Genomic DNA, 72089 nt, shown 5'->3' with positions numbered 1-72089 from the left:
GTGACACCGCAGGAACAATGAACATCTCCTTACCTGCGTACACCGGCAATGCGGAAGGAAGGAGGTGGGCGGGATGTTACGTCCCGCTCATCTCCGCCCCTCCGCTTCTATTAGCCGGCCGCTTAGTGACGCCTCAGTGATGTCGCTATGACGCTGAACGCACCTCCCCCTTGAGGGAGGGATTGTTCGGCGGTCAAGGTATGTGCATGTGACGCTGCTGTAGCGAAAATGTTCGCTACAGCAGCGAGCACCAAATGTTGCACGAACGATGGGGACGGGTGCTATCGCTCTCGACATCGCTAGCAATCGCTAGCGATTTCACAGCGTGTAAAGCACCCTTTAGAGTTGGAAGGGACCTCCAATGTCACCTGGTCCAACTCTCTGCTCACAGCAGGATTTACTATATCATTCGACACATGTCTGTTCAGTCTCTTTTTGAAGACATTCAAGGGCAACTACAGATTTTACCGCAGAATTAAGAATTTTTATAATGGCTGATCGATTCTGGCAGAGAAAGCAGCAAATTTGTCTCATACAATATATTGCAAAGTTGCTTTTTTCATGAGTACCACTGATTTATTAAATAAAAATGTAAATGATGGTTATGCTTTAAGTGACATAGTAATTCATTTTTTTTTGTTTTTTTAAATAAACTCATTGATGGTACTGTTTTTCTGGCCTCATTTAATTGCTGAAATTAATGTCAAGCACCTGTAATGATAATTCAAAAGAATGTTCCTAATTATTAAGCAAGCCACTGATTTCAAGCAATATGGGAAAGAAAAAGGACCTCACTGCTGCCGAAAAAGTAAAATAGTGCAATGTCCTTGACGAGGTATAAAATCAATTATATATTTCACAAAAACTTAAGCGTGATCATCATACTGTGGCGATATTTGTTGTCAATACTGATCACAGATGGGTTTGTGCGGATAAAGGCATCATTAGGAAGGTTAATGTTAGACAAATTCATCAGAGTAAGAAATAAGCTGTTAAACTACCTGAAGACTAATTATAAAACAGAAGTAGTGGTTAGTTGGTGGATGGCCACCATGACCCAACAGGCTGCAACATCATCAAGAAAGTGGCTGAGTCATTTTTTGGACTGGAATCATAGGGAGAGAGGTGGTAGACCCTTTTAGAGTCCATGAAGATGTGAAAATGACCTAGGCAAAATATGTAGATGTTTTGATTGACCACTTTCTTCCATGGTGCAAATAGAACTGTGCCATCCATGGAAAATCGTCTTTATGCATGACAATGCACAATCTGATGCTTCAAAGAATGCCTCTGGGTCATTGAGTGTTGTGAGCAGTAGAGTAAAGAAACTTGTGTGTAGATATCAGCTTTCTCTGACTTGAATCCTACGGAGGATCTTTCGAATATCCTGACGCAAAAGATCTATAAGGGTAGGAGGCAGTTCACAAGAAAACAGCAGCTTTGAGAGGCTATTTTGACTTTCTACAAATAAATGCAAGCAGAAACTATCGAAAAACTCAGAAGTTCAATGGATGCAAGAATTGGGAAGGGGAAATCAAAGGGTTGTATATTAATATGAAACTTGGCCTGGTGAGATTTTTGATTGGAAAATATTTTGATATCAGTAAATGTGGCCTGCTAATGCTACAAATTCAACAAACAACCATTTTTAGTTCTTTACAACCTATAACATTTTTGGAAACTCTGTTGTGCATAACGGAACAGTGCATTTTAAGTTTTTGTATTTTTAAAAATACAATATTGCCATTGTTGGGAGATTTATCCAATAAAATCTGACTTATACTCTAACGGGTAAAGATTTGTACAATATACTGACTTGCATTGAACATTAAGAAAAAAATAGCATTTGTATAATAATTGGGAATTAATTGTGAATGAAGTGCAGATTTATTACACCAACTTATGTTATATGTTTGCACACACTGTTGTGAATTTCACTTTGAATCTATTTTTTTTTATACAAAAATTATTGATTTTTGGCAAATTCTTTTTATGATAAATTTGCTTCCTCTTGGTGACTGAAAAATGTACAGCTCCACAAGGTTAATTTCACATTGAAACAATTGCATGATATCTGTAAACTAGCAAGTTATGCTGGTACTAAATATGGAAAATAGAAAAGTATTCTTCTGATAATTTAGAAATGCCCTGTTATATGACAAAAATAGTTTTTGCCCATATATTATTAATATAATTAAGATAGGCATTCCTTAAAATAATTGAAAGTCTTTCTCTATCAAATATCATCTCAACCTTCACTGATTGTTGATGTTCTATGTAAACAAATCTTTAATATTCACCTAAAATGCTTGACTATTGCATTTTAATGAAATTGATTAATGATAGTTTCTGTTCTAACTTACACTTTAAGATGAACCCTCGGGGAGCCAACACATTTCCATCATGGATGATTAGAAAGCCAAGTGGTTTAGCATGCATGTGTGATTGGGGTCAAATTTCATGTTGACTCGGCATAAGCATTTTTGTTATCAACTCTCCTTCATCTACATTATTGATCTCCTGTCTTATGACATTCTCTTGATTTATTTTGTATGTTGGAATTCTACTGAGAGAAGGAGTTTTATGTAAAATATCCTCCCAGGCTTAACTACTGTATGGTGGCTATTTACTGGTTGCTAATTTTGCTTTGAAAAAACAAATAAAAAAAAAAGAAGCCTTATCAGTTTAACACCACACTGAACAGACTCACAGCAGATTATTACTTTACGTATTAAAAGGTTATTTGAGTCAATTTGACAGTTGTATAAAGAGTAATCTGTGTGACCTCTGATTACGTTGTAATGCCTTTAAGAGGCTTTCACATTGTAATTAATGTTCATGACAAGTGTAGTACAGCAAGTCTTGAGGCAGGGCAATAAATGAATGATAGAAGATTAAATGTAAAGCTAAATAAAGGCATTTATTTCCCTTTTGTGCTGTTTAAATAAATAATGTTAATCAAAGGAATTGTTTGAAAATATTTTCTTCTGTCATTATTTAAACAAATTATATATATATATATATATATATATATATATATATATATATATATATATATACATATATAAAACAAGAACCAAAAACATGACTAGTTTTGAAGGGTGTACTGTAAATGCCTCAACTTGGTAATGAAGAGCTGGGGTAGCATTTTTCACCATCTCTATTAACAGCATTCTGAAAGCAGAAGGGAGGACTTAACCATATGTATATTAATGTTTGATTGTGTGACCAACAGTGGCTCACTTATTCAAGATTTAGAATTTGTTATAGGTGTAGCCTGTGTAGCGCTTAGTCCTGATCCCAGCACAGCTCCTCCATATGCCTCCGCTCCCAGGCCTCGGTGAGGTAGTCGCTCTCCTCTCCTGTCCCAGTGCCTGCTGTGGCCTCCTCCTGCTTCCAGGCCACGCGCAGCCCTTCTGTGAAAGCCTGCAGGGTGTGCTCGCAGCCACGCTTTATTTCTTAACCCCTTAACGACCGTGGGTCATACTGGTACATCCTTAGCCACCATAGTGTAATTACATGTGGCTGCTGCGGGCAGCCAACAATAATCATCACACATGTCTGTTGATTTGTACAGCAGATGGCTGCTATAGGTGCCTGGTTTGAGGCACAACCAAACTCCTTCTGCTAGGCTTACAGAACTTGGGATACCGATGTAAGACGTGTGTTGACATCAGTGGAAAATATGTGGAATAAATGTAAAGTTTCATCATCCTATCTCATTTCTTTCTGGGTAAAATCAAAGACGTATCAGCAGCCCCTCAAATTTAGCTACAAGTTCTAGTACTAGTATTGCTGCTAATCTCTGTCTCGTCTTAGAGCCTGTACTACAGCGCCGTCAAATCTGAGCCATCACCAGAGCACTGCTACGCCATTGCCTGTGCTACAGGGCCATCATATCTGAGCCATCACCAGGATGCCGCCATGTTAGAGCCTATACTGCAAGTGCTGTCACATCTGAGTCTTCCACCTTTGAGCCTCCACATCTGTGCACCCCTGCACTGGACATTGGGACTGTAACCGTCCTTAAGGCCTGCAACACACATCCGTGCCTCCGGTACGTGTTTGTCATTTTTTACACGTACCGGAGACACGTGCTTATGTTGACACAGTCCTTTTAATATAAATAGCCTCACGTCAGTGTTTTGGCACGGAGCGTGTGTCCGTTCCGTGCCTACGTTTGACCGTGCCGAAAAAGCGCTGACATGTCCGTTTTCCCCCGGCATAACGTCCTCACGGATCCATTAAATCCTATGGGTCCGTGTTTGCACGTACGTGATACGGATGGCCTCCGTATGCTATCCGTGTGGTCCGTGTCTGTGTTTTAAAAATCAAGGTTGTTACAATTTTAAATACTTTCAGGTGGCGTAGCTAACATATTTTTTTTCCTCAAAACTTACTTTGCATTTGCAGAAGGAGTGAGCAAGCAAGCAGTTGTAGTTCTGTGTAGTGAAAGAACTTTTTTGACCACAATTTCTGCTTCCAAATATAATAATGGCTCCACGGGTGGACACGGAGAAACTGATATCAGCTGTTGAGACTCACCCACCATTATGGGATACACGTGTTGATGGTTACCATGACAGACTGACAGTTGACCGCCATTGGCTTCAAGTTGCTGAGGAAGTGTACCCCAATAATGCATGGGATAGATGTTCGCCTTCAAAGCGTGCTAAATATGGTAAGTGTTTAATTGTTTTTGCGAGGTTTTTTTTTTATATATATTTTTTTTTTTTTATAATTTCAAACTGTGAATGTTTTGTTATTGTAATGTTCTTTTTTATTAAAATTAACTTTGTGAAGAATTGTTATATGTAATAATCTATTTATTTAGTTAATGTTAAATTTTTATAAATGTTACCTAACTTTTCAAAAATACAAAAATTCAAAGTAAACTTTAATTTATAATATTATTTTGAATTCTTCATGAAGTTAATTAATTAACAGATAAAACTGTCATGTGAATTTCAATTCCATGTTTTATTAGTCTAATTTTTTTATCCCAATTTCTAATCATGTTTGGTTAATTCTGGATGTTGATTTTTTTTTATTTTTTTTTCATAACATTTCAATATCATGACCTAAATTTTTAAAATAATATTTCTAAATATTTTTTACAAATTTATGTTTTTTCTAAAAAAACCTACCTTTTTAAAATCTATATCACAATTACTTCCAAGATAATTCCAGAGAAATATTATTTTGTTATGTGTGAATGTATAAAAATGCTTTTTAGTGAAGAATATCTTCAATAATGTATTTTCCTCTAATGTATTAGTCCCCCTTTATTTTTTAAAATTGTATATTACATTTAGAAAACATTATTATCATTAATGTGTGCAAAATTATGCTGAATGTTGCAAGTGACATAATTTTTAAAAATCAACAGTTGACTTGGTAAAAAGGCGTTGGCGTTCAGCACGTGATCAGTACCGAAGGGAGTACAAACCTATACCATCCTCATCCAGCCAAGGCCGCAAACGCAGATATGTTTACTATGAACAAATAAGCTTCCTAGCACCCATCTTAGAAGTAACACAGTAAGTTTTTTGCTATATTTGTTTGTTTTTTTTTTAAAAAAAATTTCATTTAAATTTCTTTATTTTCTGAAGGTAATTTTTAAAATATTAATTTAATGATTGTAATATTTTATCTAATTTGAAAATAAAAAATATAGAACGGAGGATAATCTAGACGATTCTGATGAACAACCAACAGCTGGTCCCTCTGCTACAGCCACCTCAGCATCAGAACAAGAACCTAGCAGAGAAGACAGTGAAAATCAAGAGATTCAACATGATGCAGCAGCAGCAACTGAATCACATGAGGGTGGGACAGAGAGTGCACAAACCAACACCCAAGGCTCATCAACACAACAAACAACCACACCAGCAACACAATCAACACAAACAAATGTACTTCCACGTTTTGCACCACAACCTCTCCGTGCAAGAAGAATCCGCAGACCTGAGGAAATGAGATCCTTACCGGAAATAATTGACACACGCATTATTCACATAATGAACACTTTAATTCCAGAAACAGATGCCGAGCGTTTTTGTCGGTCTTTATCTACTAGCTTAACCAAAATTGCATCCGATAGGCAGGAACGTGTACGTGCTGCTATGCTGACCCTACTTTCAGCTAGTCAGGCAGAACAGGAACCAGTGAGAGTTTATGAGGCCATAGAAAATTGGCGTACCATTATGTAACAACTAGAGTTGAGCGCGGTTCGCGGTTCGTGGTTCTCCAGTTCTAGGCTCGAGTGATTTTTGGGGTTGTTCGAGATCGAACTAGAACTCGAGCTTTTTGCAAAAGCTCGATAGTTCTAGATAAGTTCGAGAACAGTTCTAGCAGCAAAAAGCAGGGCTTTTTACAGCTACAGTGTGCAGGAGCCATCGCTGGCAGCCTGCCAGAAGCTGGTAACCAAGATAAACATCGGGTATCCAACCAAAGCGCTTTGGTTAGTAACCCGATGTTTACCCTAGTTACGTGCAGGAAGCCCACACTTCCCCGCTCAGCTCACTTCGCCCCCTCCTGCCCTCGGCATGTACACACGTACACACACACACACACACACACACACACACACAGACGGTCCCGCTCGGCTTACCTGCGGTCGGCCCGGGGGCAGCAGTCCTTGGCACTGGAAACTGTGCCTGCCGGCCCTTTAAGGCCACTGTGTTCTCCTGCATTGAGCATCATCTGTAGGCGGAGCTACCGCCCGGCGTCCTGCTCGGTCGCACAGATGAAGGAGTCACAGTGCCAGCCAGCGACCCCCAGCACATCGCTTCCCTCCGGCGCTGTGTGGGCCCCATCTGCACCGTGACCTGATCAGTATGTGGGACATCACTCCCTCCCCGCCCCTCCCTGTCCCCCCGTGCGTGTGTGGGCCCCGAAAAGCCGTGTGTGTGACCCCCGGAGCCGCGTGTGTGGGCCCCGCAGAGCCGTGTGTGTGACCCCCGGAGCCGCGTGTGTGGGCCCCGCAGAGCCGTGTGTGTGACCCCCGGAGCCGCGTGTGTGGGCCCCGCAGAGCAAGGTGTGTGTTTGTATGTATGCATGCAGCAGAGCAGTATGCGTGTCTATATGTATGTATATATGCAGCAGAGCAGTATGCGTGTCTGTATGTATATATGCAGCAGAGCAGTATGCGTGTCTGTATGTATGTATATATGCAGCAGAGCAGTATGCGTGTCTGTATGTATGAAGAAAAAACAAAAAAGCAGCACCAAATGTGCACTACAGCACTTAACATTCCAAACTGTACTTATTTTAAAATTTTTGAGATTTTTGGCAAAAAATTGCAATTTCTTGAGCTGCTTCGCCACGTCACGGCAAATCTCATTTGAAGCAGTCCTACACTAAAATATTTTTATAAAATGTGCCATACGGCCTCACATATGAATAGTAGAACTGCTCTTAGCAGCACTCACCTGGTCTATTTCAATCCCGTACCCATGACTGAGTCATGGCTGTGGGCGGGACAGGTCCAAGCAAATGCTGCATGAAGTAAATAGCCTGTGGACAAAGCCTGATGACTTAATGTGAACAGTCACCAACCGCCAAAATCTAGACAGATGGAACACATCCCAAACTGGGGTGCAAAGCAAGGTGGAGGTCAACCACCGACCAATTCAATGAAGAAAAAACAAAAAAGCAGCACCAAATGTGCACTACAGCACTAAACATTCCAAACTGTACTTATTTTAAAATTTTTGAGATTTTTGGCAAAAAATTGCAATTTCTTGAGCTGCTTCGCCACGTCACGGCAAATCTCATTTGAAGCAGTCCTACACTAAAATATTTTTATAAAATGTGCCATACGGCCTCACATATGAATAGTAGAACTGCTCTTAGTGTCTGTATGTATGTATATATGCAGCAGAGCAGTATGCGTGTCTGTATGTATGTATATATGCAGCAGAGCAGTATGCGTGTCTGTATGTATGTATGTATATATGCAGCAGAGCAGTATGTGTGTCTGTATGTATGTATGTATATATGTAGCAAAGTAGTATGCATGTCTGTATGTATGTATATATATATATATGCAGCAGAGCAATATGCGTGTCTGTATGTATGTATGCATGTATGTATGCAGCAGAGCAGTATACGTGTCTGTATGTATGTATATATGTAGCAGAGTAGTATGCGTGTCTGTCTGTATATATATATGCAGCAGAGCAATATGCGTGTCTGTCTGTATGTATGCATGTATGTATGCAGCAGAGCAGTATGCGTGTCTGTATGTATGTATGTATATATGCAGCAGAGCAGTATACGTGTCTGTATGTATGTATGTATATATGCAGCAGAGCAGTATGCGTGTCTGTATGTATGTATGTATATATGCAGCAGAGCAGTATGCGTGTCTATATGTATGTATGTATGCAGCAGAGCAGTATGCGTGTCTGTATGTATGTATGTATATATGCAGCAGAGCAGTATGCGTGTCTGTATGTATGTATGTATATATGCAGCAGAGCAGTATGCGTGTCTGTATGTATGTATATATGCAGCAGAGCAGTATGCGTGTCTGTATGTATGTATATATGCAGCAGAGCAGTATGCGTGTCTATATGTATGTATGCATGCAGCAGAGCAGTATGCGTGTCTGTATGTATGTATGTATATATGCAGCAGAGCAGTATGCGTGTCTGTATGTATGTATGTATATATGCAGCAGAGCAGTATGCGTGTCTGTATGTATGTATATATGCAGCAGAGCAGTATGCGTGTCTGTATGTATGTATGTATATATGTAGCAAAGTAGTATGCATGTCTGTATGTATGTATATATATATGCAGCAGAGCAATATGCGTGTCTGTATGTATGTATGTATGCAGCAGAGCAGTATACGTGTCTGTATGTATGTATATATGTAGCAGAGTAGTATGCGTGTCTGTCTGTATATATATATGCAGCAGAGCAATATGCGTGTCTGTCTGTATGTATGCATGTATGTATGCAGCAGAGCAGTATACGTGTCTGTATGTATGTATGTATATATGCAGCAGAGCAGTATGCGTGTCTGTATGTATGTATGTATATATGCAGCAGAGCAGTATGCGTGTCTGTATGTATGTATGTATATATGCAGCAGAGCAGTATGCGTGTATGTATGTATATATGCAGCAGAGCAGTGTGCGTGTCTGTATGTATATATGTATGTATGCAGCAGAGCAATATGCGTGTCTGTCTGTATGTATGCATGTATGTATGCAGCAGAGCAGTATGCGTGTCTGTATGTATGCATGTATATATGCAGCAGAGCAGTATGCGTGTCTGTATGTATGCATGTATGTATGCAGCAGAGCAGTATATGTGTCTGTATGTATGCATGTATGTATGCAGCAGAGCAGTATGCGTGTCTGTCTGTATGTATGTATGCAGCAGAGCAGTGTGTGTGTGTGTCTGTATGTATGTATGCAGCAGAGCAGTATGTGTGTGTCTGTCTATATGTATGTATGTAGCAGAGCAGTGTGTGTGTGTCTGTCTATATGTATGTATGCATGCAGAGCAGTATGTGTGTGTCTGTATGTATGTATGCAGCATAGCAGTGTGTGTCTCTGTATGTATGCATGTATGATGTGTATCTATGTATGTCAGTGTATATGACTGTATAGATTTGTCTGTTTATATGTATTTTTGTGAGTTTGTCTTAAAATATGTATATGTACGTGTATGTATCTGTGTATGTGTGTGTGTCTGCGTGTGTATGGGACCCACTGAGACTCTTCCGCCCGGGGCCCACAAAAACCTGGAGCCGGCCCTGCCTGCGGTGATGAAGTCCCGCCATCCCGACCTCAGCGCTGTCACTGTCCTCCATGGTCGCCGCTTGTCACATCACCTTCTCTCGCTTCCGACCCGAGACTGACTAGCGGTGACGTCACGGGCCTCTCGCGATTCTTGGCTGTGAAGGCGGCGGTCATTGAACTCAGTGACAGGGGCTGTCAGTGTGCTGGAGATCAGCGCAGGTAATGTACCTCACTGACAGCAGCACTTGTCATGCCCTGCAGTGACCTGGGCTGACCCATTGATGTTAGCTCAGGTCACTGCACTGCTCTCCCAGCCAATGGGGAACATCCTGCTCTTCATTGACTGGGACAGTGTGGATCGTCATGGCAACCCCTTGGATTACACCAGACCTGGATTTGTTTTTCATTCTAATAAATTGGTTAAAGAGGGAATGTTTTGGGGAGTGTTTTTTCAAATAAAAATGTGTTTGTCGTCTATTTTTTTTATTACTGACTGGGTTGGTGATGTCGGGTATCTGATAGACGCCTGACCTCACCAACCCCAGGGCTTGATGCCAGGTGACATTACACACCTGGTATTAACCCCGTATATTACCCCGTTTGCCACCGCACCAGGGCGCGGGATGAGCTGGGGCGAAGCACTAGGATTGGCGCATCTAATGGATGCGCCACTTCTGGGGCGGCTGCGGCCTGCTATTTTTAGGCTGGGGAGAGTCCAATAACCATGGACCTCCCTAGTCTGAGAATATCAGGCCCCAGCTGTCTGCTTTACCTTGGCTGGTGATCCAATTTTGGGGGACCCCTACGTGGTTTTTTTTTTAATTATTTATTTAATTTAAAATAACAGCGTGGGGTGCCCTCAGTTTTGGATTACCAGCCAAGGTGAGGTTGCCAGCTGTGGTCTGCAGGCTGCAGCCGTCTGCTTTACCCTAGCTGGCTACAAAACTAGGGGGAACCCTACGTCTTTTTTTTTGTCATTTTTTTGGCTAAATACAAAGCTAAGCACCCCTTAGTGCCACATGAAAGGCACCAAAGGGTGCTCCACTTTTTCTCCATTTTTTTCTCCACTTTTTCTCCACTTTTTCTACATTTTTTTTCTCCATTTTTTCTCCATTTTTTCTCCACTTTTTCTTCACTTTTTCTCCACTTTTTATCCATTTTTTCTCCACTTTTTCTCCACTTTTTCTCCACTTTTTCTCCACTTTTTCTCCACTTTTTCTCCACTTTTTATCCTTTTTTTTCTCCATTTTTTCTCCACTTTTTCTCCATTTTTACTCCACTTTTTCTCCACTTTTTCTCCATTTTTTTCTCTACTTTTTCTCCACTTTTTCTCCATTTTTTCTCCACTTTTTCTCCACTTTTTCTCCATTTTTTTCTCCACATTTTCTCCACTTTTTCTCCACTTTTTCTCCACTTTTTCTCCACTTTTTCTCCATTTTTTTCTCCACTTTTTCTCCACTTTTTCTCCACTTTTTCTCCATTTTTTCTCCATTTTTTTCTCCACTTTTTCTCCACTTTTTCTCCACTTTTTCTCCATTTTTTTCTCCACTTTTTCTCCACTTATTCCCCACTTTTTCTCCACGTTTTCTCCACGTTTTCTCCACTTTTTCTCCATTTTTTTCTCCACTTTTTCTCCACTTATTCCCCACTTTTTCTCCACGTTTTCTCCACGTTTTCTCCACTTTTTCTCCACTTTTTCTCCACTTTTTCTCCTTTTTTTTCTCCACTTTTTCTCCACTTTTTCTCCACTTTTTCTCCACTTTTTCTCCACTTTTTCTCCACTTTTTCTCCATTTTTACTCCACTTTTTCTCCACTTTTTCTCCATTTTTTTCTCTACTTTTTCTCCACTTTTTCTCCATTTTTTCTCCACTTTTTCTCCACTTTTTCTCCATTTTTTTCTCCACTTTTTCTACATTTTTTTCTCCATTTTTTCTCCATTTTTTCTCCACTTTTTCCCCATTTTTACTCCACTTTTTCTCCATTTTTTTCTCCACTTTTTCTCCATTTTTTTCTCCACTTTTTCTCCACTTTTTCTCCACTTTTTCTCCACTTTTTCTCCTTTTTTTCTCCACTTTTTCTCCATTTTTTTCTCCACTTTTTCTCCACTTTTTCTCAACTTTTTCTCCACTTTTTCTCCATTTTTTTCTCCACTTTTTCTCCACTTATTCCCCACTTTTTCTCCACTTTTTATCCATTTTTTCTCCACTTTTTCTCCATTTTTTCTCCATTTTTACTCCACTTTTTCTCCATTTTTTTCTCTACTTTTTCTCCACTTTTTCTCCACTTTTTCTCCTTTTTTTTCTCCACTTTTTCTCCACTTTTTCTCCACTTTTTCTCCACTTTTTCTACATTTTTTTTCTCCATTTTTTCTCCATTTTTTCTCCACTTTTTCTTCACTTTTTCTCCACTTTTTCTCCATTTTTTCTCCACTTTTTCTCCACTTTTTCTCCACTTTTTCTCCACTTTTTATCCATTTTTTCTCCACTTTTTCTCCACTTTTTCTCCACTTTTTCTCCATTTTTTTCTCTACTTTTTCTCCACTTTTTCTACATTTTTTCTCCACTTTTTCTCCATTTTTTTCTCCACTTTTTCTCCACTTTTTCTACATTTTTTTTCTCCATTTTTTCTCCATTTTTTCTCCACTTTTTCTTCACTTTTTCTCCACTTTTTATCCATTTTTTCTCCACTTTTTCTCCACTTTTTCTCCACTTTTTCTCCACTTTTTATCCATTTTTTTCTCCATTTTTTCTCCACTTTTTCTCCATTTTTACTCCACTTTTTCTCCACTTTTTCTCCATTTTTTTCTCTACTTTTTCTCCACTTTTTCTCCATTTTTTCTCCACTTTTTCTCCATTTTTTTCTCCACATTTTCTCCACTTTTTCTCCACTTTTTCTCCACTTTTTCTCCACTTTTTCTCCATTTTTTCTCCACTTTTTCTCCATTTTTACTCCACTTTTTCTCCACTTTTTCTCCATTTTTTTCTCTACTTTTTCTCCACTTTTTCTCCATTTTTTCTCCACTTTTTCTCCATTTTTTTCTCCACATTTTCTCCACTTTTTCTCCACTTTTTCTCCACTTTTTCTCCACTTTTTCTCCACTTTTTCTCCATTTTTTTCTCCACTTTTTCTCCACTTTTTCTCCACTTTTTCTCCACTTTTTCTCCACTTTTTCTCCATTTTTTTCTCCACTTTTTCTCCACTTATTCCCCACTTTTTCTCCACTTTTTATCCATTTTTTCTCCACTTTTTCTCCATTTTTTCTCCATTTTTACTCCACTTTTTCTCCACTTTTTCTCCACTTTTTCTCCATTTTTTTCTCCACTTTTTCTCCACTTATTCCCCACTTTTTCTCCACGTTTTCTCCACGTTTTCTCCACTTTTTCTCCATTTTTTTCTCCACTTTTTCTCCACTTATTCCCCACTTTTTCTCCACGTTTTCTCCACGTTTTCTCCACTTTTTCTCCACTTTTTCTCCACTTTTTCTCCTTTTTTTTCTCCACTTTTTCTCCACTTTTTCTCCACTTTTTCTCCACTTTTTCTCCACTTTTTCTCCACTTTTTCTCCATTTTTACTCCACTTTTTCTCCACTTTTTCTCCATTTTTTTCTCTACTTTTTCTCCACTTTTTCTCCATTTTTTCTCCACTTTTTCTCCACTTTTTCTCCATTTTTTTCTCCACTTTTTCTACATTTTTTTCTCCATTTTTTCTCCATTTTTTCTCCACTTTTTCCCCATTTTTACTCCACTTTTTCTCCATTTTTTTCTCCACTTTTTCTCCATTTTTTTCTCCACTTTTTCTCCACTTTTTCTCCACTTTTTCTCCACTTTTTCTCCTTTTTTTCTCCACTTTTTCTCCATTTTTTTCTCCACTTTTTCTCCACTTTTTCTCAACTTTTTCTCCACTTTTTCTCCATTTTTTTCTCCACTTTTTCTCCACTTATTCCCCACTTTTTCTCCACTTTTTATCCATTTTTTCTCCACTTTTTCTCCATTTTTTCTCCATTTTTACTCCACTTTTTCTCCATTTTTTTCTCTACTTTTTCTCCACTTTTTCTCCACTTTTTCTCCTTTTTTTTCTCCACTTTTTCTCCACTTTTTCTCCACTTTTTCTCTACTTTTTCTACATTTTTTTTCTCCATTTTTTCTCCATTTTTTCTCCACTTTTTCTTCACTTTTTCTCCACTTTTTCTCCATTTTTTCTCCACTTTTTCTCCACTTTTTCTCCACTTTTTCTCCACTTTTTATCCATTTTTTCTCCACTTTTTCTCCACTTTTTCTCCACTTTTTCTCCATTTTTTTCTCTACTTTTTCTCCACTTTTTCTACATTTTTTCTCCACTTTTTCTCCATTTTTTTCTCCACTTTTTCTCCACTTTTTCTACATTTTTTTTCTCCATTTTTTCTCCATTTTTTCTCCACTTTTTCTTCACTTTTTCTCCACCTTTTATCCATTTTTTCTCCACTTTTTCTCCACTTTTTCTCCACTTTTTCTCCACTTTTTATCCATTTTTTTCTCCATTTTTTCTCCACTTTTTCTCCATTTTTACTCCACTTTTTCTCCACTTTTTCTCCATTTTTTTCTCTACTTTTTCTCCACTTTTTCTCCATTTTTTCTCCACTTTTTCTCCATTTTTTTCTCCACATTTTCTCCACTTTTTCTCCACTTTTTCTCCACTTTTTCTCCACTTTTTCTCCATTTTTTCTCCACTTTTTCTCCATTTTTACTCCACTTTTTCTCCACTTTTTCTCCATTTTTTTCTCTACTTTTTCTCCACTTTTTCTCCATTTTTTCTCCACTTTTTCTCCATTTTTTTCTCCACATTTTCTCCACTTTTTCTCCACTTTTTCTCCACTTTTTCTCCACTTTTTCTCCACTTTTTCTCCATTTTTTTCTCCACTTTTTCTCCACTTTTTCTCCACTTTTTCTCCACTTTTTCTCCACTTTTTCTCCATTTTTTTCTCCACTTTTTCTCCACTTATTCCCCACTTTTTCTCCACTTTTTATCCATTTTTTCTCCACTTTTTCTCCATTTTTTCTCCATTTTTACTCCACTTTTTCTCCACTTTTTCTCCATTTTTTTCTCTACTTTTTCTCCACTTTTTCTCCATTTTTTCTCCACTTTTTCTCCACTTTTTCTCCATTTTTTTCTCCACTTTTTCTACATTTTTTTCTCCATTTTTTCTCCACTTTTTCTCCATTTTTACTCCACTTTTTCTCCATTTTTTTCTCCACTTTTTCTCCATTTTTTTCTCTACTTTTTCTCCACTTTTTCTCCATTTTTTCTCCACTTTTTCTCCACTTTTTCTCCATTTTTTTCTCCACTTTTTCTACATTTTTTTCTCCATTTTTTCTCCACTTTTTCTCCATTTTTACTCCACTTTTTCTCCATTTTTTTCTCCACTTTTTCTCCATTTTTTTCTCTACTTTTTCTCCACTTTTTCTCCACTTTTTCTCCACTTTTTCTCCACTTTTTCTCCACTTTTTCTCCTTTTTTTTCTCCACTTTTTCTCCATTTTTTTCTCCACTTATTCTCCACTTTTTCTCTTCTTTTTCTCCTTTTTTTTCTCCACTTTTTCTCCATTTTTTTCTCCACTTATTCTCCACTTATTCTCCACTTTTTCTCCACTTTTTATCCATTTTTTTCTCCATTTTTTCTCCACTTTTTCTCCACTTTTTCTCCACTTTTTCTCCTTTTTTTCTCCACTTTTTCTCCACTTTTTCTCCACTTTTTCTCCACTTATTCTCCACTTATTCTCCAGTTTTTCTCCATTTTTTTCTCCACTTATTCTCCACTTTTTCTCTACTTTTTCTCCACTTTTTCTCCACTTTTTCTACATTTTTTTTCTCCATTTTTTCTCCATTTTTTCTCCACTTTTTCTTCACTTTTTCTCCACTTTTTCTCCATTTTTTCTCCACTTTTTCTCCACTTTTTCTCCACTTTTTATCCATTTTTTTCTCTACTTTTTCTCCATTTTTTCTCCACTTTTTCTCCATTTTTGTTCTCCACATTTTCTCCACTTTTTCTCTACTTTTTCTCCACTTTTTCTCCATTTTTTTCTCCACTTTTTCTCCACTTTTTCTCCACTTTTTCTCCATTTTTTTCTCCACTTATTCCCCACTTTTTCTCCACTTTTTATCCATTTTTTCTTCACTTTTTCTCCACTTTTTCTCCACTTTTTCTCCACTTTTTATCCATTTTTTTCTCCATTTTTTCTCCACTTTTTCTCCATTTTTTCTCCACTTTTTCTCCACTTTTTCTCCATTTTTTTCTCCACTTTTTCTACATTTTTTTCTCCATTTTTTCTCCACTTTTTCTCCATTTTTACTCCACTTTTTCTCCACTTTTTCTCCATTTTTTTCTCCACTTTTTCTCCATTTTTTTCTCTACTTTTTCTCCACTTTTTCTCCACTTTTTCTCCACTTTTTCTCCATTTTTTCTCCACTTTTTCTCCACTTTTTCTCCACTTTTTCTCCATTTTTTCTCCATTTTTTCTCCACTTTTTCTCCACTTTTTCCCCATTTTTTTCTCCACTTTTTCTCCACTTTTTCTACATTTTTTTCTCCACTTTTTCTCCATTTTTACTCCACTTTTTCTCCATTTTTTTCTCCACTTTTTCTCCACTTTTTCTCCACTTTTTCTCCACTTTTTCTCCACTTTTTCTCCATTTTTTTCTCCACTTTTTCTCCACTTTTTCTCCACTTTTTCTTCACTTTTTCTCCATTTTTTTCTCCACTTTTTCTCCACTTTTTCTCCACTTTTTCTCCATTTTTTTCTCCACTTATTCTCCACTTTTTCTCCACTTATTCTCCACTTTTTCTCCACTTTTTCCCCATTTTTTTCTCCACTTTTTCTCTACTTTTTCTAAATTTTTTTCCCCACTTTTTCTCCACTTTTTCTACATTTTTACTCTACTTTTTCTCCACTTTTTCTCCATTTTTTTCTCTACTTTTTCTCCACTTTTTCTCCACTTTTTCTCCATTTTTTCTCCACTTTTTCTCCACTTTTTCTCCATTTTTTTCTCCACTTTTTCTACATTTTTTTCTCCATTTTTTCTCCACTTTTTCTCCATTTTTACTCCACTTTTTCTCCACTTTTTCTCCATTTTTTTCTCCACTTTTTCTCCATTTTTTTCTCCACTTATTCTCCACTTATTCTCCACTTATTCTCCACTTTTTCTCCACTTTCTCTCCACTTATTCTCCACTTTTTCTCCATTTTTTTCTCCACTTATTTTCCACTTTTTCTCCACTTATTCTCCAGTTTTTATCCACTTTTTCTCCACTTATTCTCCACTTATTCTCCACTTTTTCTCCACTTTTTCTCCACTTTTTCTCCATTTTTTTCTCCACTTTTTCTCCACTTTTTCTCCGTTCTTTTTCTATGGTCGGTCTACCCATTAGCTCTGCCATGCATACTGTAGCTCTACACCTACTGCACATGTTACTTTATGATTGACATCTCTTTCGTACCAGAGCTGTCTAAGTCTACTCTGACCCCATATTTGTCATTACTATATTGTCCTTGTACTGTATTATGACATTTGTATCATGTGTTTCATTTCTTGCTGTGTTGCAATTTTTTTGCTGCATCCCAATTGTACCTCTACATTGTTCGAGTTTATGTTATTGTTCTCTCACTCTTATGTGATACTGATTATTGTCATTTTTCATGATTACATGCAGATAAGTCCAATCTGACGAAGGCTCAGGCTGAAACGTCATTTGTAACTTGTTTTGGACAAAAACATATATGCTTATGAAAAAAAAAAATTTCTTAATACGGACCAATAAAGAGTGATTTTGCATTACTATCCGTTGTGACTTACTGACTTAGTCTGGGAGATTTAGAGTGTCGAGGTTACTCACTAATTTTATCTATTATTACCTCTGAGCACCTATATACCAGTGAGCAGAGCTTCCTCTACAGTAGTTCTCCTGATTAGGCATGCCCTTACCTCATGAGCAGGGCATTGCAGCTTTGGTAGCAACCATTACGACATGGACTCTGCTGCTGTGGACCCGGGGAGAGTGAGTGCAGATTCATTGCACCCACACTCCTCACATGAAGGGTCCGCACTCCTAGAAAATGGGGGATACGTTCCCTGAGTGTCTCCCCCCCATATTCTAGACGGTCCAGAGTCGTCGTGGGACCCCTTTATTTTTTTTCTTACAATAAATTGGTGAAAGAGAAAATGTTTTGGGGACTGTTTTTTCAAATAAATTTCTTTTGTCGATTTTTTTTTTTTGTTAGTACTGACAGTTTATGATGTTGGGTATCTAATAGATGCCATGACATCACAAACTGCTGGGCTTGATCTCAGGTGACTTTACAGCTAGTATCAACCCGATTTATTACCCCGTTTGCCACTGCACCAGGGCACGGGATGAGCTGGGGTGAAGCGCCAGGATTGGCGCATCTAGTGGATGCGCCACGTCTGGGGTGCCTGCGGCCTGCTATTTTTAGGCTGTGAAGGCCCAATAACTATGGACCTTCCCACCCTGAGAATACCAGACCACAGCTGTCCGCTTTACCTTGGCTGGTGATCCAATTTGGGGGGGACCCTACTTTTATTGTGTAATTATTAATATTTATAAAATAATTATAAAAAAGAGCCTGAGGGGACCTCCACATTGGATCCCCAACCACGGTAAAGCTGCCAGCTGTGGTTTTCAGGCTACAGCCGTCTGCTTTACCCTAGCTGGCTATCAAAAATGGGGGGACCCAACGTCATTTTTTTTTTTAACCATTTTTTAAATAGAAAAAATGAATGGGCTTCCCTGTATTTTGATTGCCAACCAAGGTAACGGCAGGCAGATGGGGGTGGCAACCCATAGCTGTCTGCTTTATCTGCGCTGAGAATCAAAAATACCGCGGAGTGCTACGTCATTTTTTTAAAGATTTATTTTTACAGCACTGTGATGTCTAGCAATCAAAATACAGGGAAGCCCATTTTATTTTTAGTTATTTAAATAAATAATTAAAAAAAATATATATGGGCTCCCGCTGCATTTTTTGTATTGCTAGCTAAGGGTAATCCAAGCAGCTACTGGCTGCTAACCCCCACTGCTTGGTGTTACCTTCACTGGCAATGGAAAATCCAGGGAAGCATTTTTTATTTTTTTTGCCAAAAAACTACAAAAAAAAGGACGTGAGCTTCGCCATATTTTTGTATGCTAGCCAGGTACAGCAGGCAGCCACGGGCTGCCTCCAACCCCCAGTTGCCTATTTGTACCCGGCTGGGAACCAAAAATATAGGGAAGCCCGTTTTTTTTTAATTAATTCACTTATTTCATGAAATAATTAAAAAACAAATGACGTGGGCTTCGCCCCATTTTTGTGTCCAGCCGGGTACAACTAGGCAGCTGGGGATTGGAATCCGCAGCACAGGTTAGCCCGAGGTTTCTGGGCGCCTCTACTGCGGATTTCAGTCCGCAGCCGCCCCAGAAAATGGCGCTCTCATAGAAGCGCCATCATCTGGCGCTGTATCCAACTCTTCCAACAGCCCTGGAGCCGGGTGGCTTGTTGGGTAATCATGAGTTAATACTGGCTTTGTTTTACTAGCCAGTATAAAGCCAGAGATTCTTAATGTCAGGCACGTTTGACCCGGCCATTAAGAATCTCCAATAAAGGGTTAAAAAAAACACCACACAGAGAAAAAATACTTTAATAGAAATAAATACACAGACACATTAGAGACTCCATCTTTATTACCCCCTGTCAGCCCTCCACGATCCTGCTCTTCTGTCTTCTTTCTTTCTAGTGTAGTAGTAGTGACGATTGTAGTGAGGATGAGATTCACCAGCTCATCACTTGGGGCTGGGGAACCTCCATCCTCACTACAATGCTCACTACAATCCTCACTAGTGTAGTAGTAGTGACGATTGTAGTGAGGATGAGATTCACCAGCTCATCACTTGGGGCTGGGGAACCTCCATCCTCACTACAATGCTCACTACAATCGTGCAGCCTTTACTCCGTGAGTGATCAGTGCTGGCTGTCAGCGGTAACAGCGGTAACGCTGACAGACGCGTTACCATAGCAACGGTGCTCTCGGAGCCGCGGTTAGCGGTGACATCACCGCTAACTGCGTTGCTATGGCAACGGTGATCTCCGTTAATGACCGGCTGTGACAGCCGGTCCCTAACGGAACGGGGAGTCGACCGTGTGCTAGAGCATGTCGCCGGTACACGGCGATACACATATGTGCACCGTGTACCGGAGAGATGCACTCGCAGGTCCTACATGACGTGTCATAGTCATGTGACCAGTCTGTAGCCAATGAGATAATAGCCACGTGACTGGTCACATGGCTATTCTGACGTCATGACAGGTCCTGCATCTCTGCTGGCAGTGCCGGTCACGGGAGGATTCAGCGATCATCGGATGGAATAGCGGCAGGAGACAGAGTGCAGAAGGGATCGCGAGGACCGGTAAGTGTTATGGCAATGTTTATTAACTGTTTGTGTACATTTATCATGCATTTTTCTGTGTTTGTGATTGCCTCCCATTATAGCCTATTGGCTCGAGTTCGGTTCGTCGAACGTTCGACGAACCGAAATCGAACGGGACACCCGTTCGGCGAGCCGACCTCGAGCCGAACCGCGACCGGTTCGCTCATCTCTAGTAACAACATACAGTCCCAAACACAACAGACAATCAAAATACCATTTCAACACAAACAACAATGGCAACAGTAATTGTCACTAATCCAGTATTACAACAATCTGGTCAACCTTCCATTGCTTCAAGTACGGTATTCCCAACACCAATTAGACAAGGGTATGTTTCAACTAATACTGGCGCCTTAAGCACTGTACAAAGTGCAACCTCACAGCAACCCATAAACTATATGAATTTACAACCAACTCCAAGTACTAGTTACTTTACTCAACCCACAAATATTGGTGCTTTACCTAACTTGTTTCCTGGTTCAACATACCCACAATCATTCATGATTCCTCATTATCCAATCTCAACTATGTTACCTACACCACACTTACAAACATAAGTCAACTATCCTCAAGGTCAACAACATACACACACACCATACCCACTTACCCATGTAGACCCACAGGTGTACTCAACAACAGGCAATGTGTTGGGCCAAACAAGCATGCAACAGACAGTTCCACACACTACTGTAGTTAGTAATAGGAATGTTGTTCAGCAAACAACTGCTTCCATTCCTGAAAATACTATTTCTGAGGCCACCCAAAACAACATACTCAGCAACACTCAGGTTACTTCCCTAGAAGATCTTGTAGACTTATGATACACATTTTTGTTAATCTTTACATTCAACCAACAAATATGATGAATGGGCAAAAAAAAAAACATTGGCTTTGTCAAAAATGTTTAAACTCAGAGTCTTGAAACTACAAAAAAAGGCATGTGTGATTATATTTTGTGCCGGATGACATATATGTTTTTTGCCATGGATATGTTTAATTTTTTATGAACACATTTGTACCAAACAAATTTGATGGGTAGATGAGTTCTTATATTCTAAAAACAAAGTTTACAATTATTATGTCTATGTAAATGTCCAACATGAGACCAACATAATTATGTCTGGTCGAAAATTTTACAACATTGTAAGCAATGCAAAAATTTTTGCAAGTGTACTATTTTATGTAAAGTATATGAACAATTTTTTTAGAAAAAAAAAATATGTTAATTTTGTTAAAGTTTCCTGAAGATGAGCAAGATTTTTTTTTTATTTGGAAAATAAAAAAGAACATCATTACTTTTTGGAATAATAGGCATATTATTAATAAAAAAATATGTTTTTAAAAAAAATATTCTGTTTCTTTTTTTAATGTATATATAATATTGCATTCTTTGCATAGACGATTAACATTATTAATTTTGTAATTTTAAAAAAAAAAAAAAAAAAAGAAATCATGATACTAACACTGAAATTTACAAACACATACATACAACATTCAGAAATCCATGTTGTTAACAGAAATGTAAGTTGTTGATTAACGGATTTTCACTTTAATACAAGTAATCTTTAAGCTCTTGGATTTTTTAAACTAAGTAAACATTTTCGTCTAAGTGAAAATAACTACATTGTCAATCCAAAATTGCCATTAAAAATTTAACAAACATCATTATTATTATTAGCATCAAAACAATTAAAGTAATCAGTAAATAATTTTCTAATTTGTAAGCCAGATGTCACGGAATTATGAGACATAGGTTCACCTGTTGGATTAACAACATGGTTTATCTGAGATTCATCATCAACATAAGTTCCTCCATCATGTATCCGACAGAAATTGTGAAGCACTATGGTAGCCTTGATGACAGATTTGACAGAGTTTGGCTGCAACTGAATAGTTGTCTGATAAATGCGCCATTTGTTAGATAATATACCAAATGCACACTCCACATAACGTCTTGCTTTAGTTAGCCGATAATTAAAGTACTGTTTCCTGTCATCAATTGATCTCCTTGGATATGGTCGCATAACATGTTTGGATAATGCAAATCCTGCATCTGCTACCATGACATATGGTGCCAACGGTCCAGATGTACCAGGTAGGGCAACTGGGGGTGGGATCAATAATGAATTTTCTTGCAGGCGTTGGGCTAATCTTGATGAACGGAAAATACGGGCATCTGAGGCACTACCATAGGCCCCAATGTCAGCATAAATAAAACGGTATTCTGTGTCAACCAATGCAAAAATAACAACCGAAAAAAACTTATGAAAATTGAAATAACGGGAACCAGAGTTTGGTGGTTTTTTAACTCTGAAATGCTTGCCATCCAAAGCTCCTATGCAGTTAGGAAAGTCCACAGAGTCCTTGAAGCCCTTAGAGATTTTCAACCAATCTTCTCTGTTTGGATGAGGCATCATTTGGTCTTTTAAATGTTGCCATATCATGTCGCATGTGTGACGTACTATAACGGTAATGGTTGATCTCCCCAACAAAAAATCAAAATGTAACGCACTAAAAGATTGACCAGTCGCCAAGAATCTATGAAAACAAGACAAACAATGATTTTCAATTATCAATATGTTTTTTTAAAGAAAAGCAAACCAAAAAAACCACAAACATTTATTAAAAACAGAGATTAGATCAAGAAATATCAATTACACATTTCAATGTGAAACCTAACACATTTAAAAAAGAATACAAAAAAAATATTATACCTCAGAGTCACCATAAATCTCTCCTCTGGGGAAATGGAAAGCCGCATCCAAGTGTCCTGGTGTTGCAAATGAGGTCGTAAAATATTTAGTAAGTAATCAAAACTCTCAACTGTCAAACGGCAGTATGAAAAAAACTTATCTGGGAAATTCCGTAACTCGAAAAATAACGTATGGAAATGACCATGCATAGGCCGCATCATGATTAGTGGATGCACCCACAATCTGTTTCTTCTTACATTATCATATTGCAACATGTGCCGTCTAACGCCAAAACGACGAGATATAATCCAACATAAAAACACTAAGGCCTCCGTGGATAACGGCATTGCCAAAAATTTGTCACAACACATAGGTGCTCCAAGGCAGAATACAAGCAGGAAACAGTTTATAGGTAACTTATATTTATGTCCTAATCACATACACCTATGTGTCATTTAATTCCAAGTGATCACCATTATCTCAATGTGTGAAACATGTTAAACACGCACAAAAAACGGACTGCTCACGGAACACACACTGACGTATTTCACGCACAGGAAAACGCACACACGTACACACGTATGACACACGATATGCATACGGACACTACACGGAGGGGAAAAACGGACAAACAATACGGAACACGGACACAAAAAACGGACTACATCACACGTACGTTTTTTAAACGTGAGTGTGGCAGAGGCCTAAGAGACTATCTCCTCTGGTCTCTGGCTGCCATGCATTTAGGCCTTCCGTTCAGAGCACCTTACAATCCCTGTATAGGGATTTGCTGCAGGTTGTTCCTTTTGGGGAGTCCGGTGCACGGTACAGTGGGTGCACTCCTGAACGGTTGCCGCCCTTTGTTGACTGCAACTGCAATAACAGGCGATCAAAACGTATCATCTGTGCAAAAATAGTACCATTAAAAACGTCAGCTTGAGACACAAAAAATAAGCTGTTATTGAGTCATAGATTCTGAAAAAGGAAAACACTACGGGTCACGGAAAATGGCGCAAAAAGTGCCCCACTTTTTTGGACAAACTTCTGCTTTTTTTCTAACCCTTTAGATATAGGTAAACCTATACATACTTGGCCCATTTTACACCACTGACCGGATTACCGTCTGCTCCGGTTCTCGCCGAGTAGTTCATCCAGAATATCTTCCGGCTACACAGTCTACCCCTCTGTAAAGTGTCTAATACAGGGGTCCAGTTAACAGCACAGTTCTGAAGAGCTGTGTGCAAGATGCTGGATGTCCCTTTAGACTTTTTGTCTGCCTACCATCCAGTCCAATGGCCTAGTGGAAAGTGTTAAACAGGTCCTGATGAACTACCTCCACCATTTCATCAATGAGCACCAGGGTAACAGGGTCAAGCTTCTTCTGTGGGCAGAGTTCTCCTACAACAACTATGTGAGTGAGTCCTCCACCAAGTTTCCATTCCGGGTGGTTTATGGGCAGCAACCCAAAGTTTCGTGTCCTGTGGTGTGTTCCTCTGCCAATCCAGTAGCCAATAACCTTGGGAAGTCCTTCTCCAACATCTAGACAGAGACTAAAGGCCGCTTTACACGCTGCGATATCGGTACCGATATCGCTAGCGTGCGTTCCCGCCCCCATCGGTTGTGCGAAATGGGCAAATCGTTGCCCGTGTCGCACAACATCGCCCAGACCTGTTACACATACCTGCCTAGCGACATCGCTGTGACCGGCAAACCGCCTCCTTTCTAAGGGGGCGGTTCGTTCAGCGTCACAGCAATGTCACAGCAGCATCACTGAACCACCGCCCAATAGAAGTGGAGGGGCAGAGATGAGCGGGACGTAACATCCCACCCACCTCCTTCCTTCCGCATTGCTGGCGTGTGGCAGGTAAGGAGAGCTTCCACGTTCCTGCGGTGTCACACGGAGCGATGTGTGCTGCCGCAGGAACGAGGAACAACTTCGTTACTGCTGCAGTAACGATATTTGAGAATGGACCCCCATGTCACCGATGAGCGATTTTGCCCGTTTTTGCGACAATGCAAAATTGCTCATAGGTGTCACACGCAATGGCATCGCTAATGCGGCCGGATGTGCGTCACAAATTCCGTGACCCCAACGACTTCGCATTAGCGATGTCGCAGCGTGTAAAGCCCCCTTAAGTCCGCTCTGGAGCAGTTGTCCCTAATTATGAAGAGACATGCGGACAAAAGACACCTAGATTCTCCATACTTCAAGCCCAGAGACAGGTATGACTTTTCTAGATAGGTGTGCCTGAAGATGCCTTCATACAAGTTGGGTCCCTGATTTATTGGTCCCTTTGAGGTGCTCCAGCGAATCAAAGAGGTATCATACAAGTTCAAGTTGCTACCCACTCCACGCATCCTCAACTCCTTCCACGTATCCCTCCTCAGGTCTGTCGTCCTGAGTCGGTTTCACTGGGATCCTAGTACCGCACCTCCTCTGGTCAGTGACAAAGATATCTATGAGGTAAAAGCCATCCTTGCGGTTAAAGGGGTCAGAGTTAAAACCTACTTTCTGGTAGATTGGAATGAGTTCAGTCCTGAATAGAGGTCTTGGGAACTAGAGGAGAATATTGATGCCCCTCATCTCCTTAAGAGATTTCTGAAAAGGAAGGGACAAAAGGAGGATACTGTGGAAGCCAGTCCTGGTCCCATCGTGTCACCTCCACATTCCCCAGCTCCCTGGCCTCTGCAGGGTCGCCGCTCTCCTCACCTGCCCGACGGGTCCACACTCTCCTCTCCTATCCAGCTGTCTGCTGTGGCTTCCTTCTGCTTATAGTCCACGTGCAGCCCTTCTGTGAGTGCCCTTAGGGTGCGCACACAGCCACTCCCCCTTTCTTATAGGTCCGGAGTCCCATTACACAGAGGTGATCCCAGAAGGTTACCTATTACCTTAAGGTATTTTAGACTGCCTCCCCTTACAGGAGGTGCCTGAGCAATGTTGCCTACTAGTTATTGCATTGCTAGTTCTCAGGTTGCTTTACGTTACTGTGTCTAGTACTGCTTGCCATATCCTAGTTCCAGCTCGATGTTGCTAACCTGTGTCTTGTCCTTCCCACCATCTCCATGCTTCCTTGTCTAAGCCACCATCTCTGTGCCACTACATCTGAGCTACCATCTCCTTGCCGCCACGTCTAAATCTCCACCTCTGTGCTGCCGTACCTGAGCCACTATCTCCGTGCCAACACGTCTGAGTCTCCACATCCATGCTGCCACATCTGAGCCAACATTTCCATGCTGCCAAGTCCAAGCTGTTCAAACAATGTAAACAGTTTCCACTGTGCTAAGCACTGAGTATACCTGGGCACAGCGATGCTCACGTAAGTGTTTTGCATATGTAAAACACCCAAACTCTGTTTTTTGTAAAGCCTGTGTTTGGTATGAACACGCTCATCTCTAGTTATATATGTTCAAGTATGAATGAGAGTGAAAACTTTATTCAAGTAATACAGATAAAGATAGGGACAAACCTATGACTCGATTGCAACCTGTAAACTACTAATACTAACCTGAAAAATTATGTTACTAGTAATTTTTACTGCATAAAAAACCTTGAAAAACACAACCTGAAAATCAGTGGTTGAATTGCCCTTCTTTCATAATTTTACCCAAATTGGATACTATTTTAACCCCTAAGCGACTGCCGATATACCTTTTAATGGCGGCAGTTAAGGGGCCTTATTCTTCAGTGCTGCTTTTTAATGGTGCTAAGGAATAAAGGAATAGCATCCCCCAGCATTGGAAAATCTTTGTGGTTTCAGTTACGTGGGGTAGCTGATACCTGGATGATGATCCGGGTCGATTTTTCTGGTCACCAGTCACATGATTGCCATTATACACTGTATAACCGCGCTCATGTAAAAGTAAAACACTTTGTTGATAAAAAATTATTTCTCTCCCATCTGACTTGAACAAACTGGGGGGTCCACTTTTTGGTGTTACCTATTGTAAAAGTGAGACATTTGGTGTTAAATCAAGATTTTTTGTGAAAAAAAAGAACATTTTCAATATGACAACCTAAGGATATCAAATTCTGTGAAGCACCTGTGGGTTCAAAATGGTCACTATACCCCTGAATGAAATCCTTGATGGGTCTAGTTTCCAAAATGTGGTCAATTGCGGTTCTTTTTTCTGTTTATGCATTTTAAAGGCCTTGTAAATGCAACATGGTTCCCATAATCTATTTCAGCCTAATTTGCTTTCCAAAATTCAAAAATTGCTCCTTCTGTTCCGAGCCCTCCCATTTGTCCAAACAGAACTTTCTGACTACATGTGGGGTATTACCATGCTCATAAGACAGTAGGTATAAATCTGTGGGGACCAACGTTTGTGTTACCTCTTGAAAAAGTGGGAAAATTTATGCTTTAGCAACATTTATGTGAAAAAAATTAACATTTTCAATATAATGACCTAATGTTATCAAAATCCTCATGGAGTCTAGTTTCCAAAAGGTGCCACTTCTGGGGATTTTCTGCTGTTTAGGCACTTTAAGGGCCCTGCCCGCAATCTATTTCAGTCAAATTTGTGCTCTAAAATTTAAATATTGCTCTGTCCATTCTGAGCCCTTTCATTTGTCCAAGCAAAGGTTTCTGATCACATGTGAGGTATTAACACGCTCAGAAGAAGAATGGTAATGGTTTATAAACTTCTTGGATGGGGTTTTGAGTACTTTTAGGGGTGCAGTTTTTAGAATGGTGTCACTTTTGGGTATTTTCTGTCACCTAGGCCTCTCAAAGTCACTTCAAATATGATGTGGTCCCTAAAAAAATGGTTTTGTAAATTTTGTTGAAAAATGAGAAATTGCCGATGATCTAACTTACTAACCCCAAAAAATTTGGTTTAAAAAATTGTGCCAATGTAAAGTAGACATGTGGAAATGTTATTTATTAACTATTTTGTGTGGCATAACTCTCTGGTTTAAGGACATAAAAATCAAAAATTTGAAAACTACGAAATTTTCATCAAATTTCCCATTTTTTAGAAATATTATATATTTATTCATTTATATAGTGCTATTAATTCCACAGCACTTTACATACATATGCAACACTGTCCCCACTGGGGCTCACAATCTGGAGTCCCTATCTATATGTCTTTGGAGTATGGGAGGAAATCCACGCAAACACGGGGAGAACATGGAAACTCCTTGCAGATGTTGTCCTTGGTGGGATTTGAACCCAAGACCCCAGCGCTGCAAGGCTGCAGTGCTAACCACTGAGCCACCATGCCGCCCAGAAATTAAAGCACACACAGAAAAATCCTTTATTAAAAAAAACACCCGCTATCTTCAATTTTTTTTTACCACAGAAATCACCCTATAGGTCCGACATAATCCACTCAAATGGCGCGGACACATTATAAAACATGACCGAGCATTGCAGCATTACGGACACACTGATGGAGCGGCAGCTGTGGAAGAGGTGATGTTACTGAGTTCACCTGAGGTCACAGCAAGGGATTTCAACAGTACCCCAGCTGTAACTGCAGGTTAACTGCCCTGAGGTGAACTCAATGATCTCACTTCAGATGAAGTCATTAAACTTCATGCCTAATTACCAGATTAGGCAATGTGAGGTCACTGAGTTCAATGAATTCATCGCAGATCATTTCACTTCAGGGCACGCCTGAGGTACTGTGGGAACCCCAGATATGACCTCAGGTAATCTCAGTGACATCACCGATCACAGCTGCGGCTCTATCAGGAAGTCTTGGTGGCCACAATGAACAGTCACATTTTCTAATGTGACCACGCACAGTGGCTTTAGTAGAGATGAGCGAACCGGTCGCGGATCGGCTCGAGCTTGGTTCGCCGAACCGAGGTCTGGTTCTAGTTCGGTTCGGCGAACCGCTCAAACCCATAGGAAACAATGGGAGGCAATCACAAACACATACAAAACACCTAGAAAACACCCTCAAAGGTGTCCAAAAGGTGGCAAACAACTCACAACACAACACAAACACATGAAAAAGTGAAAAGGACATATACTCATGCGAAAACAAAAGAGCTGTACAAGGAAAAAGAGGAGGACACACAGATATAGGCATAACATGCCCTTCTAAAATGATGTAAATCACCACAAGGTGACTCAAAGCGGAGTCTCCCTTTTTTCCAAAAATTGGGCCACACAGACACCCCATCAGTGGCAGCACTTGTGCCCTAGTTGTACACTTCACAGGTAGATTTGCATCAAGCACATTCAAAAATACGCCATCCTTAACCGTCCCCAGGATGACACCTGGGTAGGTAGCATAGTCTTTGCTGAACCATGACTTGTTCATCTTGGCTCCTTTTAAAAAACACAGCAAGGGTTACTCCAAGCGGAGTCTCCCTTTTTTCCAAAAATTGGGCCACACAGACACCCACCCCTTCAGTGGCAGCACTTGTGCCCCAGTTGTACACTTCACAGGTAGATTTGCATCAAGCACATTCCAAATCCACAAGCATTTACTCTCCCCAGCATGACACAAGGGTAGTAAATTCCTTGTGGATCCATGACTTGTTCATTTTGATGAATGTTAGTCTGTCCACATTGTCACTGGACAGACGCATGCGCTTATCTGTCAGCACACACCCAGCAGCACTGAAGACATGTTCAGAGACAACGCTGGCAGCTGGACACGACAAGATCTCCAAGGCGTAAGTGGAGAGCTCTGGCCATTTTTCAAGATTTGAAACCCAAAATGAGCAAGGCTCCATTTGCAAAGTCATGGCATCGATGTTCATTTGGAGATACTCCTGTATCATCCTCTCCAGCCATTGACTATGTGTCAGACTTGTTGTCTCTGGTGGCCTTGCAAATGATGGTCTAACAAAATTATGAAAAGATTCAATAAAATTGCTGTTACCAGCAACAGATACGGTGCTGCTGGAACGGGTAGACTGTTGAAGATGACGGGACCGTCCCATGTTTGTCAAGTTACAACTGGGAGATTCATTCTGTGCACCACGGTTGTTTGATAGAAAAGCTTTTGCTGATACTCTTGAATATGTGTGTCCCTTTCTATGGCTGTAATTATGTCATAAAATTTGAACTTGTACCAGGGATCTAATAGTGTGGCAAGCCAGTGGTCATCATCACTTCTAGATTTGACAATACGAGGGTCATGTTGGAGGTAGTGCAGCAAGAAGGCGCTCATGTGTCTTACGCAGCCATGCGGACCAAGTCCACGCTGTGTTTGTGGCATAGAGGTGATAACCATTCTTTCTTCCTTTGACATCTCCCCCCAACCTCTTTCAACTGAAATTTGACCAAGGTCTCCCTCATCCGCTGAGTCTTCCATGTCGATGGACAGTTCATCCTCCATTTCTTCATGTTCTCCTGCACCTTCCTCAACATTTCGCCTTCTACCATGCGCCCTTGTTGATCCCTGTCCCCCATGGTCCCATGCCTGCCGCCTTGGTGATGATGAACGTCTGGACCTTGGTGATGTTGTTGTCCCTTGCGCATATGAATCCTCCTGTAGTTCCTCCTCTTCCTGTTGTCTCACCACCTGACTACGAATAGTGTTTAGCATGTGCTCCAGCATGTAAATGACTGGAATTGTCATGCTGATAATGGCATTGTCAGCGCTAATCGTATTCGTCGCCATGTCCAAACTGTGCAGAAGGGTGCATAGGTCCTTGATCTGAGACCACTCCATCAGGGTAATTTGCCCCACCTCTTCTGCATCTCGTTGGCCCAGGCTATACGTCATGACATATTGCACCAGTGGAGAGTCGAATTCCAGCGTGTCGGCACATCGCATTTCAGGCAATGAACCAGCAGGCCGAAAGGCTTCTGGAGCGATGCAAGTTCCTCAGCAGCGGCACTTGAACGGCGGAAGTGAGCAGACAGTTTTCGTGCCCTGTTCAGAAGGCCATCTAGGCCGGGATAGTATGTTAAAAATTGCTGGACAACAAGGTTCAACACGTGAGCCATACAAGGCACATGTGTCACCTTGCCCTGGCAAAGGGCCGCACCCAGGTTTGCAGCATTGTCACACACGGCCTTACCAGGCTGCAGGTTGAGTGGAGACAACCATTTACCAAACTCAGTCTCCAGAGCTGCCCACAACTCAGCCGCTGTGTGACTCTTATTTCCAAGACATTTCAAGATAAAGACCGTCTGATGCCGTTGTGCTCTGCTGCCAGCATAGTAATGAGGGATGCGTGATTCCTTCTGCGCAGTTACAACGCTGGTGGCCTGACCAGGCAGGCTTGGGGCGGAGGTGAAGGACCCAGACGAGGTTGAGGAGGCAGAAGCAGTGGAGGAACTTGGACAGACGACGCCTCTGTTGACCTCCTCGAGTGCCTGACTGTGGGTTGACAGTAGGTGGGATCTAGAACTTCTTCATCAAGCGTTGTGTTTGCACTCCCTTCACCCTCAGACCGAGCCTCTTCCTGCCCGGAACGAATATTTAAGTTGTCATCCCAATCTGGTATCTGCGTCTCATCGTCATCAGTATGTTCCTCATTGTCTACTACAACAGGTGTTACAGTTTGTGAATAAGGGTCAACATTATGCTCAGAAACTTGGTCATCACGGCCTGAATCTGAGTCACAAAGCTTCTGGGCATCACTGCAGACCATTTCCTGGCCTGTACTCACTGTAGTTTGGGAGCAGACCTCTATAGACCTCTACAGACCTCTAGACCGCTATAGTGTAACTGAACAGCTCTGCAGACTCAGCCATCTCAGTTCCACCATACTGTGCAGGGTGGATGGAGACTTCAGAGCTGGGAGAAAGCAAATGTGATTGGGATGACAACTCAGAGGACTGGTCTTTTTTGGATGCGGTAGTTGAGGTGGCGAAGAGGGCACTTGTCGGACCACTTGAGATCCATTCAAGCATTTTCTTTTTTTGGCCATCATCTACCTTTGTTCCAGTTGTTCGTGTCTGTAAAAAAGGGAGCACATCGGATTGTCCACAGAAAGTAGTAGACATCTTACTTTTGCTGGAAGATGGTCTATCTTCAGCAGATGTTAATGGAGCTTTGCCACCTTCCCCACGGACAAACACTTTTTTTCCTTTTCCAACACGCCTGTTCCCCTTTCCACCAGCATCTGTCATTTTGCCACTCATTTTTCTTGCGACAAGTTTGTGCACTTAAAATGTGGGAGTAAAAATTGAGAGGTGGTGTAGATTGAAGCGGTGGTCTACCTTTATTAACAGCAGAATAAACAACAATAACTCTCTCTGACAATGCAACTATGGCCCTTAATCTGGCAGAACAATTTGCTATTCTAATAGCTAAGTAAAAATGAGTTTGATGGTGCAATGCAGAGGTGCTGCAAATAGCTTGGCACCAGTGGGACACTAATGAAGTCCAACAGCCACTTTTAGGATGCCACTAAGTTTCCTCAGTGTTTGCTATTATAATGGCTTAGTAACAATGAGCTTGATGGTGCAATGCAAAGGTGCTGCAAATAGCTTGGCACCAGTGGGACACTAATGAAGTCCAACAGCCACTTTTAGGATGCCACTAAGTTTCCTCAGTGTTTGCTTTTATAATGGCTTAGTAACAATGAGCTTGAGGGTGCAATGCAGAGGTGCTGCAAATAGCTTTGCACCAGTGGGACACTAATGAAGTCCAACAGCCACTTTTTGGATGCCACTAAGTTTCCTCAGTGTTTGCTATTATAATGGCTTAGTAACAACGAGCTTGAGGGTGCAATGCAGAGGTGCTGCAAATAGCTTGGCACCAGTGGGACACTATTGAAGTCCAACAGCCACTTTTAGGATGCCACTAACTGGCAGCACTCTGCAATTAAAATGGCTTTGCTAAAAAGGGCAGGAGGGTACAGTGGCCGGGTTGTGAGTCAGTGTAGAAGAAAGGAAGCCTCACTTTCTATCCCTCATAATGGTGAAATGCAGCAAGGAAGTCCCTGAGCTTAGCTACACAGACGCTGTTATCTGTAGCTGTTAAAAACTGTTTCCATGGACCTGACTGTCACCTATGGCTCTGAGCCTGCTGTAATTAGCCCTAACAAGGGCTGAAAGAAACTTCTATCCCTATTTTGTATAGTGCTGTGTGTAGAGCGTACACAGCAGTATCAGTGAAAGGAGCTGCGCCAGCGGTGACTGACGCCCAGACGCAGAAGGCAGATAATGGTGTCCTGACGGGCAGATGCCTGTTTTTATAATGCAGGGACATGTGACATGGACAGCCTATGACACATGCCCTTGCTTGTCTGGCAAAAAGTCCACTTAGCTGTGTGTGTGTCTGTGATTGGCTGACATGCTGGCCAACCCCACTACACGCGCGCTTAGGGAAGGAAGAAAAGAAAAAAAAATGGCGATCGCCATTATCCCAGCAGCAGTGATCTGAACATGCAGTCCCCGCACACTATACGCTGAAATTTCATAATAGTGTGAGTCACTATTATGAGCGAAAAGCCAGCTACTAATTAGTTTGGCTTTTGGCTGATAGAACCGTTCTCGAACGTAACTCGAGCTAACAAACTTTTAGCAAAAAGCTCGAGTTCTAGTTCTATCTAGAACACCCCCCAAAATCACTCGAACCGCGAACTAGAGAACCACGAACCATGAACCGCGCTCAACTCTAGACCTTATATGTAGCAGATCCGGGATCGTCGTGGGACGACATGTGTGGATTATGTCAGACCTGCAAGTTGTTTTGGCGATTAATAATAAAGTATTATTGTGTGTTTGGGTTTAATTCTTTTCACTGATAGGGTTAGTCATGGGGAGGTCTTAAAGACCTCTCTCCATTGCTAACCTCTGGATTGATGACCGCTCTTATTTTCTGACAAATCACAGCTGTCATTAACCCCTTATATTACTCCAAATTGCACTGCACCAGGGCAATCAAGATGAGCCAAGTAAAGAACCAGCATTGGCACATCTAATGAGCGCAACACTTCCGAAGCAGCTGCTGGCTGCTATTTTTAGGCTGGGGAGCCCAATAACCATGGGCTTCCCTAGTCTGAAACTACCAGCCCCTAGCTTTCCCCTCTATCTTGTCAGGGAAACAAAAATTAGGACAGCACGCTATCTTTCTAAACTATATGGCGGCCGCGGCCTCAAATGTTGTCTGTTTGATCTGTAATGGGTATCAATATACAGGGGACCTTAAATCATTTTTTTCAATTATTTATTTACTTTTGAACTTCACAACCAAACACAGATGCTGATACGTCAGCAGTCCGTGTTCGGGGTCCATGCATGGACGCTAGTTTTCCGGTACGACCCCAGAACTTTACAGTTCGCGTCCGCCCATCATTAAATACATGCCATAGCCACTAGAGATGAGCGAACCTGAGCTTTGGTGTTCAGTGTTCGTACCAAACATAGACGTTATAAAAAAACAGAGTTCGAGTTTGGAGTTCAGGTGTTTTACATATGCACACTGGGGGTTACAACAGTCTTATAGGATGTAGTGTGAACAAAAAATTAAATGAAAAACGCTACCCACCCCCGGAAATGGTTGGTTTATGGCTTGCTGTATGTGGATAGAAACCCAATTGCTCAATTAGTGACTTCCATTGGGGTTCACGTCAAGTCCAGGCCCCATTCCAAACTTTTTTGAAAGTCAGGCTGCATCCTCCTAATCGAACTTCCACGGGTACACTCATCTATAATAGCCGCTAACAAAAATACTAAGTCTACCTGTTAAAAAGAATCTGTTGGCAGAATTTTACTTCCACACTATATGTGCATGTAGCTCTTTCAAAGACAAGTCCTGTATTCCTTTATATATCCAATCCATTGTTTAATCGCTGAAAAATCATTCAATTTATATTGAAATGAGGCTGTAGATCTGAAACCTGTGTGAATTCAGCTCTATTTTTTATCGCTCTTCCTGCTTGACTGTGGCTCCTCTGCCTGAAGTCACACAACATTGATGATACAGTGCAAGCAACTGTCATGCACACTATAGTGCACAAATGGTAAATATGCTAAAATAAGAGCATTATCACATCAGGTATGTAGGAGTATTAAGTGAACGGCAATGGTGAAGGAAAACACTGCATCTAGGGAAAGGGGAGATGGTAACCCTTAATCAAACCTACTCTTGGCCCCTGGGATCCCTCATCACCCTAGATATGTTTTGCACCTATGTGCTGAGCTGTAAATCTAGATAAGGAATGGGTGGGATGACCTTTTGGTTAACCACACTAAACAAGACACAGGGAGCACATACATAGGGAAAGTGCATGAGCAACTTATCTCCAGATGCCTTGTGGAAGTGGAAGTTCAGCAAAGAGCCACAACACTCCCACAGATGAGTGCAAGCTGCGTACCATTATGAAGGAACTGAATATCACCAGCACAAGTAAAGGGGAAATGAAAGTATTTAAACTCAGGGGGAAATTCAGATGATTAGCATCTGTATGGAAAAAGAGCTCTGCAGGATCCTAGAGGGAAAGAAATGAAAACCCAACAGAGAAGATACCTAGTACAATGAATACTAACAGCCAGAATAATAGAAAGTCAGGGAGTGTTTTGGGCAGCCAAACGCTGTGACTTTCTATTGCTGGAAACTGCAAGACAGTCTGTCACCCATGACACACCTGTGACAGTCCTACTTAAAACTACTATACCTGACGCACCATGTTGTTGCACAGACTAGAGGTCCCAGCTGTGCAGTCCCTAAAGGTTCCTGCACAGACTGAAACAACCCTTACTGGATGACTTAGATGACCACTCAGACCTTTTCTTCCTAAGTGGCCATTGAGGGTTCCAGATACCTTTCTAAAAATCTAGGGTAAGGTACAAAGTAAAATAAGGCAAACCACAAGTTATAATCTGCCAGGAGAAATACAAGATGAACAGGCTATAGTTCCAAGCAGGGTCAACTTTAGAAATATCACCAGCGGGAAATAGAAGCCTTGGTTGATTTAAATAGTTACACCCACTAGTTGATAGGGCTGACAAAGTTACAGCATAGGAAACACTTGTTGGCATAAAGGCAATGAACAAACAAAGTGAATTCATAGAGACAAAGGGGTACTTTGCATGCTGCAACATTGCTACTGCGATATCGTCGGGGTCAAATCGAAAGTGACGTACATCCGGCGCCGGTAACGACGTTGCAACGTGTAAAGCCTAGATGCGCCGATAAACGATCGCAAAAGCGTCGAAAATCGGTGATCTGTGTAGCGTCGGTCATTTTCATAATGTCACACCAATAGGAGATATGATGTTGTCAAATCTGAGGTATGATAGCAAAAGAAAGGGTTTGGGTGATAAACACTTCTGATTTGCAGCTTCATATGCATATCAAGTGAATCAATGATCTCATTCAAAGAGCTATGTATAAAAAAATTGTATTGTGAAATATCCTGCTGATAAATTTTCTTATAGCAATGAAGAATATATGGTTGAAATCCTTTCAAATGTATAATAGCCATTACATTGCTGGCACGTTGATAGCATTTCCCAAGGATAATTATCAACTTTAAAAAACCCTAAGTTTCTTTAAAGACAACCTGTCGTGTAAAAAAGACACTATTAACCTGCAGATATGGGCTAAATATGCAGGTTAATAGCATGCTGGACTTGCCGAATATAAAGAGAGAAGAGGGGCACTCACCCGTTGAGGGGAAAAAATGGTCCTTTATTTCACATAAATCACACGAGGCATAGGGAGATTGCGGGAAATGAGGACAACGGTTGTTGCTTCGCGCTTCCTGCATCATCCCTCTGCCTCGTGTGATTGATGTGAAATAACGGACCATTTTTTACCTTCACTGGGTGAGTGCCCCTCTTCTCTCTTCATATTCGACTTCATATCTATTACTCAGTTTTTGGTTAGCACCCCCGACTTGTTGGACCTCAGCTCTCCTTCCCAGTCAATGGCTGTTGCTGATTAAATAACTGTCGTTGGAGTCAGCGGTGCTGGACCGTCTGCCTTCTGTGCTATTGCATTCTGAACTTGCCCATTACCAATACTTGGAGCATGGCTGCCGAAAGTAAGTGAACCTTATGGATATTTAAGTGTATGACAGACTCAGTACTACTTCCAATACTGAAGGAAAATTCTTCTAATTTCTTGAAAGTACATGTAATAAATTATATGGTGGTGCTAATCTTCAAAGACCCTGCTAAAAAGTAGCAACTAGTGAAGGCCGGAATCACAGATAACCAGGATCAGCGGGTCTTACCGAGTTAAAAAAAAAAACAGTTCCAGAATTGGTGTTGGATGCTGGTTCCCATATATGTCTATATGGACCAAAATCTGGCAATTAAACATGGTGGTGGAAAGTATAGGGGGATATGAGCAAGTGGGATATACATACTGAGGCTCTGGCACAGCTGTAACTTCTCCTGCAGTCGCTCAGTTACTTCCAGACCCGCTTATTACATTCATTGCAAATGCACTGCTTTCCCCGCCCACTGGTGTCTGTGATTGGTTGCAGTCAGACGCGCCCCCACCTTGAGTTTCAGCGTGTCAGCTGACTGCTTCCAATCACAGATGCTTTGTGCGCCTCTTGTGGTATAAAAATAAATAAATAAAACAATTATCATACAGTCCCTCCATATTGTGATACTCAGCACAGATAAAGCATACAGCTACAGACTGCTGCCCCCAGCTATGCACTTTTCATGACTGTGTATCACAGAAAGCACAAGAGAGAGGTGTTCAATGCCGCGCCAATAGATCACTTCAGAAGATGTTCAGATCAGTGTCACTTTATTGTCATTCAGGTCGACGCGTTTCTGGAGCATCTGCCCCCTTCATCAGGACCACCAGGAATAGAAATAACATCCAATCTGATAAGCTTTCCACGATGACGAAAGCTTATCTCCAATGGCTAGAGAAAGCAGGCTCAGTTTCATTCTAAAAACAGGGAGCAGCGCCTGTATACTGTGACTGACAGCCGGCTCCTCTCTATAAGCTAGGTAGAGGAACCATTCCAAAATGGGTCTTACATTTGAAAGGCACTGTATAGTATTACAGTTTGCAAATAGGGAAATGAGTTACCGCAACAAGCTTCCCACGATGACGAAAGCTTATCTCCAATGGCTAGAGAACGCAGGCTCAGTTTCATTCTAAAAACAGGGAGCGGCGCCTGTATACTGTGACTGACAGCCGGCTCCTCTCTATAAGCTAGGTAGAGGAACCATTCCAAAATGGGACTTACATTTGAAAGGCACTGTATAGTATTACAGTTTGCAAATAGGGAAATGAGTTACCGCAACAAGCTTCCCACGATGACGAAAGCTTATCTCCAATGGCTAGAGAACGCAGGCTCAGTTTCATTCTAAAAACAGGGAGCGGCGCCTGTATACTGTGACTGACAGCCGGCTCCTCTCTATAAGCTAGGTAGAGGAACCATTCCAAAATGGGACTTACATTTGAAAGGCACTGTATAGTATTACACTTTGCAAATAGGGAAATGAGTTACCGCAACAAGCTTCCCACGATGACGAAAGCTTATCTCCAATGGCTAGAGAACGCAGGCTCAGTTTCATTCTAAAAACAGGGAGCGGCGCCTGTATACTGTGACTGACAGCCAGCTCCTCTCTATAAGCTAGGTAGAGGAACTATTCCAAAATGGGTCTTACATTTGAAAGGCACTGTATAGTATTACAGTTTGCAAATAGGGAAATGAGTTACCGCAACAAGCTTCCCACGATGACGAAAGCTTATCTCCAATGGCTAGAGAAAGCAGGCTCAGTTTCATTCTAAAAACAGGGTGTCCTGACCAATTCTTTAAACAATATAAAGCACATGAAGTTTGCACTATTATGAATGTATACTATTTTTTTCTCTCCACATTGCACAATTTTAATTCAATAGGCCTTACTCAGAACAAACATATGAGACAGATAACAGATTCTTTGCAAGTCTTTCATTTGCAATAGATATAATCTTTTTTGGGTTATTTTCCCATTCCATATGTTCATTACACTGTAATATATTAGACTGCCTATGAGAATTTTAAGAAATCAAAAATAACAAATTCCATGCAAAATAAAAAAAAGCCTCAAAAGCAATTTCGCAACATAAAAATAAACATGTCAATGTATTCTAAGAGTGTTTACAATTCCTATTAATCTCCTGATAGTATTCAGCTTCACAGATTCTTTTCAGTGCTGTATCAAACATTCCTGATAAAGTGCAAAAATGTGAGGTTTTCATTTGAATAATGACACAGAAATTTACATCAGTGTAGAACATAATAAACATTTGCTAATCAAAGCCTCTATCAGCAGCGTCAACACATCATTCTGCATTCTAGAGGCTTTGTGTTGCTCATTTTGATTTTGCATACCAATTAGGTTATTAAAGAGGGAAATGGCTGTGTGTTTTTGTACAGTCATTTGAAATTTAGATACTTGATTATAATTTAGAACCAAGCATGTCTGAGGCGATTCACGACACTTCACAGTTAATCTATGAGACATTGTTCTTTTTTTGTGCGCAATACTAAATGTGAAAAAACAGATGGCTGACAAAATGAAAAAGATTAGAAGTGACTGTAATCTCCCATCCAGTATGAGAACGTAAATTTGAGACTCCCTAAATATGCATAATAAATGTTCGTCTATCCCTTGCTTAATGTTAATTCCCCTAAAAATCTAATTGTAAGTACAATGAACCAATGTGGGACATTCTACTTGACTGTAATCAAAATTATGTGCACTGTGCACGGTGCAATTCTCATAACAGTTTTCTGTTTTCTATTTTTTACTAAAATATAAAATTGTGGCATTTCTGAAAGGTACAAATATATCATGATACAGCTAGATTTCTTAATGGAAAAAAAATGTATCTCGACTAGGGATGAGAAAGTTCGAACTGTAAAGTTTGGCGTTAGTACCGAACAACATGTTGGAACCAAAAACAGACTATTACCTGTACATCCAGTCCTTTTTCAGGTTTGTCATCTGAATGAAGCTTGTTGAAAGGCTGCAAAGCAGCTAATCAACAAGCATTTTGGTGTAGGCACTTCCGACCCCATCTCAGCCATGTCAAGTATTGTGTTACGGGGGCTGTCGGATAATAAGGGAATGGAAGGCTGACTGTCAGGGTGCACCATGCAGAGCTCTGCTGCAGAGTAGGGCAGAGGATAGGGGAAACCTGTACCACCAAAGCGGTACTAACACTGTTACGTCACAGTGTCACCAACGCCAATAGCGGCGTATACTGTTTAAGTCACAGCGACTACCTCTCAGCATAACATAGGAATGGAAATGCAAAAGAATGAGGAATACAACATAAAAGTGCAAAGAAGTCTCACAATCTGTGAGCGTGAAAGCACCTGTCTCAGTTAACAGTCACAGAGACTAAGTGTAGTGTGTGCAATATGGCACCTAAATATGTCCTCTCCACTTGTGGTGCAAGGATACGGACAGCAGCAATGTTGTTAGCTTGAAACTCCTGCCTATGACCGCTCCCCTAGTGTGCGAGGATACGGACTGCTGCAAGAGGCAGCGTAGTGGAGCGTTACCCTAGAAGGCAACGACCACCTAACCTACCTATGTCCGCTCCACTAAGGTGCGAGGACATGGACAACAGTACGGCTGAAAGGTACAGGTGCGCTACCCTACCGATAGCGTTCACCTCAGGGTAGAACCACAAGGCCCAGTCAGACCATGTGCAGCAAGTGATAGCGCTCACCTCAGGGTAGAACCACAAGGCCCAGTCAGACCATGTGCAGCAAGCGATAGCGCTCACCTCAGGGTAGAACCACAAGGCCCAGTCAGACCATGTGCAGCAAGCACATGCCTATGTCCACTCCATTAAGGAGCGAGGATACGGACCACAGCATAAGCTGCAAGGTACAAGAGCGTTACCTGTTACGAGGGGGACCCGGGGAAGCGTGCCAAGATGGGAAATGGACAGCTTCCAAGGTCAAGGTCAAGGTCCACTGTGCGGTGTAAGGGACCACTGCTATGGTCAGAAAAGAGTGAGCGGGTTGCTGCTAGTGATCGTCTGGAACGTCACAGACGATCTATGTACACCGGTCCGCCCTAACCCGTGAGGGTTGTATGGCTCGGGGCTTCTCGTACGGTGTACCTGTTGCACGGGGACGCACAGAGGTGCCTACACATGTGTGCCAGCGGGAGTCACAGGAATATGGCACGGGGGTAGCACAGAGGTGCCCACGCACGTGTGCTTCAGAAACCAAGTGAGTCCGACAGAGACTCGAGGAGCTCACCTGGGACAGGAACACAGCCTGCTAAACGGGATACTGCCGGAGCAGCAAGGCAGGGGCAAGACCTGCAAACTAGGTGCTGCCTGAGCAGCAAGGGCAAAGCCCACAAAAGACAATAATGCCTAAGCAGTGGCGTGGCAGCACGCTGCCAGACATCCAAACATAGAAGGACAGTCACGCACTGCCATGATGGCAGGGGGAGCTTTTAAGGAGGTGTAGCTCCACCCAAGGGCGGGCGCGAGACGGGCGTGACCCAATCAGGATTCGTGACGTCCTGGCCCAGCCAGTCAGGATTCAGCACATCACTAGCCTCGTCATCGGGCCGTGTGATATCAGTGAGCGAATCAGAAGACGTCACGTGGAGCACATGCTCCTCTTCCTGCCTCTGGGTCATAAAGGCGGGATCCCCGGTTTCACAATGTGCAGAGACATGGGAAGTCTTGCTGCTTCCCTGAGCATCTATTCTTTGCACACTGCGCAACCTCCCAGAGCCTCTGTGATGCTGAGCAGGAGAGCTCGTGGCAGGCAAGGGATGGGAGACCGCTCCATTCCTTACAAGGGGAGAACCACTAGGTGTCACCCTTCTGCTGTGTCTCTGATAAGGCAACTCCTGCAGACTGCGCAGTCTCCCAGACCTTTGGCGCTGCTGAGCAGGAGGGCTCGTGGCAGACAAGGAATGGGGGACCACCTCATTCCTTGCAACAAGAGAGCCACGACATGTAACAGTTATCCTACTGATAACACTCACCTAGATAGACAATAGGTGCCGCAAGGGACATGCACAGAGCATCTACTCCTATGCAGGAACCAAAAGGACTGAGCGCCGAGCAGCGTGCGTCAGGGTCTTATATAGACTCTGTGCCTCATCCAAGATGGAGGACACCAGCCAATCCGCTGCGAGAATTGTCAGCAATGACATCACGCTGGCCTATCCCAGAGCAAAGCGTAATAAGCACATGACCAGCGGCCAATCGGCTTAGAATGTGTTAGAGACATGTGACCTCGTGTCAGCGATTATGTCACCCGCACATGTGCAGTGGCTCCAAGATAGGACTTAGTCTCCAGCGCTTGCACATGCTCAGTAGCATGGAATCAGAACATAGTCTCCAGTGCCACACAGACCTGGGACCAAGATATAGCATAGCCAGACCACAGCAAAGGATAAGGAGACGTGCAGATCCCCAGAAACGGGAACCATAACAGTACCTCCCCCTCAAGGGCCCCCCCTCCGGTGGCGCAGGTACTCGGCAACTAAGTCAGGAGCATTGACAGCCTCCTCAGGATCCCAGGAGCGATGCACAGGACCGTAGCCCTCCCAATCGATCAAAAAGAACCTGCGACCACAAACCATCTTAGAACCAACGATGGCCCGTACCTCATAGCTGGACTGAGAGGAATCGGAGAAAGGAGATGGCTCTGCACGGGCATGGGATAGAATAGCCGCTTCAAGAGCGAAAAGTGGAATTTGTCATGGCTCCTAAGATGGGCAGGTACCTTCAGTTGATATACCACTGGATTAACCTGGCGAAGTACCTCATAAGGACCCAGGAATCGAGGAGCAAACTTGGCAGAGTCCACTCTAAGTTTCACGTTTTTAGCAGAGAGCCATACGAAATCCCCTGGGGAAAAGACAGGAGAGGGACGGCAAAAACGATCGGCTACCGTCTTCATACGTTCCTTTGCTACTTGGATCGCACTCTGAGTCCGATCCCAGACCTCCCTAGCACTGGTTGCCCAATCAGCCACAAGAGGCGGTGGTACGGAGGCGGGAAACGGAACAGGCACCCTGGGATGTTGCCCATTATTGAGAATGAAAGGCATCTGCCCAGTGGCTTCTGCCACGGAATTGTTAAGGGCAAACTCTGCCCAGGGTAGGAGAGTAGACCAATTGTCATGATTCTCTGAGACAAAGTGTCGTAGGTATATGATCATAGATTGCTTGGTTCGTTCAACCAACCTATTGGTCTCCGGATGGTAGGCCGAAGAGAGGTTCAACTCTATCTGTAAGAGACTACACAGATCTCGCCAAAACTGGGAAGTAAATTTTGGACCTCTGTAACTGACGATACGGTCTGGCATTCCATGCAGCCTAAAAACATGTTCGAGGAACAATTTGGCCAATACCCTGGAGGATGGTATTCTCGGTAAGGGTACCAGATGAATCATCCGAGAGAAATGATCAGTTATTACTCACACAATCCAATTCCCTTGAGAGCAGGGAAGTTCACCCACAAAACCCATGCCTACCACCTCCCATGGTCTATCTGGCACGGGTAATGGGTGTAAAACACCAGCAGGTCTCTGCCGCAAAGGACAGTTGCGAGCACAAGAAAAACACGATTGGATGTATCTCTTGACATGGTTGGCCAACTGGGGCCACCAAGACCACCTCTCGAGTAATTCTCGTGTCCTTGTAATGCCAAAATGCCCACCCACCTAAGAGGTGTGGGCCCATGACAGAATGTCATTCTGTCGACTAGGAGGAACGAACGTCTTGCCTGGTGGAATCTGATCTAACGTTACAGGAGAGAGTGTGTGAAAAACCCTGGATGGAAGAATGAGACAAGGGTCCGACTCCTCATTCTCTTCCTGAGATGATTCCATAGAGCGATAGAGTGCGTCGGCCTTGTTATTCTTACTCCCGGTAAGATAATTAATGGAGAAGTTAAACCGAGAGAAAAACAAGGACCAGCGAGCTTGCCGAGGATTCAAACGTTGTGCAGTTTGCAAATACGTCAGGTTCTTATGGTCCGTAAAGACCTGAAAGGGCTGCCTGGATCCCTCGAGCAAGTGACGCCACTCCTCCAATGCTAATTTTAGGGCAAGTAGCTCCCTGTCACCAACAGTGCAGTTTCTCTCAGCAGGGGAGAACGTCTTTGCAAAGAAAACACACAGTCTTTTTCTACCTGAGCTGTTCTTTTGATATAGAACTGCTCCAGCTCCTACAGAGGACACGCCCACCTCCATGAGAAAGGGCCTATTCTCGTCAGGTCTTTGGAGGACCGGAGCAGATGAAAAGTGTTCCTTAACTGCCTTGAAAGCCTGGGATGTCTCAGTAGACCAGACCTTAGGATTGGCGCCCTTTTTAGTCAAAGCTACTAACGGAGCTACCAAGGTAGAAAAGTGTTGTATAAATTGCTGGTAATAATTTATGAATCCCAGGAAGCGTTGTACTGCTTTCAAGGAATGAGGTTCAGCCCATTCCATAACTGCAGAAAGCTTCGCAGGATCCATTGCCAATCCCTCATGAGAAATGATATAACTTAAGAAGGGTAGAGAGGCTTGCACAAATATACATTTCTCGAGCTTGGCAAACAGGGAGTGCTCCCTTAGACGAGACAGAACCCTGATCACATCCAACCGATGTGTCTCCAGGTCGGGAGAAAAAATTAGTATATCATCCAGATATACCACCACGGATGATAACAGTAAATCCCTAAACACGTCATTTACGAAGTCCTGGAACACTGCGGGTGCATTACATAAACTGAAAGGCATGACGAGGTATTCATAGTGACCGTCTTTGGTGTTAAAAGCGGTCTTCCATTCGTCACCCTCTCGAATTCGCACTAAGTTATAAGCACCTCGCAAATCCAACTTCGTAAATACCTTAGCTCCCCATAATCTGTCAAAGAGTTCAGAAATTAGGGCCAAGGGGTATCTGTTTTTTACAGTGATGGCGTTAAGACCCCTGTAGTCTATGCAGGGACGCAGATCACCCTCTTTTCTCCGCAAAAAGAAAAACCCAGCACCTGCAGGTGAGACAGACTTGCGGATGAAGCCCCTCTCCAGACTATCCTTTATATAGGCCAACATAGCCTCGGATTCTGGGATAGACAAGGGATATACCCTGCCCTTTGGTGGAACAGAACCCGGCAAGAGGTCTATAGCACAGTCATAAGGCCTATGAGGTGGAAGAATCATAGCACTCTGTTTGGAAAACACATCAGCAAAATCCAAATAGGGTGTAGGTAAGGTAGAGAGATCAGTTGATGCAACCGCAACGACCTTAGGTGGTAAGGGAAGACATCGGGACTGACACTTCGAACCCCAACTAATAATGCTGTCGGACTCCCAGTCAATTAGAGGAGCATGAGTCCGAAGCCATGGAAGACCCAGAAGTACGTCGTCTATACCCTCAGGCAAAACAAGAAAAGAAATCTCCTCTATGTGACCCTGAGACAGAGAAAGGCGCAAGGGAACTGTCCTCAATGTAATGGAGTCAGACAACATAGTCCCATTAACAGCACGGACAGGAATAGGCGCCTCTAACATGATAGAGGGAATATTGTGTCTCTTTACAAATCCTGAGGACACAAAAGTCCCGTCAGCTCCGGAATCCACAAAAGCCATAATAGGCCATGTATTCTCAGAGAATGAGAGATGACCTGGGACACTACACTTGGAGGGTGCAGAAGACGTCTCTAGTAACCCCCTCTAATGGTTACTAGGCCTGGGAGTTTCCCTGACGGCTAGGACACTTGTTGGCATAGTGCCCAGCCTGATGACATATGTAACAGATAGGAGGACCCGCCTTACGAGGTCGGGAAGTAGTAAAGCCCAACTCCATAGGAGTAGGAGATGTCTCGGATACTGAGAAAGATGGAGAAGGAACCACAGCAGCTGAGCCAACTCGACGCTTGGGACGTGACAAGGTAACCTCGAGTCTACGTTCCTTATGGAGTACATCGATCCTAGTTGCTACCGTAATAAAGTCCTCCAGAGAAGGAGGAACTTCCCGAATAGCAAGAGCATCTTTGACATAGCCTGCAAGACCTCTCCAGAAGATAGATATTAACACCTTCTCAGGCCAGTCTAACTCTGCTACCAAGGTACGAAAAGCAATGGCATAAGAGCTGGTAGATAACGAACCTTGAGACAGATCTAGCAGTCTCAAAGCCGCATCATGGTTAACCTGCGGTCCCATGAACACCGTTTTAAGAGCATCAAGGAAGTCTTGATGTCTCTGAGTAACCAAATCAGAGCGCTCCTATAAGGGAGTAGCGCACTCTAAGGCTTTATCCTGAAGCAGGGATATAATGAAGCTTACTTTGGACCCCTCCGTGGAGAAGCGAGAGGCATTAACCTGAAGGTGAATCTGACACTGGCTTATGAACCCACGACAAGACCTGGCATCGCCAGAGTATCTGTTGGGTAGAGCAAGTCGTGGGTCATGTGGCGAAGACACCAAAGTTTGAGGTTTATCCTCTACAGTCTTGAGCCTTGCTTCAAGAAGCTGTATATACCGATGTAATTGTTGATACTCTGCCATCTATGCCAGACCCTTGGCTCAGTCCTAATGTTACGGGGGCTGTCGGATAATAAGGGAATGGAAGGCTATCCGACAGTCAGTGTCCACCGTGCAGAGCTCTGCTGCAGAGTAGGGCAGAGGATAGGGTAAACCTGTACCACCAAAGCGGTACTGACACTGTTACGTCACAGTGTCACCAAGGCCAATAGCGGCGTATACTGTTTAAGTCACAGCGACTACCTCTTAGCATAACATAGGAGTGGAAATGCAAAAGAGTGAGGAATACAACATAAAAGTGCAAAGAAGTCTCACAATCTGTGAACGTGAAAGCACCTGTCTCAGTTAACAGTCACAGAGACTAAGTGAAGTGTGTGCAATATGGCACCTACCTATGTCCGCTCCACTTGTGGTGCAAGGATACGGACAGCAGCAATGCTGCTAGCTTGAAACTCCTGCTTATGACCACTCCCCTAGTGTGCAAGGATACAGACTGCTGCAGGAGGCAGCATAGTGGAGCGTTACCCTAGAAGACAACGACCTCCTGACCTACCTATGTCCGCTCCACTAAGGTGCGAGGACATGGACAACAGTACGGCTGAAAGGTACAGGAGCGCTACCCTACTGATAGCGCTCACCTCAGGGTAGAACCACAAGGCCCAGTCAGACCATGTGCAGCAAGCACCTGCCTATGTTCGCTCCACTAAGGTGCGAGGATACGGACCACAGCATAAGCTGCAAGGTACAAGAGCATTACCCTACCGATAACGCTCACCTAGATAGACAATAGGTGCCGCAAGGGACATGCACAGAGCGTCTACTCCTATGCAGGAACCAAGAGGACTGTGCGCCGAGCAGCGTGCGTCAGGGTCTTATATAGACTCTGTGCCTCATCCAAGATGGAGGACACCAGCCAATCCGCTGCGAGAATCGTCAGCAATGACGTCACGTTGGCCTATCACAGAGCAAAGCATCATAAGCACATGACCAGCGGCCAATCGGCTTAGAATGTGTCAGAGACATGTGACCTCGTGTCAGCGATGATGTCACCCGCACATGTGCAGTGGCTCCAAGATAGGACTTAGTCTCCAGCGCTCGCACATGCTCAGTAGCATGGAATCAGAACATAGTTTCCAGCGCCACACAGTCCTGGGACCAAAATATAGCATAGCCAGACCACAGCAAAGGATAAGGAGACACGTAGATCCCCAGAAACGGGAACCGTAACATATTGATTGTAATTGGTCGGCATTCCACTGACAAGAAATAAATAAATAAATAGCTTGGGCTCCCTCCCTATTTTTGATAACCTACAAAGTTAAAACAGGTGGATATGGGCTGAAATACCCAGCGGTCTGCTTTACTGTGACTAGTTATCTAACATAGAGGGGATCAGATGCCGGTTTTTAAAATAATTCAAATGAATGATTTCAATAATCGTTGTTGGTCCACTTATGTTTTATAACCAGCCAAGATAAAGCTGACAGCTGGTAGTTAGTATTATCAGGGTGGAAAGAGCCATGGATACTGCCCCTTTCTAGTCTGAAAATAGCAGCCTAGAGCCACCCCAAAATTGGAGCATTCATTTGATGTTCCAATTCTGGCTGTTTACCTGGCTCTTCCTAACTGGGCTGGTACAGTAGCAATTGAGATAATATATAGGGTTTCAAAAATCACAGCTGCCATCAAGTCCTAGGTTAAAAATAGGGAAGTGTCTATGAGACACCCTAATTACTAAACATGTAAGTCAAAAGAAAACAACAAACACATATGGAAAAATCCTTTATTTGCAGTGTGAGAAACCTTCCTGCTGGGTCCTCAGGAGGTTGAATAAACAACTCGATGGCCTTTCAGTTAGACAGGCCTGAATTGTGGGTCTCTAGTTGTGTGACTAGGAATATTCCAGTTTGTGCAATAACCATTAGGGAGTTGTGCAGCTAGGGATACTAGTCTATACAGTAACCAGTAGGGTGCAGGTACGGCTGGATAGTCAATGTTACCTATTTTCCTGTGTTGGAACACATGTGCACATTTTTATTTTTGAAATAATTCACTAATATGTCATGGCATTATGTTAGGATCTGAGTCTTTCTCAAATTTTGAACTGCGGTTTGCAGTATGTTTAATGAAAAAAATATACACTTTTGAATATTTTTTCAACTAGTCTTTTTTGTAGTCTTGAATTGTTTTCAGAAAATATATCCTTTTAAAGGTAGACATGTAGATATGTACATGTTAATCAGTGACACAAATTGCTACTTCATTTGTATAATTCTCTAAAAGCACATTTTTTTTAAACTGAAATGCTACTTTTGTAGTTTATCTTGGGTTATGTTTTAGTTCCAAAATACAATATGTAGCTAGTAGAGATGGGCGAATAGTGAAGTATTAGAGTTCAAATTATTTCAGCAAAATAACTTCTATTATTCATGTATTTGCACCAACTAACGAACCTAATGCAAGTCAATAGGAAGCTCAAATATTTTCAGCTGTAAAAAGGCTGAAATAGATGGAAAAGTGTTCAAACTGAATGGGAACAACATAGGAAAGATACCTGGATGCTTTTCTAACTCACAGTTTGTTTCTGGAATTAATATTGTCAGAGTATTATGGGGATTAAAAACAGGAAAATAACTATTACTGAGATTCCTCACAGCTATTACAGTACTTCCAGGTCCACTCATTAGATTTTATACATATGCACTGCTTTCCCCCGCTCATACTCTCTTCTGCAGGTGTCTGTGATTGTCTGCCCTCACAGTAACTGTATAGGTCTCCAAATGGAGTATGAAAATAAATACTGTAAATAAAAAAAAGTTGCAGGGTCCCCATATATAGATACCCAGTATAGATAAAGCAGATGACTACAGGCTGCAGTCTCCAGCCGTTTGTGTAATCTTTTATATACTTTTATATACTTTTTTAAAAAAGCATGCAGTCTTCTGAATTTTGATACCCAACCAAGCTAAAGCCGACAGCTGGGGGCTGGTACACTCATCTTGGGTGAGGCCATGGTTATTTAATCCTAATGCCTAAAAACAGCAGCCCACCGCCACCCAGAATTGTTGCATCCATTAGATGACACAATTTCAGCGATTTATCTGGGTTACCCCAATTGGCATGGTGCAGTAGCAATCAGGGTAATATAAGGGGTTAATGACAGCTGTCATTTGTCAAAAATCACAGCTGCCACTAGGAGACCCCCCCATTTCCAGCCCTGTAAGTAAATACAAATAAACATAAAAGACATAGAAATATCCTTTATTAAAAAATACCCTCTTTTCCTAATTTAGTACCCCCAAAACACCTAGGTCCTATGTAATTCACACCATGACATCCCACAATAATCCCAGCTCTGCTACATACTTAAATCTTACTAAATAGTAGAGTTGAGCGCGGTTCGTGGTTCTCCAGTTCTAGGCTCGAGTGATTTTGGGGCATGTTCTAGATCGAACTAGAACTCGAGCTTTTTTGCAAAAGCTCGATAGTTCTAGAAACGTTCGAGAACGGTTCTAGCAGCAAAAAACCAGCTAAATCCTAGCTTGGTTTCTGCTGTAATAGTGTAAGTCACTCTGTGAATCACACTATTATCACATTTCAGTGTATAGTGTGCGTGAACAGCGCCTTCAGATCACTGCTGTTTCTATAATGGCGATCGCCATTTTTTTTTTTTTTTTTCTTGTCTTCCTTCCCTAAGCGCGCGCGTCTTGTGGGGCGGGCCAGCATGTCAGCCAATCCCAGACACACACACAGCTAAGTGGACTTTTAGCCAGAGAAGCAACGGCATGTGTGATAGGATGTCCATGTCACATGTCCCTGCATTATAAAAACGGACATTTTCCTCCAGGACGCCATTATCTCTTCTGCGTCTTTGGTGTCAGACATCACTGTCGCAGCTCCGTCTTGAGTCCTATCGCTGATACAGCTGTATGCGCTGCATACACAGCGCTGGACAGCTTAGGGAGAGCACTTTCTAGCAGTCCTTTTAAGGGCTCAAACCGGCAGGGTCAGAGTTAAGGTGACAGGTCCTGAAAACAGCGCCAGCGTCTGTGTAGCCAAGGTCAGGGATTTCCTCCCTGCATTTCCCTATTAGGAGGGATAGAAAGGCAGGCTTCCATTCCTCTACCCAGAGCCCCAAAATCCTGGCACTGTACCCTCGTGTCCTCTGCATACTCCAACTCATTATAACTAAGCCATTATACTAGCAAACACTAAGTGTACCTAGTGGCATCCTATACGTGGCTATTGGACTTTGCTATAGTCACACTAGTGCAAAGACATTTGCAGAGCGCGTCTGCCTGCATTGCACACTTCAACTCATAACTAAGCCATTATACTAGCAAACACTCAGTGTACCTAGTGGCATCCTATCTGTGGCTATTGGACTTTGCTATAGTCCCACTAGTGCCAAGACATTTGCAGAGCACGTCTGCCTGCATTGCACACTCCAACTCATTATAACTAAGCCATTATACTAGCAAACACTCAGTGTACCTAGTGGCATCCTATCTGTGGCTATTGGACTTTGCTATAGTCCCACCAGTGCAAAGACATTTGCAGAGCGCGTCTGCCTGCGTTGCACACTCCAACTCATTATAACTAAGCCATTATACTAGCAAACACTCAGTGTACCTAGTGGCATCCTATCTGTGGCTATTGGACTTTGCTATAGTCCCACTAGTGCAAAGACATTTGCAGAGCACGTCTGCCTGCATTGCACACTCCAACTCATTATAACTAAGCCATTATACTAGCAAACACTCAGTGTACCTAGTGGCATCCTATACGTGGCTATTGGACTTTGCTATAGTCCCACTAGTGCAAAGACATTTGCAGAGCGCGTCTGCCTGCATTGCACACTCCAACTCATTATAACTAAGCCATTATACTAGCAAACACTCAGTGTACCTAGTGGCATCCTATCTGTGGCTATTGGACTTTGCTATAGTCCCACTAGTGCAAAGACATTTGCAGAGCGCGTCTGCCTGCATTGCACACTCCAACTCATAACTAAGCCATTATACTAGCAAACACTCAGTGTACCTAGTGGCATCCTATCTGTGGCTATTGGACTTTGCTATAGTCCCACTAGTGCAAAGATATTTGCAGCACCTCTGCCTGCATTGCACACTCCAACTCATTATAACTAAGCCATTATACTAGCAAACACTCAGTGTACCTAGTGGCATCCTATACGTGGCTATTGGACTTTGCTATAGTCACACTAGTGCAAAGACATTTGCAGAGCGCATCTGCCTGCATTGCACACTCCAACTCATAACTAAGCCATTATACTAGCAAACACTCAGTGTACCTAGTGGCATCCTAAACGTGGCTATTGGACTTTGCTATTGTCCCACTAGTGCAAAGACATTTGCAGAGCACGTCTGCCTGCATTGCAGACTCCAACTCTTTTTAACTAAGCCATTATACTAGCAAACAGTCAGTGTACCTAGTGGCATCCTAAACGTGGCTATTGGACTTTGCTATAGTCCCACTAGTGCAAAGACATTTGCAGAGCACGTCTGCCTGCTTTGCACACTCCAACTTTTTTAAACTAAGCCATTTTACTAGCAAACACTCAGTGTACCTAGTGGCATCCTAAACGTGGCTATTGGACTTTGCTATAGTCCCACTAGTGCAAAGACATTTGCAGAGCACGTCTGCCTGCATTGCACACTCCAACTCATGATAACTAAGCCATTATACTAGAAAACACTCAGTGTACCTAGTGGCATCCTATACGTGGCTATTGTACTTTTGTCTATTCACACTATTGTAAACATATTTGCAGCACGTCTGCCTGCATTGCACACTCAAACTTTTTTAAACTAAGCCATTATACTAGCAAACACTCAGTGTACCTAGTGGCATCCTAAACGTGGCTATTGTACTTTTGTCTATTCACACTATTGTAAACATATTTGCAGCACGTCTGCCTGCATTGCACACTCCACCTTTTTTTAACTCAGCCATTATACTAGCAAACACTCAGTGTACCTAGTGGCATCCTAAACGTGGCTATTGTACTTTTGTCTATTCACACTACTGCAAATCTATGTGCAGCACCTCTGCATGACACCCTCCTGCTCTGTTTTTAATAAGCTATAATGATAGCAAAAAATACTGCCATTTAGTGGCATCATAGAACTGGCTGTTGTATTCCATTAGTGCCCCACTGGTGACAAGCTATTTCTAGCACCTCTACATGACACCCTCATGCACATATTGCTACGCTAATGTTATAGCAAACTCATGGAATTCATTGCTGCATTTCATAATTCGGAGGGATAGAAAGTCAGGCTTCCTTTAGCTTTTCCTTCTGTTCATAGACAGCATCTCCAAGAGCAATTTCCCCTCCACGTCTAAGTGTGGAGAGGCAGCTAGTGCGCATGCGTGTGCCGATGTACCCCAGCTGCAGCATAATTACAGTGTTTCGCCTAGTGAGTATGCTCAGCCTGAATGTGTTATTCCTGACGCTAAGTCTTCTTTTCGGGATACAGCGCATGCTCCCACACTAAGTGTGAAAAGCCTCTTTGCACAGGTGCTTGCATTCCGTGCCGGGTCTAAGTCCTGTTTTGTGCCTAGACACCATGCTAAAGCTGATAGTCTTTTTTCAGAGACTGTATTTCATGCTACTGAGCATGCTCAGGCACTTCCTGCATCAGAGACTAGGTCCGGTAATGAACTCTTTGGCCCTGGCCCTGATGTGGGGGTCCCATATAGACCACAGGGCATCAGGTGTCCTCCCAAATGGCTTGCAGAGGCCCAAACCTATGACTTGTCACCGCATTATTGATGGTCAGACGATGACTGGTGAGGTGTTTGGGTCATGGCAGCCATGAGGTCATCATTGAAGTTGCGGTTCCAAATAGGACGCTAGTTATGCCACTCATGACGTGTCACTCTACTTTTGTCTCTAGGAGGTGCATTGTGGTTCACCCTGGTTTGGGGCGGACCCAGGTTATAAAAGGGGCTGGAGCAGACAAGGAGGTGCGCAGTCTTCTATTATGCTCCGAAAGAACACACCTCCATGTGTTGAACCCATTGCGGCTTTAGGCCAAAGGTAGGCAGGGATAGGGTGTCGATGCAGGCCACCACCACAGTTGGTAACGCAGAACGGTTAAGACCAGCTCCTGTCCTACCAGTCCTGCTTGTGCAGCCCAGTGGCATTAACAGGCCTGCTGCTGCTGATGCGCCTGCTGTCCACAGGTGTGCCCCTACGCACACGGTCAGCGTACTCAATAACCCCTGTGTTGTTAACAGGGAGTTCCTGGGCTGGGTGGGCATGTGGACCCTGTGACGCTAACAGGGCTCACAGTCTCCAGATCCGAATGGCGTCTAACTCGGTTCAGGCTACTATTAGTTTCATAGCCACACAGCTCTGTATCCTCCACCTAACCTTCCAGTTGCCAACCTCTCCTTTTCCAACTGGGAGCACGGTGGACACTGACTGCTGATGGGGATATATACCTTTCTCTTTCTTTTCTTATTAATTTTCGTTATATAGCGGTAACATAGTATATACCACTTTATCCAAATCTGCCAGTCCCACTGTAACAGATGGTGTTTCTTCAGCAAATGTTACTGTTGCTTAACCACCAAATCCACGGACCAAAACTTTTTTCCCCTTTCCAACACACCTGTTCCCCTTTCCACCAGCATCTGTCCTTTTTCAACTCATTTTGGTATATGACCAAAAGTGCAACTCTGCAGGGACACCGTACTCAACGCCATCTCAGCACAGCAGCCATCCCTCGGTCCCTCCGATGTGGACAAGTAAAAGACCATTTCCTCATATCCATGACAAAGCGTTGAGATTCACTCTGTGCAGAACTGGTGTTTAGTGGAAAAGTAGAATACGTGCGTCCATTTCTATGGCAGGAATTATTTTGCCAAATTTTGTCTTGTACCGGGGATGTAACAGTGTGGCAACCCAGTATTCTGGATTACTTTGAATTCGTACAATCCGAGGGTCATGTTGTAGGTAGTGCAGCAAGAAGCCGCTCATGTGTCTTGTGCATCCAGGAGGACCAAGTCCTTGGTGTGTTGGTGGCAGAGAGGTGAGAATCGTGCCTCCTTCCTCTGCCCTCTCCCCACAACCTCGCACAACCGAAATGTGAGCAAGCTCTCACTCATCTGCTGAGTCTTCCATGCCCATCGCCAGTTCGTCCTCCATTTCTTCATGGGCTCCTGCACCTTCCTCAACACTTTTTGCTGATACTATGCGCCCTTGTTAATCCCTCTCCCTCACCATGACTGCCGCATAGGTGCCGCTGACCAGCTGGACCTCGTAGATCTTGTTATCCCTTCCGCATATGACTCCTCCTGTACTTCCTCCCCTTCCTCTTGTCCCAACACCTGACTCCGAATAATAATTACAGTGCGCTCCATCATGTAGATGACCAGAATTGTCACGCTGAGAATGACATTGCCAGTGCTAAACATCTTCGTCGACATTTGTAAACTGTGTAGCAGGGTGCATAGGTCCTTGATCTGACACCACTCCAGCAGCGTGATCTGCACCACCTTTGGATCAAGTTATCCCAGGCTATATGTCATAACGTATTGCAGCAGGGTTCGGCGGTGCTGCCACAAACGCTGCAACATGTGCAGATTCAAATTCCTGCATGTGGGCACATCGCATTTCAGGCGTTTAACCACCAGACCTAAAGACTTCTGTAGCGACGAAAGTTGTTGAGCTGCTGTGTACGCACGATGGAAGTGAGCACATAGCGAGCGTGCACGCTGCACAAGGCCATGTAGGCCGTGATGGTGTTTTAAAAATTGCTGGAGAATTAGGTTCAACACGTGAGCCATACAAGGCACGTGTGTCACATTGCCCTGACGATGGCCCGCAGCCAGGTTTGCATCATTGCCGCACACGGCTGTTAAGTCACCAACGGAGTCCGCTCCGTCAATTTGTACTCCGGTCGCCAGGTGACAACGTGTTCCTTTCATGAATAGTGCTGATGATGGGAGAGGAGTCGATGCCAGCGGCGCAGGTGGACGCAGGTTATGCTCACCCACTGGGCTGCATTACCTTGACAGATGCAGAATCTCTGGCTGAATGTAGCTGGTGGGTATCTCACAGATGAAATACCATCATTCAGCTACAACCAATGGGAAGACACCACACCCTTTTTTAGGCCCATCCTGTCTGCAGACCACTGCCAGACATAGCTATGACCTCTGGTTACTTTTACCCCCAGTTCAGTTTTATGATTTTGTGTGCTTGTTACCTGACTACTTTTCCTGCTTGCTGTTTATGTACCTTGTTGGCCGATCCGCATTTCACCTCTGCTTGTTTTCTGATTAAGTCCTGGCCGTCCCATTCTGTTCCTGTTCCTCAATTAATGTTTTGACCCTGCCTGACTACTATTCTCTGGAACTGCAGCCTTCCACAGGTATTAATCACCTTGGGCCCTGTGCAATTCCTAATCCCTGTATAAGGGTTAAAGGGTTTCAGGGTTCTAGGGGTCCTGCTTGGTGAGTGGCTTCCCTCTAGCCTATCATTAACAGCCCATCTGAGTGTGTGGATCAAGGAAGGCATTACACCGTGCTCTCTGCAGAAGGCTATGTGGGCCAGGATAGTGCTTTAAAAATTGCTGGACAACCAGGTTCAACACATGAACCACACAAGCCATGTGTGTCACATTGTCACAGCGAAGGGCCGCACCCATGTTTGCATCATTGTCGCACCCGGCCTTCCCTGGCTGCTGGTTGAGTGGAGACAACCATTGATGAAACTCGGTATCCAGAGCTAACCGTCCACAACTTCTCAGCGGTGTGACTCACATTTCCCATACATTTCAAAGTAAAACTTTGACCGCCTGATGGCATTGAGCTCTGCTGCCAGCATAGTAAGGAGGTGTGTGGTAGTCCTTGTGCGCAGTTACAAGGAAGGGTGGCCTGACCACACAGGGTTTGCGCCAAGGTGGAGGACCCACACGAGGTTGAAGAGGCAGAAGCAGTGTATTAACTTCTACATACAGAAGAAGGATTGAAACAACTCGTGGGGACGGCAAGACTTGTACAGCAGACCCTTCTCCATCTCTCACCATAGTTTGCCAGTGCCCAGTCAGTGACATGTAATGACCCTGTCTATGCTTACTGGTCCAAGTATCTGTGTTGACATGCACCCTGTCGCACACAGAGTTTCTCAAGGAAGTGGTGATGTTGTGTGCGACATGCTGGTGTAGCGCGGGCATGCTTTTCTTGGAGAAGCAGTGGTGATTGGGCATCTTGTACTGGATCACAGCGACAGACATAAGGTCTCTAAAATCCTGTGTGTCCACTAGGCGGAAAGGCAGCATTTCGGTAGCCAACAGCTTACAGAGGGATAGAGTCAACCTCTTAGCTTTGTCATGGGTCGCAGGAAGTGGCCTTTTATTTGACCACATCTGAGGGACAGAGATCTGGCTGCTGTGTGTAGACGGTGTTGAGTAGGGTGTCCCTGGAAAAATGCAGGTTTGTGAGGAAAGTGCAGGCGGAGACATGATGTTGCCTTCATCCAACGTTGGTGCTATCGATGTCTGAGAGAGCTGTACACACTCACTTGTTTCCCCTTCCAAACCAACTGACGACCTACCAAGCAAACTGCCTGTTGCGGTTACAGTGGTGGAAGTTGTGGGTGGAAAAACAGGTGTGACAGCTGTCCCCACAGTCCTAGAAGATGACGAGCGTGTGGATGCACTGGAAGGGGCAGGCGGTGGATGGTTTGCTCCGCTAGGCCGCATTGCAGCACGGTGAGCTTCCCACCGGGCCATATGATATTTATTCATGTGACGATTCATGGAAGAAGTTGTCAAACTGCTGAGGTTTTGACCTCTACTAAGAGAACCATGACAAATTTTACAGATCACATAATTTGGGCGATCTTTTTCTATGTCAAAAAAGGACCAGGCTAGGCAAGGCTTAGAGGCCATGCGACCTGTTGATCCACCCCGAATAATGCTCAGAGGCAGAGTGGTGGCTGAGGATGCAGTTGTAGACGTGCTACCAGTGCTCCGACTCTGTCCAGGAAGGCGCAAGGTAACTTCGTCGTCGGTTGCATCCTCCTCCACCGCCTCTGTTGACCTCCTCGAGTGTCTGACTGTGGGTTGACAGTAGGTGGGATCTAGAACTTCATCATCAATTGTTGTGTTTGCACTCCCCTCCCCCTCAGACCGAGCCTCTTCTTGCCCTGACCGAATATTTAAGTTGTCATCCCAATCGGGTATCTGCGTCTCATCTTCATCAGTATGTTCCTCATTGTCTATAACCACAGGTGTTGGAAAGGCAGCATTTTGGTAGCCAACAGTTTGCAGATGCTGAAAGTCAACCTCCAAGCCATGTCATGCCCTTCTAAAAGCATGTAAAACACAGCGAGGGGACTCCAACCACAGTCTCCCTCGTTTCCACTAACTGGGCCACACACACCCCACTTGACTGGCATCGGTTGACCCCCCTTTTGAAAAAGAAAAAGATGCTTTGCATGAAGCACTCTCAAAAATACGCGTGCCTTTCCCGTCCCCTGGCTGACCCAGGGGAAGAAAAGTCCTCTGAGAGTCATGACTTGTTCATCTTGGTTCTTTTAGAAACACAGCGAGGGGACTCCAACCACAGTCTCCCTCGTTTCCACTAATTGGGCCACACACACCCCACTTGACTGGCATCAGTTGACCCCCATTTTCAAGATGAAAAAGATGCTTTGCATGAAGCACTCTCAAAAATACGCGTGCCTTTCCCGTCTCCTTGCTGACCCAGGGGAAGAAAAGTCCTCTGAGAGCCATGACTTGTTCATCTTGGTTCTTTTAGAAACACAGCGAGGGGACTCCAACCACAGTCTCCCTCGTTTCCACTAACTGGGCCACACACACCCCACTTGACTGGCATCAGTTGAGCCAATTTTCAAGATGAAAAAGATGCTTTGCATGAAGCACTCTCAAAAATACGCGTGCCTTTCCCGTCCCCTGGCTGACCCAGGGGAAGAAAAGTCCTCTGAGAGCCATGACTTGTTCATCTTGGTTCTTTTAGAAACACAGCGAGGGGACTCCAACCACAGTCTCCCTCGTTTCCACTAACTGGGCCACACACACCCCACTTGCCTGGCATCAGTTGAGCCAATTTTCAAGATGAAAAAGATGCTTTGCATGAAGCACTCTCAAAAATACGCGTGCCTTTCCCGTCCCCTGGCTGACCCAGGGGAAGAAAAGTCCTCTGAGAGCCATGACTTGTTCATCTTGGTTCTTTTAGAAACACAGCGAGGGGACTCCAACCACAGTCTCCCTCGTTTCCACTAACTGGGCCACACACACCCCACTTGACTGGCATCAGTTGAGCCAATTTTCAAGATGAAAAAGATGCTTTGCATGAAGCACTCTCAAAAATACGCGTGCCTTTCCCGTCCCCTGGCTGACCCAGGGGAAGAAAAGTCCTCTGAGAGCCATGACTTGTTCATCTTGGTTCTTTTAGAAACACAGCGAGAGGACTCCAACCACAGTCTCCCTCGTTTCCACTAACTGGGCCACACACACCCCACTTGACTGGCATCGGTTGACCCCCCTTTTGAAAAAGAAAAAGATGCTTTGCATGAAGCACTCTCACAAATACGCGTGCCTTTCCCGTCCCCTGGCTGACCCAGGGGAAGAAAAGTCCTCTGAGAGTCATGACTTGTTCATCTTGGTTCTTTTAGAAACACAGCGAGGGGACTCCAACCACAGTCTCCCTCGTTTCCACTAATTGGGCCACACACACCCCACTTGACTGGCATCAGTTGACCACCATTTTCAAGATGAAAAAGATGCTTTGCATGAAGCACTCTCAAAAATACGCGTGCCTTTCCCGTCTCCTTGCTGACCCAGGGGAGGAAAAGTCCTCTGAGAGCCATGGCTTGTTCATCTTGGTTCTTTTAGAAACACAGCAAGGGGACTCCAACCACAGTCTCCCTCGTTTCCACTAATTGGGCCACACACACCCCACTTGACTGGCATCAGTTGAGCCAATTTTCAAGATGAAAAAGATGCTTTGCATGAAGCACTCTCAAAAATACGCGTGCCTTTCCCGTCCCCTGGCTGACCCAGGGGAAGAAAAGTCCTCTGAGAGCCATGACTTGTTCATCTTGGTTCTTTTAGAAACACAGCGAGGGGACTCCAACCACAGTCTCCCTCGTTTCCACTAATTGGGCCACACACACCCCACTTGACTGGCATCAGTTGACCCCCATTTTCAAGATGAAAAAGATGCTTTGCATGAAGCACTCTCAAAAATACGCGTGCCTTTCCCGTCTCCTTGCTGACCCAGGGGAAGAAAAGTCCTCTGAGAGCCATGACTTGTTCATCTTGGTTCTTTTAGAAACACAGCGAGGGGACTCCAACCACAGTCTCCCTCGTTTCCACTAACTGGGCCACACACACCCCACTTGACTGGCATCAGTTGAGCCAATTTTCAAGAAGAAAAAGATGCTTTGCATGAAGCACTCTCAAAAATACGCGTGCCTTTCCCGTCCCCTGGCTGACCCAGGGGAAGAAAAGTCCTCTGAGAGCCATGACTTGTTCATCTTGGTTCTTTTAGAAACACAGCGAGGGGACTCCAACCACAGTCTCCCTCGTTTCCACTAACTGGGCCACACACACCCCACTTGACTGGCATCGTTTGACCCCCCTTTTGAAAAAGAAAAAGATGCTTTGCATGAAGCACTCTCACAAATACGCGTGCCTTTCCCGTCCCCTGGCTGACCCAGGGGAAGAAAAGTCCTCTGAGAGTCATGACTTGTTCATCTTGGTTCTTTTAGAAACACAGCGAGGGGACTCCAACCACAGTCTCCCTCGTTTCCACTAATTGGGCCACACACACCCCACTTGACTGGCATCAGTTGACCACCATTTTCAAGATGAAAAAGATGCTTTGCATGAAGCACTCTCAAAAATACGCGTGCCTTTCCCGTCTCCTTGCTGACCCAGGGGAAGAAAAGTCCTCTGAGAGCCATGACTTGTTCATCTTGGTTCTTTTAGAAACACAGCGAGGGGACTCCAACCACAGTCTCCCTCGTTTCCACTAACTGGGCCACACACACCCCACTTGACTGGCATCGGTTGACCCCCCTTTTGAAAAAGAAAAAGATGCTTTGCATGAAGCACTCTCAAAAATACGCGTGCCTTTCCCGTCCCCTGGCTGACCCAGGGGAAGAAAAGTCCTCTGAGAGTCATGACTTGTTCATCTTGGTTCTTTTAGAAACACAGCGAGGGGACTCCAACCACAGTCTCCCTCGTTTCCACTAATTGGGCCACACACACCCCACTTGACTGGCATCAGTTGACCCCCATTTTCAAGATGAAAAAGATGCTTTGCATGAAGCACTCTCAAAAATACGCGTGCCTTTCCCGTCTCCTTGCTGACCCAGGGGAAGAAAAGTCCTCTGAGAGCCATGACTTGTTCATCTTGGTTCTTTTAGAAACACAGCGAGGGGACTCCAACCACAGTCTCCCTCGTTTCCACTAACTGGGCCACACACACCCCACTTGACTGGCATCAGTTGAGCCAATTTTCAAGAAGAAAAAGATGCTTTGCATGAAGCACCCTCAAAAATACGCGTGCCTTTCCCGTCCCCTGGCTGACCCAGGGGAAGAAAAGTCCTCTGAGAGCCATGACTTGTTCATCTTGGTTCTTTTAGAAACACAGCAAGGGGACTCCAACTACAGTCTCCCTCATTTCCACTAATTGGGCCACACACACCCCACTTGCCTGGCATCAGTTGATCCCCTTTTTAAAATGAAAAAGATGCTTTGCATGAAGCACTCTCAAAAATACGCGTGCCTTTCGCCTCCCCTGGATGACTCAGGGGAAGAAAGTCCTCTGAGAGCCATGTCCACATTGTCAGTGGACAGACTCGTGTGCTTATCTGCCAGCAGACCCCCAGCAGCACTGAAGACAGGTTCCGAGAGAACGCTGGCTGCAGGACATGACAAGATCCCCAAGGCGTACGTGGCGAGCTCAGGCAATTTATCCAGATTGGAAGCCTAAAATGAGCAGGGCTCAAGTTGCACAATAATGGAATCGATGTTTCCTTGCATATACTCATATATCTGTGTGTCCTCCTCTTTTTCCTTGTCCAGCTGTTTTGTTTTCGCATGAGTATATGTCCTTGTCACTTTCCCATGTGTTTGTGTTGTGTTGTGAGTTGTTTGTCACCTTTTGGACACCTTTGAGGGTGTTTTCTAGGTGTTTTTCTGTGTTTGTGATTGCCTGCCATTGTTTCCTATGCAGTTCGAGTTCGGTTCGTCGAACGTTCGACGAGCCGAACTCGAACGGGACCTCCGTTCGGCGAACCGGCCTCGAGCCAAACCGGGACCGGTTCGCTCATCTCTACTAAATAGCTTTAAAATCATCAAAATCGTATGAAAAGTGCAGTGCATAAATATAAAGTGCAAGTGAACAAACTGTCCATGATCCCACTCAATCCTTCTCCACGAGTGGATAAACCATATACACCGATGAGATGAGCAAACTCCAAGGCAGAATAAATGCTGGTAGGTGGAAAAATAAATAATTAACCACTGTCGTGCCCCATGCAATATTTTCACCCTGACAAGGGCAGCACCCAAGTGTGCAGTGGCAGGGATTAATGCATGAATGCACAACACCAATTGTGTGCACAATAAACACTGGTACTGTTTTTTTTTATGCACTGCAGTTTTTGTATTTTTTTGATGATTTTAATGATATTTAGTAACAGTTATATTTTAGTCCTGGCTTTGCATTCTGTATAGACTAGACTTTAGGGCACAACTTGTCTCTGTGATTGCAGAGAATTGGCTTTGCTATTACATACTGAAGTTGCAGCACACATGCATATTAGAGAATATGACTACCGACTGTGACTTCAGGCAGACACTAACTGAGCCACAGCTGTGAGTGGAGATGTAGCTGAATTTACCTGCAGTCACAACTGGAGGTTCCCAACATACACCACCTGTAACCGCAGGTTAATTTACTCGAGGGGAACTCATTGAACTTAACGAGGCCTGCATCTCCTGGAAGAAAACCTCATTTGTTTTGCGAAGAGATGCAGATTTGTTGCTGGGATATATGCACCAAATTCTTGCACCACTACTGAATCTCCTGGCAAAAAAATACAATATGCAATGCAATTTTGATGTTTTTCTTTGCCAGCAGATGCATATTTGGCGCAGGAATTTGGTGTATAAACTCCAGCACCAAATCTGCATCTTTTGGCAAAAAGAATGTGGTTTTCTGCCAGGAGATGCAGGTTTCAATAAACGCAATGAGTTCACCTGAAGTGAGGTGAGGTCACTCAGTTCACGCGAGAAGTCACATTGAATTGACCTAAGGTCAGTTCCCCTCAGATCACACCTAGGGTACTGTGGGAACCCCAGCTGTGACCTCAGGTGAAGTTATTAAACTCAATGTCGGATTATGCAGTCTGTGCACTTTGAGTATTTGGAGACATTTCTGCATCAACTCTACAGCTTCTGGCAAAAGAGCACCAAAACCACATAAAAATACATGCTCATTTGATGCATTTTTTTTTCTAAGAGATGCAGAATTGGTGGAGACATGTCTGAAACCAAATACTCAATGCACTCACATCATCTAATGTCATCGGGTTCAACTGAGTTCCTTAGGAGCAGCAGGGGAGCGAATTGTGAGCTCCCGTGACCTGTCTGTGAGATTGCTGGATTGTTGGATTGTGGGACACAGTGGCAAAGCAGTCCAACAGTCCAGTAGCTGTGAGGCCCCAAAACATTAAATGAGCCTTTAAGAGAGCCTTTACGTTTCTTGGAGTTCCCAGTTGTTGGGATCCCTGGAGTCTGTTAACTCTGGGTTCAAAAAAGCAATGTGCGCACATGTCATGCACAATCTACATAGATTGTGCAGGGGATGCAGGATGTATGCATTTACGCTGCAGTGCAATACGCAGTGTAAATGCATGCAATTATGCAACATGCGCATGAGCCCTTAAAGTTACTGAATTGACAGCTGACGCGAGACCCAGTGGCTGTGAGCTCTGGAAAGCAAAAGTTATCAGAACACACAGCAACTGGGTCTCCTGGCAGCTGTAAGGCCTGGAAACCTTAAGGGAACCTTTAAGAGGGCATTTTAGAGAGGTAAGGAAAAAAAATTACTGAGCTTACACCTTCTGTCTTAACTGAATGTACTCGCAAAGCAACCAATGAAATATAAAAGCGGGTCTCAAGGAGCCAAAAATATATGCAGCAATAAATGGCTTGATGAATAATAAATCTCCCATTTGTTGCTGAAATTATTCAAAAAACTGCAAAAATTACTCACCAATATAAAGATATTTCTATGCTTACCACATTGGCTGGGGCAGCATAGGCCAGTGGGCCTGGGGAAGGAATTTACATTCTTCCAAAATGCAAAGGATTGATGTCCCTACTGACCTCCATACTCTTGTCTGCTGTCACATGCCACATCCTTCTCACTCCCATGTCTTGCCGAGCTGCTGGGGCATTTTTGGCCGAGGCGGTCTATCTGTGGCATCGCACAACCCATAGCAGGGAACTTGTTGTGCCTTGGCTGGGTATTAAAATTCAGGGGACCGCACACTGTTTTTTCAAATTATTTACTTAAATAATTAAAAAAGAAATTCACACGTGGGTCCTTCTATTTTGATACACAACCAAGATAAGCGCACGGCTGGGGGTTGCAGCCTGTAGCCGTGGCTTTATCTGTGCTTTATTGATCTATTTATTTATTAATTTATTTATTTAACACTAGTATGGGACACAGACAGCATGTGTGATTCCACCCAATCCCAGACGCTGTCTCAGAGGGTGGGAGTGTGGTCCAATAGCAGCCAATAGAGATGTCAGTGGAAGGGGAAAGCCGTGAATAAGCATTAGTGATAATTGTTGAAAGCGGAAGAAGCACTGCAGCTGCAGGGATGTGCTAAGTATGTACTGCTTTAACCCTTTCTTATTTTTTTTCTTTTACAGCCCCCTCCCTACAACACTTTACAACACATCACTTTTTCCTAGGAGTGTTTTAAGGTAAAGAAGTAGAATAATCTGTAATCGCCAAGTCAACCAACAGATGTTAACTCTATTGAGCATGCATTTTACATGCTTCAGAAAAAACTTAAAGGGAACCTGTCACCAGTTTTTTTGCTTATAAACCATGGTGACAGGCTGTATTTAAGGAAGACTGACCCACAATGAAGCAATAACTGAATTTAGCTGCAGTAAAGGCCAGACAAATCATCACAAAAGAGGAAACCCAGTGTTTGGTGATGTCCACGGCTTCCAGACTTCAGGCATTCATAGCCTGCAAAGGATTCTCTATAAAGTAATAAAAATGAACGCTACATTTGTGTTAAAGTTAATTTGTGCAATTACTTTTGAGCAGCCCTCAAAATCTACACTTCAATTGCATCTCAGTTGTGTCATCCATAATCAAAAAAATATATTGTCATATGTAAACCATTTAAACATTTGGATACAATATACTCTCCTGGTATTTGACCATGAACTGTTACCTGGCTACACCTCAGTTTTCATCCATGAATCAATGATGGACTCTCCTGGTACTTGACCCTGGATTATCTGACTACCTTGCCTTTAGATCTGCTAGTGAGTAGTGACTAGCATCACAGTATACAGATTTTTCTTAAACTCAACTCAGCACTTCTACTTCATTGTCATTGAACCATTTCTTCTCCAATCTCGATGCATGCTTAAGGTTGTTGTCCTTTTCATACCTTTAGTACTTGAGTGTAGGAAGTAACTTGTCTTGTAGGATACTCACATATAGCTCAGCATTGAGATCACCATTGATCCTGGCCAAGTATCCAATGCATTTAGCCTTGAAACAACCCCATATCATCAGACATCTCCACTGAACTTGACAGTTACTTTAATTTCTTGATCTGCTAGCCACTTTTACCTTGCTTCTTTCAGACCCATTTGCACACATCAGAGCCTAGTCTATCGACTTTCATCTCTCTGCTCAAAATCACCTTTTTCCAATCTTCTACTGTCCACTTTTCATACTTCTTTGCAATCTCGAGCTGACACTTCTTATGATGATGTTGCAGTCATAGCTTCCTTGCCTATTTGGACCACCATTCCAGACTTGTGTAGCATCTGTCAAACGGACATCTGTGATCTCAATATTGTATTACAAAGCAAACGAGCCACCTCCACTCACATGTTATTTTACTCCAAAACTGATAGACCTTCGAATGAGTCAACTTACGTCCAAAATCGTTCCTGGATGTCAACCTCTCAGTTTTTTAAATAGATAAATGGACTTAATTTCATATTCTTCCAACTGACATTGCATGCACATGTTCCAGTTTGGTAATTTCCTCAGCTGAGAGACCTCTATCAATAAGCTGGATGATGCTGTTTCTCTTTTCTTAGTAAATCTTCTTCATGGCTGCTCCTCATTTCAAACCAGTGACCTTTCATTTGGGAATCAAACTAAGAACAAACTGAGGAATGTAAGTGTCATGGGTTACCAGACGAGATGAAAGTGGGTCCACTGGACCAAGTTACCATTCACTGACCCGGAGGAACAGACCTGGGTGACCACAGAGTCCTCACTACTACCACAAGGTGGCAGCAGGTTCACATGCTGGTAAGTGTCCACCTGGAGGCAGCCCCGGGGATCCCGATACCTCAGCAGCTGGTGCCACCGGATGTAGACCAGGAACAGGGACAGATGCTGGAGCGGTCCGACACTGGCTAGCACTAGTGATAACTGGCAGGTGGAAGATACTTGCAGGGACTGGAGGTAACTAGATGGATAAGCTGGAAAGCGGGCACTACTGGACGTAAACAGAGACAGGATTAGACACTAATATGGAGTGCAGAATACTACAGGGGACCTGACAACTACTGCGGGCAGACAAATACAGGAACAGGTTGAATAGGTAACTTCCAATGGGGGAGGATGCCTCATAAGTACAGAGTCTAATGGTGGGGGCCGGGAAGCACTTACGGGTAAGGTTGCATTGTTACTTTAAGAAAAGGGAGAAAAGCGCGGATGCGCCCTAAAAGAGCTCTCCCGAGAGCCCTACTGTGCATGTGCAGGCCTAGGGAGCCAGAGGATGGAGCAGGAAGCGAGAAGCAGGTAGAGACATAGCGACACCACTGACACACAGGAGCAGAGGCGCTAACAAGACAGGAAAGCCCCGAGGGCCGCAGGGTTGGACAGAGGCAGCAGGCACAGCAGCAGTTTGACAGGAAAAGCCAGTCCAGGAGTGCCGATGGCGTGACAGTGAGAACATGTTGTAATTTGTAGTATACAAGAAGAAAAACATTTTTCAAACATTAGGAGCTAAACAGTAACAATGCGTTAACGTGATCAAAATATGAATAACTAATCATATTGCTAAATAGTTGGAAGTCAAATTGTTATATCAGATAGCCAAGATGATTGTCTGTTAAATGATGGTAGCCTCATGCTCACACCTGTAGTGGATGGCGAGATATCTAGGAGACTGAAAGTCAAAAGTTCAAAACATTGTTAACCTTTTGTTCATCAGTTTGTATATATATACAGTACAGGCCAAAAGTTTGGACACACCTTCTCATTCAAAGAGTTTTCTTTATTTTTATGACTCTAAATATTGTAGATTCACATTGAAGGCATCAAAACTATGAATGAAAACATGTGGGATGAAATACTTAAAGTGTGAAACAACTGAAAATATGTCTTATATTCTAGGTTCTTCAAAGTAGCCACCTTTTGCTTTGATTACTGCTTTGCACACTCTTGGCATTCTCTTGATGAGCTTCAAGAGGTAGTCACCAGAAATGGTCTTCCAACAGTCTTGAAGGAATTACCAGAGATGCTTAGCACTTGTTGGCCCTTTTGCCTTCACTCTGCGGTCCAGCTCACCCCAAACCATCTCGATTGGGTTCAGGTCTGGTGACTGTGGAGGCCAAGTCATCTGGCGTAGCATTCCATCACGCTCATACTTAGTCTAATAGCCCTTACACAGCCTGGAGGTGTGTTTGGGGTCATTGTCCTGTTGAAAAATAAATGATGGCCCAACTAAATGCAAACCGGATGGAATAGCATGCAACTGCAAGATGCTGTGGTAGCCATGCTGGTTCAGTATGCCTTCAATTTTGAATAAATACCCAACAATGTCACCAGCAAAGCACCCCCACACCATCACACCTCCTCCTCCATGCTTCACGGTGGAAACCAGGCATGTAGAGTCCATCCGTTCACCTTTTCTACAAAGACACGGTGGTTGGATCCAAAGATCTCAAATTTGGACTCGTCAGACAAAAGCACAGATTTCCACTGGTCTAATGTCCATTCCTTGTGTTCTTTAGCCCAAAAAAGTCTCTTCTGCTTGTTGCCTGTCCTTAGCAGTGGTTTCCTAGCAGCTATTTTACCATGAAGGCCTGCTGCACAAAGTCTCTTCTAAATAGTTGATCTAGAGATGCGAAGGTGTGTCCAAACTTTTGGTCTGTACTGTATGTACATAGATAGATATTACAATGAAAAAACTTACAGTGACAGACTGGCACACAAGGAGAGAGGACCCTGCCCTCATGGACAGTAAGGGGTACTTTGCACGCTGCGACATCGCAAGCCGATGCTGCGATGTCGAGCGCGATAGTCTCTGCCCCCGTCGCAGCAGCAATATCTAGTGATAGCTGGCGTAGCAAACATTATCGCTACGCCAGCTCTACATGCACTCACCTGTCCTGCGACGTCGCTCTGGCCGGCGACCCGCCTCTTTCCTAAGGAGGCGGGTCGTGCGGCGTCAAAGCGACGTCACACGGCAGGCGGCCAATAGCAGTGAAGGTGCGGAGATAAGCGGGATGTAAACATCCCGCCCACCTCTGTCCTTCCGCATTGCAGCCGGTCGCAGGTAGGAGATGTTCCTCGCTCCTGCGGCTTCATACACAGCGATGTGTGCTGCCGCAGGAACGAGGAACTACATCGTACCTGTCGCTGCACTGGCATTATGGAAATGTCGGACCCTACACCGATGATACGATAACGACGCTTCTGCGCTCGTTAATCATATCAAAAAAGATTTGCACACTACGATATCGACTGCAACGCCGGATGTGCGTCACTTTCGATTTGACCCCACCGACATCGCACCTGCGATGTCATAGTGTGCAAAGCCCGCCTAAGTTTGTGAGTTGCAGAAGTTCTGTTGGTGGCTATTTATAATTTAAAAGCCATGTCTACATAGAAATAAGATATTTATTTTCATTATTTTTATTCTATTATGTCCGAATGCTTGAGTTCAGAAAACATGTTTCTATAAATTTAGTAATGTCTTGTAGATATCAAAATCGGGATAAGTAATCAAAACTAACAGATTTAGGATGAATAAATGACCTTTTAACTTTTATATATTTGGTGCTACAATATATATTTAACTAAGATTATATCTGTTAAAGTGTTTTCTAAATTTATGCTTTATGTAGCCAAGTTCAAAAATCCAATAGGACGTAACTCACAAAAGAATGAACCAGAGCTAAAAAAAATAATCATCTGATATATCAACCAGAAGATATCCAAGTGACAGAAATGGAACTCTTACCTATAATAAATTGGATGATCTTTTTCTCCACTGAGTTTGTCCTACTTTATCTAAAAGTCTTTGCTAAAAAAAAAAATCTGTGAAGTTTGAAAACACACATTGCAGTATGAAATATATTGTCACTTACTGCCCTTTTGTTGTTATTGCACATTTGCTGGTGATGAAGTAATAATTTTTGGTCCTTTGTGAGCAAAGGTTCTGATTTCTAGGTTGAGAAAAACAAAGGTTTATTATTGAGCCTTTGAACTTTTTAATTAATATATTTTAGCTTCAGAATATATGACATAATGCACATAAAAGCCATGCACATGCAGTAAACTATAAAATGTCAAGCGGAGACTTCTGGTGTTCTAACTCTAACATACTGTGCAGAGCCAGAGTAATTTTATGTGCTGCTATATAATGCTGTAACAAGTGCCGTACATTTAAAAGAGAATACTGCAGAAAAACAAAACTATCTCTAAGGCCCCCTTCACAAGTCAGTGATTCTGGTACGTATGTTGCTGTTATTACATGTGTGGCACCCCTGACCTGCTCAGGCACCACTGAGTACTGCACCCCTGCTGGGACAGTATTTCCAGGTAATCCTAAAGGCCAGAATGAGGTGTGTATGCACAGACACATAGAAACCAGTTCTCCCAAACCTTTAGAGGGGACCCTTGGGTAGTCTCCAGAGGGGGGCTAGCTTTCAAATCTTTTCAAGAGGTGGAGCAGAGGGTCTGGAAGCTAGAGTGCAGATGTTGTCAGGAAGTGAGGAGAGAACCAGTCTGGTAATGGAGCGCAGCGGTCGCGAGGCAGTTACGTGCGCTGCCACTAGTCAGACCCTGTGCGGTGTAGTGACAGTTGGCGGGGGAGAACGGTCCCAGGTAGTCAGAGAAAGAGGTACCCCTGGTGACTAGGCACGCACGGGGTACAGGTCCCTAGAGCAGACTCCAGTTTAACTATCTGATAAACCTGCCAGTGAGAAGAACTATAAGTACCTCACCAACCACACAGAGTCCGAGCCTCAGCAGCAACAAAGGGACCCATAAGGAGACAGAGCCAGAAGCCATCTCACCTGGTCCACACTGCCGGCAAACGGTCCAAACACAGGGGAGAAAAGGCAGTTGCAACTCCCTGGATAGACCCCCATGGTACTTCAGGTCAGGGGGTTATCAAAAAACAGAAGTGCTAGGAAGGCGAGCTACCTGTTACCCTCAGACTGGCCTGAAGGATACCTGGTTCTACCTGGTTTATTGCAGCATCGCCCGGGTCAGCTCACAGAAAGATCTATGTGAGTAAAAACCAGTTAAAGACTTTTGGACTTTGCCTGAATTATTCTGAGACCCGCTACCTTACACACCCGACCCCCTGGGGCCAGCCTCACTCACGGAAGGCCACACCATCCGAATACAGACCCCCATCAGCCCCAGACGCTTATTAAACTTGCAGTGGTGGTCACTCATATCCCTGACCGCAAACCGTGAGTGGCGTCACGATAATAAAAACTAACTTACCTGTTGCCAAATATACAAAAGAAGGTCCTGTGGCATCCCTGAAGCTGGAGCGGCATCCCTTGGGGCCACACCTTCTCTTTTGGCATCACGAACAGGATCCTGGACTAGACCCGTTCAGATGGGTGACAGTGTGCCTCGGCGATCCAGTTGAAAAATTTGAATCGCCGCCATTTTCCTTGCCACCACTGAAAGTGCATCATCAAAAAGCTGCAGCTACCGCGGGAGATGTAACCACCCATGGAGAGTAGTGACGGTCCCAGACATTTCCAGAGCACTCTAACCCGCTCACAGAGGAGGAGAGGAGGGGGCTGGTCTGTCCCCGAACTCTTGGGATGTCCTTAGCCCTGTGGGAGGAGAAACGGAACTAGGGTCACAACATGATGAGTGAGGGAAGGAGCAGGATGGCATCTGCAGGAGATGATCCGATGGAGCAGGGCTGGTCAAGGCCCATGTCAGCGGAGGAGCTGGAAGCAGAAGTTAATAGAATTGCTGACTGCATGGAGGAGCAGCGGAAAAGGAAGGTAGCCGCCTGGAGAAACAGGATGCAGGTGGCGATCCGAAATCTGCGACTATCCGTTCAGCGGGGCCCGCCCAGAGGCGCCACCCATGCTCAGCTTAAACCACCATCAGCAACAGTGACCCTGCCACTGGATGTCTCCAGCATGACCCCGGGTGAGTCCAAAGCTACCCCGACCTTACCTGGTGTGCTGATCCCACTGGTGCTGCCATCGGAAGCCGGTATGATGCCCACGCCGTCCCGACCTGAAGCGGTCGCTGCACCCTCTCCGCTGGAGAGGGATCCGGATGCCCTGCCCTCAGCTCACCTGGTTGATAAAGACCTAGTCATCGAGCTGCCATCCCGACCTGAACCGGTCACAGCACCCTCTCCGCTGGAGAGGGATCCTGAAGTCCTGTCACCATCCTGCCCGGCTGCTGAAGGCTCGACCCCAAAGCTGCCACTTGCCCAATTGGAGGAGGTCGCAGTACCCTCTGAAAGAGAAGGAGGTCATATTGGTGTATCTAAAGCCAAGGCCACGCTGCTGTTCCCCCACTGACCGGAAGAGGTTGCAGCACCCTCCGCCAAGGAGGGAGAACAGGTCCTGCAGCCCATGGCAGCCGCCACACCATCACAGGCCTCACCAGAAGAGGTTGCAGCACCTTACGCCAGGGAGGGAGAACAGGTCCTGCAGCCCATGGCAGCTGCCATACCATCACCTGTCCAACCAGAAGAGGTTGCAGCACCCTCCTTCAGGGAGGGAGAACAGGTCTTGCAGCCAGTGACGATCACCATCCCATCATTTACCCAACCTAATCAGGTCGCACCAAATCCTAGTAAGGAGGAAGAGGTACAGAGTGCTTCACTTACCTGGTGTCCTGTTGATGACCGGGTGATGTCCCTGCAGAGGGAGGCCCACCCCAGGGCCTTGTCAGCAACAGAAGCCCGCAGAGAGCGTTGATGGGTGAGAGCCAGTCACCCACGCCGCCTTGTAAAGCCCATCCCAGAGAGTGAGCAATTGGAGGCCCGGGACCTGCAAGAGAAGCAGTCCCTGCGGCTGACCGGATACCAGGCTAGAGGTCCCCTCCACCTTGGAGTAGTGGAGGAGTTCAATCGCCGCTCGGGGTGGGGTTTCATAGTGGAGGCAGGCGTGAAAGAAGGGATTTTTGTATCCCATTTGCAGCGGGGTCACCCTGGCCGTGACCTATACATGGGGGACAGGGTAGAATTTACAAGACATAAAGGGGAAAGAGGCTAGTTCGCCTTGGATGTGGTGCAATGTCCAAGGGGAACC

The sequence above is a fragment of the Anomaloglossus baeobatrachus genome, chromosome 5 (genome assembly GCF_048569485.1).
Source record: "Anomaloglossus baeobatrachus isolate aAnoBae1 chromosome 5, aAnoBae1.hap1, whole genome shotgun sequence".
Classification (NCBI taxonomy): Eukaryota; Metazoa; Chordata; class Amphibia; order Anura; family Aromobatidae; genus Anomaloglossus; species Anomaloglossus baeobatrachus.
This window is presented reverse-complemented; position numbering follows the sequence as displayed.